Below are 72089 nucleotides of genomic sequence, written 5' to 3'. Positions count from 1 at the left end.
GGCAGAGTGAGTAGTAAAGACCACATATATGAAATGTGTGTGCCTAATTTTGAAATTTGGTTCCACTAGTAGTAGACTTGTAACTTGGAGAAGGAATTTATAATCTTTCAGGGCCTTTCTTCCCTTACCTATGAAAATAAGAGCAATTATAGTATCTACTCCATTAGGATACCAAGGAGTTAACCTTTTTTAGTGTGTATCTTGAATTTGTCACATGTCACTAAATAATCCCTTTGCATACAGTTATGTGTGCACCTGCTGTAGCCTCCCAGAATTTTATTTTTTTCTATAGCACTACTTATTTGGACACTTCTCACATTTTTCCTACTCGGTAGTTAGTCCTACGTCGATTGCATCTGTATTTTAACATATACAAACTTTCCTTCACATTTTCCCCCTAAAATATATACTGTGGCAATCCTTTAGATAATGATTACATGGTATTAGGTATTATGTTTTGTTGGGCATTATAAGACACTCCTTAGAATAGGTTACATGCAAATATCATGCCTTTTTATAGAAGGAACTTGAGCCTCCTTAGGTTTTTAGTACCAGGAAGATTTATACTGCTAAGAGTACAATATACATTAAAAAACTGGTGGGTACTGTAATTAACATCATTTTTGTAGATAAAGAATTATTCTCTTACACATATTGGGGAACAATGGTTTCATTAACACTGTTATGGGCCATATTATTAAAGCTATTTGTCCTTGTTGCCAAATCCATTTTCTCATCTTTAAGATGAGATAAATCCATCCCTCTAGGGGTTGTGACCAGAATTGAAAGATCTAAGTCAAGTCAATACTTGGCAAGGTCCATGGCTTGTAGGAGGTACTCAGCATCCATCAGCAATTTTCAGCAGTGGATATGATTGCAGTGGTCCACTAAGAGGACTACAGTGAATTCTCAAGTGTATGACTGTTGCTAATTTTATAATTGTTTCCTTCTCCCATTACACATGAAAATCATTATAAGTTAGAAAGGGCCACACTACTCTGCAGGTTATGAAATATGCATAAAAGAAGCCCTCTCCAGCACCGGCTCCCTCTGAAATGATGTATATGCCTTTTGTCATGCTGTGCCACAGATCCCCATGAACTCTCCTGCTACCTTGTGAAACATAGCATACACAGTAGGGCGGAATCATTAAAGTAACATTATCCAAATTCATACAGACACTCCCCATCAGGTGGTTCTCGTTTACTGGCACCCTATCTATTGCATCAACTTACTTGTCCTATCCTTATTGGAGAGTAACAAAAACTGTGACATTACCATAAAAGGGAGGCCTTTGTGCCAGACTCTATCCACAGATGGCAGTGTCTCTAGCCTCAATATATTTCTGTAAGACAGCAGAATGGTATAGTCCATTTTTAAAGAGAAAACACACCAGTGTGATCACAGATGCATATATATAAGTCTAATCATCCCATTTTGTTAGCATATAGTAAATATACAAAGGAATATGGTTACTTGTGGCATTGTCATGTGTAGACAGTGTACTTTGATCCATTTATTCCCCACAATCCCTTGTCTCTTTTCTCCTACAACTGTTCCCCCACACAATCCAGTATCCCCCTTCCTACTTCCATCACTTTTTTCTTTCTTCAAATCTAGATTCCATACATTAGAGAAAGCATGAGTTACTTGGTTGGTTTTAATTCTTTCTTCAACCATGATTGGAGATGTAGAATGAAGATAACAGCTGAATATGCTCTTCACACTTCAAATTCTCCAATATCTCCTCTTCAGCTCAATTGACCTTAAAATTTGACTAGTGAAGTCATGTACCTTGGAAGAAGAACCCACAACCACCACTTTACTAGACCAGCATAGTCTCTAACTGAATTCTTAATACTTGTCCTTATACCCACAGAGAAAAGTTGTTCTCAGCCCTAATTTTTCCTTAGAATTCCAAGGAAATTTCCTCTTTATGACAATGACCATTAAAAAAATCAAAACACAGAGATGTTTTGGTATACCAGTCCCAACTGATATATCCACAAGAAAGTTACATAGCTAAAGCTCAGGGATCTTTATGGAAGATGGAATGGACTGTAAGAGCCCGAACAGGGGATTTGTTGTGAGATTGTGTCTCCTAGGAATGTAGAGGCTACACCCATAAAGTCTCACCAACAAGACTTCCTACATGTTAGCTGAACAAGCGTAACAACAACAGACATGCTAATGTGGATGCTGAGGATAGTTCAGGAGGCTTCAACCCTGAACAAGTACATTCAACTAAGGAATAATGAAAGTGGGAAAAACAGTTTTCTATGGTGAAATGCACAACTAGTTATCTAATAGCAAATGGTCAACCCTGAAAATATGTGCATGTAAGTAACATCATACAAAGTAAGCAAGTTATATTTAGGAACACACAGAGAGACAGCGAGACACAAAAAGGTATAAAACAATGAATGGGGGGAAGGGCTATGAATTTGGAGGAAAATGGTGGGGTTTAGAGAGAGGAAAGGAATGGGGGATATTATGTTATTATAATATCAAGATTTTTTTTAATTAAGCTGCTGACACTTTCCATGGGCTCAGCCCCAGAATGACAAGAGTCTGTTTCTTAAGTTGCATTGTGAATAGAGGCTCATGGTATTCCATCTCTGGGATAAGCTCAGTCTAGGAGAGGCATCAAACAGAAGGAAACAATAAAAGGATGAGCCTGCCTGATTTTCAAAACCATAATCTTAACTCACTGTGGTGTACAAAAGTGTAAAGATCTGTAGTCTGTATTGTGTAAGTCAGCAATTTAAATAAAATCCGCAAGTCTTTCTTTTTCAAGAGAGAAAAGGATCTTGATTTTTTTCACATAAAAACTATTTTTTCTTTTCTTTTGTGCTAGTTTTATTAATAAATCCAAGCATCTTTCTTTACTCTCACATCTTCTCATTTAATTAGGTGAGAAGCAGGATGTGACATTTTACTGAATGTTGACTAACCTGGTATATTGTCTTAAACAAAATATTTTTTTCCAACTCATCTATGGCCTAGTTTAAAAATATAAACTTACTTTCCAGTGACATGTACACAGAAATGCCTAGGAGTCAGAGCACATGTCCTCTACCCAATAAAGGCCACTAAATGTTTGCACAAAAACAACAAAGGAAATGAAGGTGTCACCAACAAAAACTGAGAACTGGTAGAATGAACTTTGTGTTCAAGGAAACATTAATTTTGATTTTAGAGAAACTGAATTTGATAGATGTACATTCACACAACAAGGACATCTGTTCAACCATGTTCATAGCAGCATTATTTGTAATAGTCAGAACCTGGAAGCAGCCTAGACGCTCCTCAACTGAAGAATTGATGGAGAAAATGTGGTACATTTACACAATGGAGTACTTACTCGTCAGAAAAAAAAAAAAAGAAACAATGGAATTTTGAAATTCCCAGGAAAATGGATGGAACTAGAAGAAACCATCCTGAGTGAGGCAACCCAGTCACAAAACAACAAGCATGGTATGTACTCAATCATATATGGATTTTAGACATAGAGCAAAGAAGTAGCAGCCTACAATCCATGCCGCCAGAGAAGCTGTAAAACAAGGAGGACCCTAAGAGAGACATACATGGTCCCCTTGTATGGGGAAAGGGATATGAACTCCTAAGCTAATTGGGAATATGGGGGAGGGTAGAGGGAGTTAGAAGAAAGAGAAGGGGAGAAGAAGTGGGGAGAGGAAGACATGGGGGAGCAGGAAGATCTAGTCAGGGGAAGAATAGAGTAGAGCAAGAAAATAGATACCATCATAAAGGGAGCCATTATGGGTTTAAAGATAATTATGGCACTAGGGAAATGTCCAGAGATCTACACGGTTAACCTCAACTAAAAATCTAAGCAATAGTTGAGAGGCTACCTTAAATGCCCTTCTCTGATAATGAGACTGATGACAACGTTACATGACATCCTAGAGCCTTCATCCGGAAGCTGATGGAAACAGAAGCAGACACCCACAGATAAACACTGAGCTAAACTCTGGGATCCAGTTACAGAGAGGGAGGAGTGATGATCAAAGGGGTCAAGACCAGGCTGCAGAAACCCATAGAAGCAGCTGACCTGAACAAGGGGTTGATCCTGAACCCCTGAACCCTGATGGCTGGGAAACCAGCATAGGACTGTTCCAGATTCCCTGAACGAGGAGGCCAGTTTGGAGGGCTTGGCAATCTATGGGACCACTGGTAGTGGATCAGTATTTATTTACCCCCTAGTACACAAATGGACTTTGGGAATCCACTCCACATAAAGGGATACTCTCTCAGCCTAGACACATGAGGAGGGTCTAGGCCCTGCTCCAAATGATATGACAGACTTTGAAGATCCCCCTTGGAAAGTCTTACCCTCCCTGGGGAGCAGAAAGGGGTTGGCATAGGGGGTTGATGGGGGGGGCCAGGCGAAGGAGGGAGAGGGAAGTGGGATTGACGTGTAAAAGAAGCTTGTTTCTAATTTAAAGAAAAAAAGACCAATGTGAAATGGGTCCCCATAACAAATTATGTTAACTTTCTTTAATAAATGTTCCTAAGTTCAATGTCTCAAGTTATTTTTAGAAAAAAACATAGAATAGATAATAGATAATAAATGCAAGGGATGCTAGGTGAATATACTATGGGTTTCTATGTTCTATAACATATAATATTACTAAAAATAACCCTTATGAAATTTAATCTGTTTACTAGCTGCTGTTTGCTGTCTCAAATTTATAGTTTCTGAATTCTAATGCATCAGAAGAAAAAGACTTTCTTTGAGACCTTTAGATAATCCTCCACAGTGAATCGGGGCAAAAGAATAATAATTCCAAATTTTCCTAAATACACCAAGTGATTCTAAGATGTGAAGGTTTCAACCCTCCGTTTTAAGAAACTATTCGAGGGAACTCTGTAAAGATTTATAAAACATAATTAGTGTTCTAGAATTAAAGTATTTTTATAAATTTTATTTAAATTAGAAACATTCTTATTCTAAATATCAATCCCAGTTCTCTCTCATCCTCCCATCCTCCCCCCACTGAGTCCCCCATCCCATCCCCCATCCACTCCTCAGGGAGGATGAGGCCTTCCCTGAGGGATCATCAAAATCTGTCAAGTACTTCATTTGGGGCAGGGCCTAGTCTCTCCCCTGTGTATCATAGGCTAAGAGAGTATCCCTCCATGGGAAATGGGCTCCCAAAGTAAAATTAAAATAAATATTATGTTAAAGTGACTATGTTAGGCCATTTCTTTAAGATCCATGTACATCTTCTCAAATATAAATTTTAAGTAATATATATTGAATGATAGAAAGATATATAACACACTAAAAAGAACTGAAATTCAGGGATTCTTGTGTTCTGGTAAGTTTTGTGTCATCTGGGCATGGAGGTGAGCACCTTTAATCCCAGAACTCAGAAGACAGAGGCAGGGAGATCTATGAGTTCGAGGCTAGCTTGGTCTACAAAGAGAGACGAAGGACAGCCTGGGCTACATAGAGAAACTCTATCTCAAAAAAGAAGGTATCAATATGTTCATTAAGAAAATAATCTCTTTGGTGAAGTTCTTAACTCTACTAGGTGATATTGAGGTTTTTGGTGTATATTATCAATAAATATACTTTGTAAGCTCAAACAAAACCAAACATCTCCATGCAACCCATCTGAAACTGCTTTACATTACCTTAGAATAGAGACGTTGTTCAGAAATTGGTTCATGGATTGAGTGGAGAGTACAAAAGCAAGGAGTAAAGGTTCAAGGTCTCTTCTTTCCCCCATTTACCTTTGAACAATTCTCTCACTATAATGAATTCTGCCTTTGATTTTCTTGTCTTTTTGTTGTTTGTTTAATGCAAATTAACAGCAAAAGATAGCTTACAAATATGAGACAAAATGCCATGTCAACCCTTTTGGGGAAATATAGATATTTCCCCAAAATAATATATATAGAAATATAGAAATTGCAGTAATATAGCAGTAATATAGAAATTGTATATAGATTAGGGAGGTGTCCTGGGCCTGCCTCAGTATTGAAAACTTATCTACAAGGGATAAGCCATCATCACAGATGAATATTTAGAAGCCAAGTTTGTTGGGCACAGATTTTTTTTTTTTAATGTCAGGGTAGCTTTGTTTTGAAAAGCAATTGTTTGAGACAGTTTCTCTAAGCAAGCAGAACAAAAGTGTTAAAAGCGTATATGCAATTTCACTGTGAGAAAAATGAATCTTATAAAATCCTTATTGTTTCAATTAAATTTGAGAAAAATACCCCACGAAACTAAATTACCAAGAAAATCAATTACCAATAAACCGACATCATATTTGTATTATAGTATGGCCTTTAAATAATCAAATGTTCTTCCATAAGCTTTAGCTTATTTCCCCAAAAGGGTTGACATGGCATTTTGTCTCATATTTGTAAGCTATCTTTTGCTGTTAATTTGCATTAAACAAACAACAAAAAGACAAGAAAATCAAAGGCAGAACCTCTATATGGTCCTCCCACACATCTTCAGCTGTGTGAGCAAACAGTTAAAACATGCAAATCCAGTTTGGAGGAAATTCGACATCTCTATTATAGATGAAAGGTAAACAAAGCAGATGAAGGATTAGTGCAATTCCAAATTTAAGATATTGCTCTCAGTGACTTATAATAAAGTGGTGTTGCATACGGTGGCATGTTTTAGATGACATTTCAATTGTACGAGCAATTTGCATTCTATCTGACATTAAATAACGTTCTTGGTATTATGAATTCCAGCAGCATCCCCATCTCCACAGCATAAAGATATGAACTATGAGGCACATCTTAATGAAGGGAGTAAGTTTTCCTGTCAATCTGCAATGTGAGACAAGGCAGTACCTGGGCTAAAACGCCAGCAACATTATTGTGAGTTGCCCACTCCTGGCATAGTACAAATCTTCAGTTAAGGCATTCTTCTTATTAAATAAAGATCTATAACTGAACACATGTATCTGTAATATCACTACAATCCAAAGAAAATTAAAAGACAGATTATGTCCAGGATATTACATGCACCACCACAGAGCGCTGCTAGAATCTGGTATGCTCTTGTTGCTAAGATACCTGGCTAATGCCACGGAAACAAGCCCCTCTCACTAATCTAGTACAATCCATGCATGCTTCCACATATTTTGGCAGGAGAAAGTAGGAGTCCACTGACAATGGTTTGGGATATTACTAGCCAGTGTTCCTGAATTTATACATTTTTTATCTCTTTCTGGTAAGCTTCAGCAATCTTAGTGAAATAAGAAATGTAACACTCTGTTAATGGCATTTGGTTGCTTTCTGCCATTTAAAACAAGTAAGATTACCTTTTATCCTTCTGCATAGTCAATAAAAGTTGTTTAAAAAGGTAATTATTTAAGTGCTTTTGGTTGCAAAATTGTGGGGCTCCCCAAAATGATCCCCCTTAATCTTTGCGATTTCTATTGTTATGTGCACATAAATGACTAACTGCATTTTTCTCTCTTTATTGCTTTTCTCAAGGAGAGTGAGATATGCTGGTTTCCCTTGTACACACTGAATAAAAAATCAGGATACCAAAATGAGATACTTTGATCAGAAATTGCTTACAAATCTTGTATGCATAAAGCTGACTTGTAACAATGTATCCTAAGATTTTTATTTAATGATTTAAGAAAATACATACATATCTGAAAAAAGAAAATTAGCAATAACACACAAAATTCCAAAATGAAAAATGACTACTTTGAGGCTACCCTTTGTATAAATGCAAATGTGATTTCCACCTTCAGGAGTCTTTTTTGAGTTGATATATTTTAAAACAGTTTGCCTTTGCTAAAAACAAAATAAGCAATTTTTTCTGCTGCAAAACAATCAAGCAAATTTTATGTTTAATGTATCCCTTCTCTGCAGTGCAATATGAGCTGCGGACCATCGGTTCCATTGAGCTCAAGTTATGATAACAATAACTTTTGCAGATGTTCATGGCTGTCAAATATTATTCTCCAAAATGTCAGAGAATGTGATAAAAAGTAAACCAGAAAAAATTATTCTAAAGCAATTGGTTGAAGTCAAGAAGGTGAGGGAAGGTCACACATTAATCCTTACCCATAAACAGTGAATCAACTATAGAGAAATCATAGCGACATTGATTATTTTTAAGGAGGAAATAATTGTTCTACATAGGTGTACACAGAAGAATGTGTATGCTTATACATGTGCTGGTGACCAAATGCACAGTGTACATCTCAAAGATGCTCAAACAGAAAGCTTCTATTTGTTAGCAGTGACAACCTTTTTTGATAATAATAATAAACCTGTGTTATTGAAATTTGCATAATGTGCATACTCTTCTCTTTTCTGGCCCATGGGTCTCCAAGGTCATTCTGGGGGGTTATTTGACCACAAACTCTGGGGGCTTCCTGTGTTTAGAATTCCATTCTCAGTGTTATGACAATAGCTCATCATGAGATGCTTTTATTAGCACTAAAAATAAATAGCATAACTATCACTCTGTTCCAAGGAAAGCTTGCAGAGGTATACACTTGCTTACTATTTTATTCATATGCTTTCAATATTTGGATCCCCTTGGGACATTGTTGCAATGAAAATTATTTCTAAATGACTGCCTAGGAACAGTATACAAGGGTGACTGCGTTATAAACCAGGAGACTGTTGACGAGAAAGAAGAAATAGATCAATAACAGGTGTGAGTATCTCAGAAAATATTACTTCAACATAAATTGTCCCTGTAAGAAGGACAGAAAAATGTTTTTACAAACCTTTTACTTTTTTCAATTCTCACTGGAATCCCATGTCAGAAGAGAAAATGGCTGTTTGCTTAGAATAAAGTGTCTTAGCCACCTACGTGGGCCTGACAGTAATGGCAAAGCAAGGTGCCGATCAATACCCATCTTCTTCATTCCTGGAGTAATAACTTTCAATAGGAAAATCTATTTACTTTTACTTACCTTTATTTTATTTCATTTTGCTTTAAAGAAGTTCATTCCAGGGGGAGGGTTTACCTTGCAAACAACGGTTAACAAACTGATGATTTAACTGAGGGCTCCAGGCCAGTGAGCCTGTTACCGTTTGCTATACCTGTGTGGTAATGCTAAGAAACGTGTTTCTTAGGACTCGAAGTTTGTTGTTTTAACAACAGCCACTAAACTCCTTTCGAGGCTCACAGCTGCTTTGCATGGAAGGTACAGCAGTGAGGTCGGTCAGAAGCAAGGGCCAGCATTTGCATTCTTATATGAATTGTGTCTTCAGTCTTTTGCATGCTGCTTTCATGAGGCATACACGATACTATAAGACACAATAAGCAAAATACCATGGGATGGAGGTTTGAAAAGGAAATTGCAAACTCTTTCTCAGAAACATGTAGTTTCACAGATTGTATAAAAGACATAGCTGGGAAGGACTGTGTAGTCTCTGCCCAGGTATCAAAATCAAAATGAGTGTCCAATAAGAATTATTAGTGAATTATTATTATCTAGCTTTATTTTAAACTATGCTTCAAAATGAAGCATGCATGTGATGATAAACACTAACACCAAACCTTTTCCAGTTCCCAGAGGTTTTTCTATTTCCTTGCCTCTTCTAATCTCTCCACTACTTTCTGTCTTACAACTTCGAAGTTTGTTGTTTCTATTGATCTACACTTGATTTGAACCTGTGGTTTCTTGTTTCCTAAACATATTTGCTTGATATTTTTTCAGACTTTTTAAAATCTGTTTAACAGTTTTGTTTTCACAAACTCTCATTCCCCTCCCTCATAGGCCTATAATCTTTTTCCAAGGAGAATAAAATTGTAATTTAAAATATCTAATATTCAGTAACATTCTGTAACAATTCTTGTCAGTGAATATATTCAATGTTTTTTAGCTACATATTTATTTGGAGACTGTAATTAAGAGCTACTGAATTGTGATGTACATTAAATTATAATGGTCATAATTAATGTCATAAAACAGTTATCAAAATAACTTTTCAACTTTCTTACACCAAAAAGAAATAAATATTAGAGAATCATTTTATTCTAGAAAGATTGTTCAAAATTTTGGCATTAATATCACTAACTAAAAGTTTTAAAATAACAAGAAGAACTAAATAGCAATCTGAGATCACTAATTCTCACTGTGAATTTTTAAGTTAAGAATTGATAATTAATTTTAAATGAAAGGGAGTAATAAAACTCTATTTCTGAATTCTGGTTCATGCATAAATCTCAGAACACTCACTGTGTGTATTTGTTACTAAGAAAGGAGATCACTGGAATTAAACCCTGCTTAAATTAACTGCAAGATGGGAAATAAATTAGAAGCAGTGCTCTCCTTAGAATTTGTATGAAAACATATATTAATGTAGATGTAATATAGCAAGAGAATTAATTGCAAACAGAGTAAAATATACAGAGCGATGAGCCTATATTAGACTTCTGTCACTCGTATCCTCGACTCCGTTAATAAGATGATGTCAACAATGAAGACACACATGCTTTTCTTGTGTGGAGTCAGCCTCGGACATGGAGGACCACATTTTACAGGAAAGTGATCATCAGCTTCCCTTTGAGCAACTTTGCTGTGTATGCTTCTGTGTGTCTACACATGTTCCCAAAAGTAACACATGAGAATGCTGTGTGTATTGTGAAAATACAAAAGACAGATACTCTACATAGCACCCCCAAGAAATCCAAAGAAAGGCTATTGACAATTTTATAATAATAATAAAAAAATTTCCCTTGTTAAAAGGCACCAGGAGATTAGGGAAAACAGCCAGGGTCTTAAAGGTTTTAGAAACCTTCTGTTGTTGGTGTTGATCTCAGTGGCAATCATTGTTATTCATTGGCTTGTACCTGCAGCGTACTTTGTTGTAGAATTCCATCTACTCTTTCATGTTCGATAGATTGTGATTAAACTACGTATACTATCATCCTCAGAAACAATCATGCTGTTAGGAAAAACACAATAAATAATAAATATTTCCCTTTTTGGCATGCATTTTAAATAAACCACTGTATAGGACTGAACCTACTACAAGCAAGCATTGGTGCTATTTTAAAATGCAGAGATCTTACTTAAAATAGGGAAAATTCATTAAACATAAGACAAAATAGTTTAAATCGCAGATTTAGATTAGAGCAAGCAATGTTCCTTATCCCTTCTAGCTATGATCCTCTTAACATCCCAATTCAAAAACATGGTGTGCCATCAGTGTTCTCTGCATTTTCACTGAATAAGCCAAACAGAAACACACAGAGCCAACTACAATATTCTTTCATAGCAGTTGCAAGGCCTTAAAAATGCATTCCTCTTACTTTGCCTGATAAAATCACAATCGTTAAAATCTTGAATACTGTCATGACTAAGGAAAAGCAACTGTGTTCTACTGTGTCCCACAGACTGCACGTTGAGCTAATTGTAATTCCTTCCTGAAAAGAATACCAGATACACAGATAGGAGCAGTGCACTAGACTAGCACATGAAAGAAGAAAAAGACAAACAGGATAGAGCAGAGGCCACCAGGACTACGCATATTCACAATGTGCCCACCCAAAAAGTCTCATTTTTGTTTAGAAAAAATAACATTAAAATGTTCTTCGTAAGGGATTCTTCACAAACCTAAAGGTTGCCATATTTTTCTAAAGAATCCCAAGTAAAACTCCGTATTTAAAGATAGCCACTAGATGTAATGGTGATGGCTAGGAACGGTGGAGCGTGGGAGAAATGAAGCGAGAGATCTAGCAAAGGAAGTGTTAATATGTTTTTGTAAAAATATAGTCACTGGGAAAGAATATTTAAGAGCATCTAGCAAACTAAAATGATTACAAAGGCATGGGACTCTTAGAAGACATTTGGTCAATCATTTCCTGCATATTTATTTCTTGAATACATTCTATGTGCACTTGTGTGTATATGTCAAAACTGTACTGCTATCTAGAGAGATGGGTATAAATTACACACAAATAATAATACACTCACTCTACTGGACTACTATAGTAATTTCTCTACCAATTCTTTATTTCCTTAGGTTTTAAGTATTCAACAACAACAACAACAGCCATCTTCCAGGTCACAACAAAAGTCATGGTCATTGTTAGGTGTTCTGGGCCTTGATCTGAGGATGGAAATCGCAGACATTTGTGGTAATCAGAACACATGACAACCATCATGCAATTAGTTGTTTTTTGTTTTTGTATTTGTTTTTGTTTTTAACAAGCCAGATTTACCTTCTTTCTATTTTGAAGGCGTTCAGAACTTAGTCCCTTCAAACCTGGACCCAAATGAATGGAAGTGGTTTATGTGCACTCTCTGTGCTTGTACAAAGCTGATTACAGGTTTGGCACTGGGAAGTGAAAGGCTTCCAGCAATGGAGCTGCTAATCTTTGTAGAGTGGTTGTACACATGCCTTTTTTTTTTTTAAATCTCATGTGACTTAGTAGTAGAAAAGGCCTAAATATCATACACATTGATGTCTATCCAAATCACAAAATTCTGTCATTTGTGCTTAGGAGTGGTCTAGACATATTTATTAAAAGATTGTGTATGCATTTGTGTGTGTGAGAACACATGTGTATTCAAGTGCAGATTGAGTGTATGAATTTTAAAAAATTCATGTGTATCTGTGACTTAAACAAAACCGTGCAGCTCTAACTCATAGCGATAGAGATCATTTCAGACAAGTGAACAGCCAGCAAATGGTGGGGTGAACAGTACCAGACTGGCCACATTAGTCTTCCCACTCACATGCAGGAGCCTGGAAAAAAATGCTGGTGGACACAGGCCTTTCTTCCAAGAGGTTTCACACATGCATTTTTAATCAGGATTATATTTCACAGAGATCTGTCACCGCTCGCAAGTGCAGCCGGCCGTTCTTTCTTGAAATGTATCAGCTCTAGGCCTCAACCCTGAACTAGTTTTTCTTTGTACAAATCTGGACACAGGGAGCTGCTTTTCTTACCAGAAAAAAAAATAATCCCTTAGAATTTCACAGGACCCTCATGCCCACTGTTTTTCAAACATATGACCATTTTCATCTGGAACCTTCTTCTATGTCAGCTTGTCTATCTAGTAAACAATCTAGACATTTGGCTTTAATATATTTTGCTTATTCTAAATTTGATCATTTACATAAATTTTGGGTTGTGTTTAATCTTATACCTTTCTCCAATTCCTAATAAATTTTATTACTAATTTACTGTCCTACAGTAATTGATACTATATAATGAGCCAAATACAATGAAGAAATATTGTGTGGATTACTTTTACTAGTATACCACAAATATGGAGTATATAGTGTGATCATTTTGTAAAAATATGCTTTTACCTATACACATAGAACATGTACTATATAAATGTGTAAATGTGTTTGTATCTGTGTGTCTCCAATTAACCAAATGGATATAGGCTCTAAGAGAGAAGATTAAAGGTTATTGCCTCTGATGAAACTAATGTTTTCTTACAAAGTATATGTTTTTCATTGAATAATCTATTTTAGAATGACTGTATTTGAAACTTTTAGGCTATTTATAACAACAAAAATCCACTGTCAGGTGTGCAACTCAATTTAAAATCATTTTTTCAAGTTTGTTTGTGGCAGGTCTGATATATAATGACTGCCAAATCTTTATGAAAACAACCAAACATACATCACACATCTACTTATATCTAGCACTGGTTATAAAATATACTTCCAAAAGAGTGTTTGGGGAAAATGTTTCAATTATAAAAATTAAAATGAATTCTGAAATCTGTAAGAATGCAAGACAGTAAAGTCATTTCAGATCTGTAAGTGGGGACTACTGCATAACAACACATTCCACAAAAATGCCCCAACACCAATAGTAACAGGAACAATCTCTTGAAGTAACTATATCTATACGCTGTCAAGCAACTGGTCATAAAAGAACCGAATAAAGGGCCATTTGAAATCGGATAGTGCTGAAAATACCACAGCTGATTTTTTTTATATTGTCTGACAGTTTAGAACAAAGAATTTCAGACAGAGATTTTAGACACTCCTTGTGATATCTGACTTCCCAAAAGGTTATGCACAAGATTAGCAAAAGTGAAAAGCTTCAAAATAAAAGTGAATATATTAAGCCATATGATGCTTGACTCTCAGTTGCATTGTGTTCACATGATTACTTCATTTCTGTCTGTTGTCATCATGAACATTTCATTATAATATCTGCCAAATCATTTACAGAGTTGGAGCTCATATCTTGAAATCTGGTGTGGATGAAACAGCCTGGGCTATTATACAACCTCTTTTTCAAAAACATTACATTTTCATGTTCATATTTCCTTTCATTTATTTTACCACTGTGAGAAAGTTTGGAAAATAAACTTCCAAACTCTATTGCATCTAATTAGAGAACAACAACAAAAAAAGCAGTGACTTGAGTTTTTTAAGAGCTTACAAGATAAAATGACCTTGAAGATCCAGTATTGTCTAGTTTAAGTACAAGGTGGGAAAGGGTGTTAAATCATACTCTTTTCCCCAAGTGTTTTAGCATTTAGTTAACAAGGAATCCATGGCTTTAAGGTTGCTTAGCTCACAGCCTCAAACAGCACGTTTATATTCCTGAAATCATCTCATGTTTCCAAAGGAAAACTTTACAGAATATTAATTTAACATATTTTTCACGATTTAGGAAAATCTCTTTGTGTCATTTCTTTAAAAATCATTTTTCAAATTGCTTTCCTCCACCAAATACTAATGTTTAAGATAGATACAAAATACAGTGTGGCAATAGTGTAATGAAGTCCTTTGAAACTTGACATTAAAAACTAATTTCTCACATGGCAAGGTGCTGTCAGCAATGATGATCAATTACAGTTTTACATTCTCCTCCAATAGTTTACAGTGCTATGAGCTAATAATTCCTATATTTATATTTTAAAAGTACTAGTTTAATCTTCCTAGATCCTATAGATCTATGAGACATTTCTGTATATTCATTATCATTGCTTTGTTTCAAGTTATGAAGCAATTTTTGAAATAAATGCTAAGAATGGCCAATTTATCACATACATGTTTTCCTGGTGTAAAGAAAGCCATAAGCAAAATATATGAATAAATCTTTATTTGAATCTTGCTTTTACAATGTGGTGCACCAAATCTCAGATCCACGTTTCTCCAGCTTAGAAATGGGCCTCCCCTTATCTCCTCTGAAGGTGACATGGCTATGTCATAGTCTGTGTTTCTGGGGAACAGGCCCCATACCTAAAAAATTCTTACCTCAAAAGGATGGGCTCACAAATCTGTCAGAGATCCCTGTGTTTTCTTTCTTTTCATTATATGAAAAGAAAGATATATCCGACATCTTCTATTCATCTTTCTGTCCACTGTCTTCCTTTGCTAGAATTGTGATTCTTGAAGATGGCAAATTTTCATTATTATTTACACAACGATTCCATACCTGACAGCAAATTTGCATCAGTATTTGCTATTGGTTTAATTATACACATAAAGCTACGCTTTGAGGGGGCCGGGGAGATGCTTAGTTAGCAAAATGATTGTTGTGCAAGTCTAAGAACCAGAGCTCAGATCCTCAGCATCTGTGTAAGGAAATCAAGAGTGGTGGCATTTACCTGGAATTGTAGTATGTGTGACACAGATCGGATGATGGCGGGCATTCATTCACCAAGCAGCCTGGCCAAATCATTAAGGTTCATTAATATAAATAAATATAAACGACATGGAGAGTGACTTAGGAAGATGCCTAACATCCATCAAAAAATATGTGTTCAAATAAATACATGAGAATGGAGAGTTCTGCTGCCTCCCCTCAAAAATGTATGAGCTTCATATGCAATGCATCAGCTGCACATGGGTGACCTGACCGTTTCATTTAGTACAAATGGCTCCATCAAATGAGCTCAAGCTTCCATGCTTATAAGAACTTCCATTGACAAAGAGCTTTTGCATTGGTTTCGTGACCTTTTACCATCACCAGGTGTATAGGGTCATCATCGTTTCTATATATGCAAGACAAAAATGATGCTAGTGTGTATATCAAAGACCAAGTGATTCATTGCCTCGAAAGCCCTTTTCATCTGGTTTCCCCCCTTGTTTCTGCAACTGTCCCTCCTTCTGTCAGATCATGATTCCTTCCCTATTTTATTGGATCACTCCCACCAGCATTCAAACCTTCTGCACTATCGCTCAATTATAAACAAAGATTCTTTTGATCTTTCATGGAGACATGGCCAACACCTCTCTCTGCTGCTGCTCTACAGAAAACCTAATCTATGGGATGCTCAGTGTATACACTCCTTCCCATCCCTTTTAAACACATTGAGGTCCCCAAGCCAGCCACCATTACTGAATCTAACAGCATCCACATTTCAGACTAACTTTTGCCTTAGTGGAATTTAAACGCTATTCATATTCATCTTTTCTAAGCCATCTTCTTAGCCCTGAGTGGTGGTACACAACTGTAATCCTAGTCCTTGGGAGGAAACATCAAAGAATCACAAGATGGAGGCCAGCCTGAGCAACATAGCAAAGCCAAGACCATGGTAGGATGTAGTCGGATCTTATCTCTAAAGAAAGAAAAGAATAAGGAGATAGAAAGAGTAAAGGAAGAGCATTTTTCTCCGTAGTTGTCAAGGTATCACTAGAAATATTTTCTTAGCTCCCATTGACAAGAAAGTGATGTTACCACAGTCTTTCCATTCTCTGACTGCTGGAGCCAGGCTCAGTTCTTTCACTTCTTCCATCTCCATCTACGAAGTCTTAGCTTTTAATAGCAGCTATCCCATATTTACCTCTCTGACCCTGTATTTCCCTGAACTTTAGAATCACAGGTCTCAAGTTAAAATGTCTAATAAGCATGTCAAGTTTAAAGCCACAAAAGTTAAAATGATTCTGCCAGTTTTGCTCTCTTGTGCATCACTGTAAATGACACCAGATTTCTGCTAGTTATCCTGGAAAACAACAACAACAACAATAAAAATGCAGCCACCCAACCTGGGAAAAATCTTTGACTCCCTTACTTTCTGCATAGCTTGTGCCCAAGCCATGAGCTAATTCCCAGATTTGTCTTTACATTAAAAGCAGAATTTAGTCATGTCTAACATCACCTCTCAATATACTCACTCTTTCTTGCCAGGAGTACAGCTCTATGACCTGACTCCAGTCTCCAGGCTCGTTTCCCTGTGGTCTAATCTATATTCAAGGTTGAAGTAAAATTATCTGTCATATGGAGCCATTTGATAGTTTTCCATCACAGTTCAAATAAACCCTGAAAACCCAATGTCCTATGCAATCTGTCCCACAGCATTGGTCTCCTCATTTTGTCATCCATCCTTCTCACATCTCTCTTCTGGCCTCTGCTCATCTTCATGCTCTCTAATCACACTCCTACCTCAATGTTCATATTATTATTGCCTCTGTGTAGAACACTCTACAGATACTCTTTGTGTATACTCTTTCTATCCAGACAAATTCATCCCACAGTCATTGACTGCTTATTTTATGAGACAAGGATATAACCTCCATGCGAAAAATATGGTTTCTGCCTTTTACACTGGTATGTTCCCTGTCAGTGAACACCATATCCAACAGGCTGTGGTCTCTATAATGGTGGAAGGAAGGAAGAGAGAGAGGAAGGGAAGAAGGGAGAGAGAGAGCAAGGAAGGAACAGAGGGAGGGAGGATGAGGGAGACAGGGAAGAGACAGAGAGAGGAACAGAAAAAAGAGGGGAAAAGGAGAGAGAGGAAATAGAATAAGAATGTGAATGAGATAGAAGCTGTTCTTTCCCATCTATACAGGTCTACGTGTAATTCTCTAACACTCCAAGCATAAGTATCACTGCTAATAAGTTAGACGGCCTAAAGATGATTGGACTAGCTTGGATTAGCATATTTTTCTCCCACTCTGCATCAGTATTCTCTCTTGATGCCTCCACCTTGCCACAAATATATTTTCAGTGTGCATCAGTAGTTTTTCATGGACTTTTAAGCTATAAACAATATCAACTATGAAAATTGTGACTCACTTCATATTTGTCAGGTTTTAGGTGGACTTAATAGAATATTATCAGACCCAGTTCCCTTAACACACACACACACACACACACACACACACACACACACACACACACACACACACACACACACGCATGCATGCACAGCAGGCATGAGCAGGAGCCTACAGAAAAGAAACTGTGCCTTCTTGTGTCCTTGCCTTCTTGTCTTTTTATTTCTGGATACTCCAGGGACAGGCAAGGGAGAAAACTCATTTTCTCGTTGAAAAGGTTTCCCCTGCTGATTCCATCCAGCTCTCCCATCTAGTGCTGCCTGTTTCAAAAAGTCCCTTCTGCCAGTTTCTTTGGAAAAAGATCTTCAGACTTTCTTTTCAAGGACATTTGTGTTGAATTCTTATGGTCCAGAAGTGCCGAGAAATGATTGTCACATTAGAAACCTAAAGTCCAAGGTGACGGCTCACACCTGCTACTCTTGGAGAGAGATGATCAACTAAAGTAAAGAAACAACAGCACTCTGGATGGACTGACAGATGTGCCTACTATCAGGTCAAAGTACACAGTAGATGGTGAAGGGAAATGAGCTTAGGTTTTTAAGTGATGCCTGCATATCCTACCTTGGGTCACCTCCAGCCAGATTTAGTTCATAAAGGTTACTCTCCCCCTGTGAACAGATCATCCCAGATAACTGTGTTATTGTTCTTTTAAATACACTTGTTGTTTGTATCACTAATTTTTCTGAACATTCATTGGCCTATATTACAATCTTTTTCTGGACCTTCATTTCTAATTAAATGTATACACCAGAAATAAAATATCACTACACAATTCAATTTCCTACATTATCTCTAAAACCATAGATAGGTTTTATGCATGCAAATGCATGCAGAGGGGTGTGTGTGTTGCACGTGAGCCCACATGTGCATGCACTCACAAACGAGTGCGGGCGCATGTTCATTCATTTATACAACAAATGCAGATTATGTTCCTGCCTGATTCGTAGGCCGGTTACCATTATTATAGGCTACAAGGCTCTGAAAAGCAACCTTCAGAAACAACTGGCACACTCTTTAGCACTGTGAGATTGATACTATAGTGAGCAATTTAAACAAACAGCTAATTAAATCAGGTGAAAAGGTCTCAAGTAAGTAGTTCTGCAGTGGTGAGTGAGACCAAATAAGGGAAACAAGACGGAGGGAATAGGAGGGTTAGTGGATAAGCTACAGCCATCAAAGTGAAGAGAGACAAGAGTTCCAGGGAGAAGAAAGTGCATTCCAGAAGGCCTGGGTGAGAGAAGGAGTCACAGTCACACAAAGGACTGAAATGAATGCAGTGTGGGAAGGACAGGAGCAAAGTGACATATGGGAGGGGCCACAGTTGCCACTTTACCAAGAAAGAACATAGGAAGTGTCCCTGAGAAAGGATGGTGCTAAGATAGACAATTCATACTGGATTTAGCTCAAAAAGGTGGCTGGAGAAGCAGTTTTGATATTGTATCAGACTTGAAATTTGGGGAGACCATGTAACAATGAGGAAGTGAAGAAAAATAAAGATAATGTTTTAATTCTTGTACTCTTTAAGGAGAGGAGGTGTTGGGAACTGGATTCTAAAGAGGAGTGTGAGGCTTGGGCATGCCAGAAATCAGAGGGGGAAAAGCCAATAAGAGGAAAATTGACATTCTGGGACATAGAGATGATCAGCCAATAAAAATCACTTAGAGGGTGTGAACAACGAGATTGGAGAGCTGATGGGGCAAGGAGGGTGTTTAGCTAGGATCGCTTCTTCCAGATTAAGAGGAGACATCAAGGGAAGAGAGGCTTGAATGCACACAAATGTGTAGCTTGGCTAGTAGGAAGTTTTAAAAAATATTTACTACATAATCACCACTTTAATCTCTTCACTCTTACTCTTCAGGAGGGGGTTGTATTCTTTACCAAGACTGATCCTGGGTACCGCTGGAACATTCTATAAATCCCCCACTTAAACTATGAAGAACTAGCAGTACCCATGGCTCTAACAGGAGACCAAGGCAAAGTAAATAGAACCCAAAGACTTCTGCTCTAGTCCCAACTTCCCATCACCCAGAGAGGCTTCAAATGTCTTTCACTAAGAAGCATAACATGCTTAAGTCCCATCTAGGGTGATATTACCACTCAAATTTTCCTATATGGAAATTCACAAGAATTTAAGTGTCTGTGTTAAACATGCAGTTTGCCTCTGTGGTCAAGTGGAAGGTCATGAAAACAGTGCTGGGATATTTCCCTGGGTGCAGCCCAGTTTCTCAGTCCTTTACTTTCCAAAGCAAGAGGGTCAACTGGAGAACCCATTAACACAAATATTTGTGGGCCCCACTCCCAGAAGTCCTGATTGAAGCAGATCTGTGGAAGAGACCAGAAAATTTCCCTATCCCCCTCCATCTCAAGTTATTCAGCTGCAGATGGCTTGCTTTTGAACCATCTGGTAACAGAGAGTAGAAAAGGTGGGCAGAAGCCAGGCCACCTCATCCCATTGCTTGGCCTCATGTCTCAGGGCAGGCTCAGTTCTGATTCAAGAAAGAACTGGCAGAGAGAAGCAAAGTAGACCTAAGTGGTAGGCTCAGCATTTTAAGAAATAAATAGAAACTAGGACAGACTAGCTAGTTTTAGGGAGGTAAGTAAATGAATCCAGGCATGAGGTGAGTGCAAATCCTTAGCATTTGTGTAAAAAGCTGGGAACACCTTCCCTAACTGTTCTTGCAAAGGCCTGAGTTTTATAAGAAGCTACCTAACAGCATTCCGGGAGCTAACCACCTTTGTGACTTCACTTCTCATTTTCCCTGTGATCTAGCGTTTCCCAAATGTGATTTGCCTCATACTTATTCTGAGAGACTCATACATGATGGTGCCTATTCCTCATACCAGACCTACCAAATCAGAAGTTTTTGCTTTGGCAAGCTTCCCAGCTTGCTACAGAAGCTAAATCTAAGAATAGCTGTTCAGATCTATTATAGTCTAAAATGGTAAAGAAATCCCTCCTTTCAGGCACATTGATGACCCTTAAACAACCAAATCCCTTAACTACTTCTCCCTCCTAGTTTGCTCAGACAAATCTCTATTCGTTTGGCTTCCAACACATTTTTGTTTCTAAGTTTAGTGGGTTTTTTTCTCCTTAAACATTTGCCATTCTTTTTCATTTCCTTTCCTATGTATCTCTCCTGTCCTCCACTTTAAAATTCCTACCAACAGGCTACTCTCATAGACTGGACATAGTGGCTGATACCTTTAATCCAAACACTCACAACTCAGAGGCAGGTGAATCTCTATGAGTTCAATGATAAATTAGGCTAGATAGTGAGTTCTAGGCCATCTGGGTCCATGTAGAAAAAAATTCCAACTCAAAAGAAAAAGAAAAACTAACAAACTGCTCTTTTCTTCTAGCAAGAACTTATTTAAATGGAAGATTCTTGACTTGGGGAACACTACTAAGATCTTGCAAACCAACAATCTGCCCAGGCAGAATCAGAAATGAGAGCATTTGTTTAGTTGTTGTTTCTCTGCACTTAAAACAACTGGTATGATGGAAGTTAAATTCCCTATATCTTGTCTATGAGGAAGCAACAAAATATTTACATTATGGCTCACTGCAATAATTTATGCATATACACAAAGTTATCCAATATAGCAACAACAAAAGGACTGTGTTATAAACTTTTGAAGAAACACTTGGTCTCACTACATAGCTCTGGATGGCCTGGAACTCACAGGGATCTGCTTGCCTCTTCCTCTGCATCCTAGGTTCTGGGTACTTGGATTAAAGGTGTGCACCATGATGTCCATCCAGGACATTCTTTTACATTAAAAAATGTATTGTGAAATACTTTTTTACATTGAAATACCCAAATACTTATGATAAATCCTTTGGTGATACACCAGAATGATAAAACCCAGAATCTTGTTAGAATTCTTTCTATACTAAGATGGTGGGAATGTAACATCCATTCTAAATTACTAAGTCAAACTACACCCTCTCCTCTTTGGAATATGTGAGTCTGGCCCATCTAAAAACAGAGCTAGACAATCTAAAATGGCTCCTTGTGATCTACAAATTATAAGAAATCATTATCTCAAATTTAAACAGTCAATGGACACAGAACAATTCCTTTTCTCTCCTCTCATATAAGAACAAGTAGCTAGAAAATTAAACTTGGAGTCTAGTCACTTACTTTAAGTCAACAAGCAAGGAACAGGAGTATGTTCTTAACCAACAAAGCACAGGCCACCCATTCCTCTGTAGAAACATGAGACACCTTTCCCTGCAGAGAGGGAACATGCTTCTCTTCTACTCACAAACCACACAGTAATGATTTTATTTTCATATTCTCTTCATTGTTATCAATATCCAGCTCATCAACTCATCAAGAAAACACTATTAATACCTGAGCTGAGAGGTGAGCTGTGCAGCATACAGAGTGCCCCAAGCATCCAGATTGAACAAGTAATTATACAAATGCCCTTTAGTGTGCATTGGCCAGCATGAAATCTGCATGAGGGGAAAATAGCAGTAAGCCAAAGTTATACACTTCTAAACACAAATTCATCATCTGAGTTGAAAAGAAGAGGCTTAATAAAAATAAGCAGAGCTTTAAGTAAGAGATTTAAAGCCTTCATGTAGCTTAGGACAAGTTGGGACTTTTCTGTAGCACACAGACATTCCATCAAAAATGGCTGAACACTACCCAAAGGACAGGAAGATATCCCCATTGGCATGCATTGCAACAATGCTCTTTATGGACTGCACTTTAAGTTAAAAAAATATTTCTTCCCACATAAAATTCTAAGCACTCTCAATGTTATCTTCTCCTTATCAGGTATAATTTTACTTTTCTGAGGAAAGTCTAGGAAATAGTAGCTTAAAACAAGGAAAGTACAATACTCTAAAAGCTTAAAACATCAAACCTTCAGTTTTGAATACAAATAAACAACCAAGGGGCCTGCAGAGTTGACTCTGTTTTAAAGAGAACTGCTCTTCCAGTGGATCTTGGTACAGTTCTCAGGGCCCATATGACAACTCACAATCATCCATCTGTAACTCCAGTTCCAGGGACTCTAAAAGCATCTTGCCTCCATGGGTTTCTATTTGCACACGGTGCACCTTCATGTACATAAAAATAAACAACTTTTGGAATTAACAACCTAGGACTGTGGTGTAAATCAATAGTGGATCACTTTCATAGCATGTATCAGGCTCTGGGTTTGGCTTCCTGCACACAAGTGCCACGTGCTTGAGCGCGGGCACGCGCGCGCACACACACACACACACACACACACACACACACACACACACACACACACACCAGATAAGAACAACATTTAAAAAGGCTGGATGATGGTGGAGCATGCCTTTAATCCCAGCAAATGGGAGGCCGAGGCAAGCAGATCTCACTGAGTTTGAGGCCAGCCTGGTCTACAAAACGAGTTCCAGCAGTTCATCCATGGCTGTTATACAGAGAAACCCTATCTCAAGAAACCAAAAACAAAAAAGTCTGACAAAAAATTACCAGTCTGAAAAAGAAAATACCAACAGCCTCAGGAATTGATACTACAGGTCAGTGCATCTCATTTCCCACCTTGACAGGACAGGTCACTCTACAAGCAAATGAAAACTCATGGAAGAAAAATGGAGCAAACTTACGAAACAACTTCAGAATGTTTAGTTGAGGCAGAATTTGAACTGAACAACTAGCTTTATGTGACTGAAAACCTTTTTTACCTGGGATGTCACCACCAATCTGGTGGTGACAGATTATTAGATTGCTCTTTACAAACAGGTGTCTTATGAGGGAGATAGTGAAAGAGAGCATGGAAAGATGGTGTTATCCCAGCGTCTGAGTTAAAATTATACTTTAATTATCATGCATACTTAATGACTAATGTGTCAATTTCCAGACATATGAAATGCTGAGCACGCTCAGTGGAGTCACCTTGCTCCAGAGAAAACAGAAAGGATTCTCATCATCACTTTTCAGAAGCCTGAATTCTATCTGGAAATGCTAGTGTGATGGAGAGTGTAGGGGTGGGAGTTGGCGAAGGATCAAGATATGAACCATAATAACTTATGGTTGAACTATACTACATTATTCTTAGAAGACCCTTCCAAATACTGTATTGTTGATTTAATCATACTTTCTTAACTTATAAGCAATTTATCCATGAGTTCTCTTTACCTTTTCTCTCTAAGGACTTCCGGAAGTTTTTGAGGGAGCCAAAGAATTAGAAGAGAAAGCAAGGAGAAGACTCTTAAAGAAGATGGCAAAGTAGGGTGAGGAAGCAGAGGATGACTGGGAGTGGGTGGGTGGCGGGAGCGGTTTACTGATGCCTGACCCCTGCCTTGTCCTTAGCCCTTTGTCTTCATCCTCATAGGCACTAACAACTTTCATCTAGTCTTATGTCTCCCCAGTACAGTTTGTAGGATCTAGGATTAATATATGATAGAAAACACTGAGTCAATGGAGAAACCCACAGAAACAGCTGACCTGAATAAGGAGGAGCTCATGGCCCCCAGACTGATAGCTAGGAAACCAGCATAGGACTGTTCCAGACCCACTGAACGAGATGTCAGTTAAGAGTTCTGGGCAATCTATGGGGCCTCTGGTAGTGGATCAGTATTTACTCCTAGTGTACAAATGGGCTTTGGGTGCCCATTCCACGTAGAGGGATACTCTCTCAGACTAGACACAGGGAAGGGCCTAGGCCCTGCTCCAAATGATATGACAGACTCTGAAGATCCCCCATGGAGTGCCTCACTCTCCCTGGGGAGCACAAAGGGGATGGGATTGGTGGGGGGGGGTCAGTGGGGACCATGGGAGGAGGGGAGAGAGAGGGAACTGGGATTGACATGTAAAAGAATCTTGTTTCTAATTTAAATTTAAAATAAATACATTCACCAATAAAAAAGAAAGCACTGAGTCCAGCTTATTTTGCACATCAAAATCTCTAATTATACCCATTTTCCAAAATAATAGCATAATTTAATTTTTTAATGGTTAAACAAACTTTATTATACAATATAACACATTTTCTTCAACCATTAATCTAACAAACATCCAGGCTGGTTCTATGTCTTGACTGTTGTAAGTGGTGCTGCAACAATCATAGACTATCTGAAGATGGTGCTTCAACAAACAGAGATGTGAGGTTGGTACTACAATAACCATGTTAAAAATCTTCTGGAAATGTCCCTATTTTAGACAATATTTTTGATGCTTTTGAATTTGTAGTCCAATGCTTAAACATATAATGAACCCATCACACAAAAAAATTATTTGTTTTGAGTAAATTGTTGAAAGTGTTATGCTGCACAGTGGCACTTGACAAGTTTCCTCTGATTACAACTTACTTACGATCACTAAAATGTAGATTGGACTTTAATAGACTTGAGTAAGGCCTGGGACTAACAAACTTACAGGTGATATTATTTTTTAAAAACACGGTATGAGTATACTAATGAGTGTCATTTTGGGATGAATGCTCCAAAGAAGTCTTTGAAAAGTCTCAGTTCCAGGAAACCTTGCTCTTATTCCCAGTGAGTTGTTCATTTTGAACATTTGCATGTTGCAAATTTCATTTCCCTCTTCACCATAGCCACAAGGAGGCTAAAAAGTAAACTCCTTGTTTATCAGGGAAACAGTACAGGATTATATGCTATGCCCTATCCATTAACTGATCCATCCTAGTGTTAGTTTTCTTTCCTTATAATTCAATTCCTACATATTTCACTTAATTGTTATTTATCTTTTCATAAGCTACCTAACATTCTCTGTGATGAAGTTTGACTTATTCATACTAATTCCTGACAAGGGGACCATTGTGCTAAAGGAGTTTACATGCTGATATGAAAAAATAACGTGAAAATGTAAGAGCCAGACGTTGGGGGCCTTAAGTTGGATGTACCCAGCTTGCCCAGTTCATACCTGAGAAGGGGAGTGTGGATTGAGGAAATGGCAGATAAAGATACTAAGGAAAAGATAGAGACACAGAATAGAGTCAGGAGGACAATCCAGTGATTACTGAATCCCCAAGTTTATTCTTCAACATTCTCATATACCCAAACCAAAATCAGGGTAAAGGCAAGAGACTTCCTTACTATGGTACAAGGAATAAACAGACTTACTTCATTATTTCTCCAAACATTTAGTAACTAAGTCTCTTGTTATCTGACTTTGAGGGTTAAGAGTAACCACATCCTAGAACAAGTCTCTTGTTATTTAGGTAAGACATCTACACCTTAGACCAAACATCCTTCAGTAGGCACACCTTAGTCCTTTAGGTCTTATGACTTTAACCTTGGAAGAGTAAAGATAGTTTTGAATTCTCTGATCTTAAGTCAAGATGAAGTGAAGCCATTTTTACGGGCCCTGGCAATTCCTTCTTCTAAATTTAATTAATCAATATCTGTGCTTCTGTTATAAGACAGACAACTATGTCTTAGATTGTCTTCTTTTACCTTCCAACCTTACCTGTCATTGGAGCACACATTCTGTCATGTGTGACCTGTCTTAGGTTGCCTGGAGCAAAAGATCTTACCCATCTTTGACTACCAGTCTCTATATAGAAAAGGTGAGCGATAGTGCATAGCTTGATGCCATGTACCTCTGAGCCAATTTTTTATCGAGAGTAGTAACCTGTAGTAACCTGTCTTTGAGGGGCTTCAGTCAGATCCAGCTGACTTGCCCAGTTATTACCTGAGGGGGAGGGTGTGGATTGAGGAAAAAGCAGGTAAAGATACTAAGGAAAAGATAGAGACACAGTGTAGAGTAGGGAGGGCATTCCAGTGAATTCTGAACCCTCCAAGTTTATTTTTCATAGTCTTTATATACCCCAATCAAAAGTTGGGGAAGGCAAAGAGACTTCCTTGCCAAAATTAAAAATATAAGCAAGGGTGATTACCTTCTCAATACACAAAACATCAAGTAACCACACCTTAAACCAAGTATCCTGTTTTCAAGGCAAGATAGACAATAGCCGCACCTTATGCTAAATATCCTGTTGTTAAAGTAAGACATCCCTTAGTTACTTCTAATGCCAAATACTCTGTTGTCAACGTAAGACATCCATTAGTTATCCACACCTCAAGACAAATATTCTGTTGTTTAACCTTGAAAGAGCAATAGTGGGTTTGAGCTCTCTGACCTTAAGTCAAGATGAAGTGGAGCCATTTTTATGAATCTAAAATGAAAAGGCTAGAAAGAGTATGTAGAGCTCTGTAGAGCTGCAGAAGGAAGTATTAATTCTACATTTGAGTCATTGTTTCATTGCTGCCACTGGTGTTGCCTCTGAATATTGACTGTAACAATGATTAGGACTAGTGCTTCATGTCTAGCATTGGGCCAGCAATGGACAGGGAACATTATTTCACTTTCTTTTGTATCATAAGTCAGATATATTCCTACCTTACAACTCAGGGAAGTTATATTGTCATCAGATCATTTAAGATGCAACAGAATGATTTGCATAATCATCAGGGGGACAAAGTAGCTTTGCACCTGGTACACAAGTGATATCAAAGCCCATGGCTCATGGCTGAATATAAAGCCTCCTGCAGCCTCACAGGAGATAAAGTGCTTATTCTGAAGGATTTCCAGAGACTAATTAGGGAAAGGTGTTGGGAGTAAAGTAGGTCCTGAGCAAATGTGTATTGTTTGATATGAGCGTGACCCCAAAGCCTTGGAACTATCTACAAAGTTGTCCCCTGGTCTCTTGTGTCAGGATATTGTCAGTGTTCACAGAAAATGTTGACTTCAGCTTTCTCCTTGAGGAAAGAGTCTGATTTGAAGGGTTTAACAGAAGGTATATTGAGAGTTGGTATCATTTGGATATGCAGATTAAAGGAGCAGGAAAGCCTCTACCAACGCTAAATCTACTACCCATTGTCCTAGGTTAACAGACTGAATGAAACCCTGGGTGGGGAAGGTGAGGGTGGAGACAGAAGATGAGCTGCTGTATTTGGGGTGCTTTAAGGTGTTAGTAGAGAAAAGGGCAAGCAGAATTGGAGGCAGAAAATAAATGAGGTATCATTGTATGTCTGTGGTCATGGAAAATACACACATGCAGAACATTTCTTGGAGAAAAGCTCATTAAACAGGAAAGAGCCTTTGCAGCATCAATATTGAAAATGACCACTGAAATTTAAACTCTTAAACAGTGTATAAAATTGACTCCTCATGGGAGCCTTTACTCATGAGGCATGGACTGGGGTTGGACTAGGAGCATGAGGGTAGGTGGGTGCAGAGGAGAGCTGGGAGGCAGCACTGGGACTGGAATGTAAAATGAAATCAAAAAATTTAAAAAAAGTTAAAAAGAACAGTGTAAGAAGATCAGAAGGAGATAATCCCACCCAGGGGCTCCGAGTGTAGTCCAGTCAGTGGAGAGCTTGCCTACTGTGGGCAAAGTCCTGGCTTCAGCCTTCAGCACCTCAGAAACTTGGCAGGGTGGCACGTGTCTGAAATCCCAGAACTTGGGAAGTGGAGGTAGGAGGATCAAAAGTTCAAGGTCAACTTTAGCTACATAGAGACCCTGGGCTACATGAGACCCTGCCTCATAAATAATAATAAATAAGCTCACAGAAACCAGATGTTGGTAGAAGGAAAATGTGTTCAATATACTAAGACATAGTATAGTAATAAATAAAAAATGTGTCACTAATCTTAAATGCACAATGCCCTCTTTAATCTTCAATTTGATAAGATTTAACAAAGCAATAGAAAGATTGTATGGCAGAGAAGAAGATGTACAGAAAGCAAGGGCAGACTGAAATCTCGAATCTCAACTATAAACACAAGAATCTGGAATAGCCACAGCTACTTCTTGGTTCTTGTAATTCCTGTAGCATATTCTCTGTCCATAAGTGGTTTTTTTGTTTTGTTTTGTCTTTTGTTTTTATTTTTGTTTTCGAGACAGGGTTTCTCTGTGTAGCTTTGGAGCCTATCCTGGCACTCGCTCTGGAGACCAGGCTGGCCTCGAACTCACAGAGGTCTGCCTGCTTCTACCTCCCGAGTGCTGGGATTAAAGCCACCAATGCCCAGCTTCTGTCCGTAAGTGTTGACCACTTAAAAAGCTATGATGAGAGGGCAAGGCTAATGGGGTAGGAGAAAAAGCTAATTACATATATATTATTTTAAACACTATATAATTGTATACATTATATTAAATAAATATAGGTTATACATATATCACTTAAAAGATTGTTTGCAGCCCTAGGTCAAGTGAGGTTTCCAAAAAGCACTGATATTCATGAGAAACATGGTGAGTTGAAAAGAGTAACTATCCCACAAACCAGCAAACAAGCCAAAACGAAAGGAACATAAAGAAAATATAGACAGCTAAAGGAGGAAAGAAAAGGGGGGAGATGAAGATTTCATGATAAAAAGTTAGTAAGAGAATCACCAATCAAAGGCGAACCTTGGGCCTGGGTGGCTTTTGTGAAGTCGAGCTGGAGGAACTGAAGCATAGAGATGGATTTTTACCTCAATATGACAGTAAGAGGTGAGGTGTAGAGGCTTAGTCAGAAGTCTAAGTTTCTGCTGTGTTCACTAGAGACTGGAAGAAGGAGGAGGGAGGGGAGAAAAAAGTTGGCAAGATGTGCTTAGACTGAAGAAATTAATTCTACTGTGTAGCACCATAAAGTAGCTACAGGTTGCAACAACTTAATGTTTCAAAGGACCTAGAAAAGTCTGAAGGCTCACATATATACTCATGATAAGGAACTGAGAAGCTAGATAGTTTAATTGCCCTGATTGGTCAGTGTATTTTTTTACATTGTCTAAGCATCATATTATATCCTTTAGTATAAACAAATACTGCAACCATTTTTAAAAGTTAAAAAGTTTTAAAAGATGTCTGAGCATGTTGTTGCTCAAAAAGGGACTAAGGGTTGTTTGAACTGGCCTTGGGTCACCTTTCCCATCATCTCTCTCTTGACAATCATCTAATCCCACAACAGCAGCTGGCATATTTATTTCACACCATCTTTTACTGTATCATTTACATAGCAATAGGCAATGTCAGACTTTTTAGCTTTATGAAACATGCTTTTTTTTTCATTAGGTAAAACATAGTCTCACCGGTAACTAGTTGTTCCAGAGTTTTTCCTATTGCTGGGGACACCTCCAATTCATTCACATTAAGTAAGCCTTTTGAAGACTCTGCTTCATGACGCATGATCACCAATGGATACCAAAGATAATGTCAATTTTTTCCTGTTGTAACAGGTGCTGGAATAAGTGAGCATGTGATTGTTTTCTTTTATCTTCTAATCACATCTCTGTTTTCTAATCTTTCCTGCAATGGGTTTGAGGCTCTGTGCACTCTTCCGTTTGCTAGAATGCCAAGCAGTCTCTAAAGCCATTACACCAAATTCCATTCACACAACGAGCACACAGGAGCATTCAGTGCTGTGTTCACATCCATACTCAGTGTTTTCCAGTATGAATTTGTGCCACCTGGTGTGTGTGAAGTCATACCTTATTGTTGTTTATTCTGCATTTCACAACTGAGCACATTCTGTCTGGTTTTAGCCTTATCAGTTTGTCTGTTCTCTAAGGGGTGTGTGTGTGTGTGTGTGTGTGTGCCCTTTGCTTATCTTTAAATTTTATTTATGTGTGTGTTTAACTAGTTCATGTGTCCCATGTGTGTGCTGTAGCACAAATTCTAATTGCTCTTAATAATAAAACCCCAGAGTCAGATAGAGGGGTTAGCACTGAAAGATCAGAGAAGCAGAACAGCCAGCCACTGGTTCTAATGTCTACTGAATCCTGAAACCAAATGGGTGATCCTGTATCTAAGGAATCCTCAGACTGAATGTAATGAGCTCCTGTCTCCTCCTGCCTTATGTTTCTCTCTCCACCCAGCCATATCACTCCTGTTTCCACCTCCTGGGTGCTGATATTAAAGGTGTGTGACTCCCAAGTACTGGTATTAAAGGTATGAGCCACCACTGCCTGACTCTGTCTCTATCTTAGATTTGATCAATCTTATGTACCTCAGGGTGGCCTTGAACTTTCAGAGATCTGTCTGCTTCTGCCTTCCAAGTGTTGGGTTTAAAGGTGTATACCACTACTGCCTGGCTTCTGTGGCTAACTAGTGGCTTAGCTTTGAACGTTGATCTTCAGGCAAGCTTTATTTGACAGATCACAAACAAAATAGTACCATATGTTCAGGTGACTGCAAAGTCTAGAAGAGAGCAAGGGACTGACTTTACAAGTGGTTGTAAGCTACCTGATGAGGGTACTGGGGACTGAACCTAAGTCCTCTCCAAGAGCAGCCGTAAATACTCTAAACTGGTAAGCCATCTCGATAATCTCTTCTTTGCCCATTTTTATATTGGGTTGTATATGTTTTCCCCTTCAATCTTAGAAATTCTTTATATGCTAAATATCATTCATGCATCCCAAATATCTGGGAGAATTTTACTTTATGTTTTCCTGTTTCTTAAAGAATCTCTTGAGATATCAAAATTTCTATCATTTAAGTATAATCAAATACAATAACATCTTCTTGCATGCTATGTGATCTCTGGTAATAAGAAATGCCCTTCCTCCATACTTTTGCTTAAATAATTAAACTTATTTTTCACATTAAGATTATTAGTTCTAGAATGGTATGAGTGATTCTTCTATGTGCCTTAACTATTGTCCTGTTGTGACTTGGGGGTATTTTATCATTTCCCCAAGGCCCTGGATTGGGTCTTCATTGACTGAGAGGCCTCTATCTAGTCTGCCATGATGGGCTGCCTGCTTACAGATTTCAGTAGCGCTTCATCTTGATGAATAACGAGCAATGGTAGCCATGCTCCTCATCTTCTCCAGAACAATTTCAGGTTATTATCTGTCCTTTTGTCTCCTATATAAATTTCAGGAGTGGTTCCTAACACTCCACAAACCCTTACCAGAATTTTGAATGAAATTGAATCTGTAAAGTTCCTGAACAGACATTTTCTCATCTCATTTTCCCAACTAGCCACAGACAGTTATTATTCCAACTCAGACACAGAAATCTATATTAAGAAATATTCAGGAATTTGTTCCTAACCATTGGGAAGAGCTGAAATAAAAACTCAGATTTCTGAGTGGCGGTGACCTTTGTAGTTGTTGTCTCCATTGTTTCTTCCTCAGGTTGCAAGCATCCCTCTCCCATCCCCAGGACCACCCGGTCCCTTGTTAGTGATTCATACACGCACTTGCTCAGGTGGTTTTCACCACAGAGAAGATAAAAATGAGAAGTGCATGGAGAATGAAGGAAAGAGAAAAGACTTCAATATTTCCTTTACCTGAACTTACATAGCTGTTTTGTTTGTTTGATTTTTGCCAGTTCTGGTCTGTGTTCCCTTCAACTTGTTAGTCTTTTATTTATGTAAAATGGGGCTTCAAAGAAATAAATAAACAAACAAAATAAAATAAAAAAATGGGTCAGAGAAATGATAGGGCTGGCTTCTCTGTCTTTGCCATGAGTTTAGTTAATTTGTGTGGTGCTCTGTGCTAACAACATTCAATTCTTCACACTGACCTCTGCTACTGTTTTTTGGAAGCTAGGGTTAGCAATATTTGAAAATTTTCCATTAAAGAAACAGTTTCATAGAATAATTTAAAAATAAATGAATATTCAGTTGGGAGCAAAGGATAACCAAGAAAGGAGAAATTCCAAAGCAACAAGCTAGCTTTAGTATTCTACTTAAATGAAATATCTACTGGTTGTAATTTGATGTGTATTTCCCTGAGATGGCTTAAAAGCTATGTTCAAGCTTTGCTTTGCCTTATATTTAATATTTCTTCCTTTAGTAAAATATACCCCTTGACAGACAATATTTTATTTTAAACAAATGGAATATGAATAAATATAAAGTCTAATAGTAAAGTTACTAACAAAACTATGAAGGATATATGTAAAAGAAATTAAAATTCCATTGACTTTACCCACAGGAAAACTTTATAACTTTAATAATATATAATTATTATATATATAATAATATATCTTTATACTATTAAAAAGGTATTAATTTGATTTTCTAAAATTGTATGTTGCTGCTTTTTAAAATAATGCTATCTTTTCTTGAGAAAAAAATCCTGCAAATATATAATTGTTACTTCTGATAAATAAAATACTCTATAACTTGAAAGTAGGTAGGAATTATAATTGTGCAAACAAATGTCAATAGAAAAATCAAAGGACTCAGGTGTTGCCTGTTTTCCCACCTCTTCGACTAAACAGAACTGAAGGTTCAGTGTGTTGAAACATTTCCAAGAGGCAAACCAAACTTCATTCTCCTAAATGGCTCTTGTAGTCTGTAGCTATTGGTACCTCAGGACAGAATGAAGAAAGAGAAAGGGAAACAGGAAAGGGGGCAGACAGCTGGATTAGACTGAACCGTGTATATTAGTGATGGGCAGACTTCAAAGACTTAGAGGTTCATTTTGGACAGGTGCCCAGGGATTCACAGGCTTACCCAAAAACCTTCCATAACTTCTGATTTTAAAACTGAGCTGGAATTCTTTTTGAGAGCAGACTTTAGGTCTTCAGTCATATTCCATACTTATGGTCTGTAGAATAAATGTGGGCTAAGAAACTCTAAACTTTCTGATCTCTGTTAAATTAATTACTTATTTTAAACAGATACTAGATTTTTTTTAATAAGTATGCTTTTAAAAGTAAAACAATAAACAATATTTGTTTTTCTCTTTCTGGGAGAGATGTTTACCTGATATTTGAGTCCAATTTTAAATCATTTGTCAATCAAGATTTGAGGTTTATTGTAACTCAATACAATAAATAGGTAAAATCTTCATTCCATTCAACTCACTCAGGAGGATTGGCTATGTCAAGTCTTCATCATGTATGAAGCTTTATCCACTACTGTCTAGGAGTGACAGGTGCTCAGAGGGACTATTTTCTATGGTCTGGTATAGCATGAGAACTCCACCTGAAAATGTGAGAGGGGATGTGCCTATCACCCTGAAAATACAGGTGTTTTGAGCATGTCAGCATGAGACATTCAAAGAACATGAACATTCTTTGGTCTTAATTATGTGTCTGATTGAACGCTTCTCAAATATGTTTTGAAAGATGGATTATTAGCAACAAAGCCTGCTCTGAAAAAAACACATGAAAGTATAAAACAACTATTTTTGAAACAAAAAAGGTGATTTCTGATATCAGCTTTACACCAATAGTAAAGACAGTGCTAGTGTTTATTAGTGTGATTGCTAGTAAGACCCGGTTTCACTCTTTTCTAGAAAAAAATTAAGAAAGGAGGTATGGACTAAATAAGATTTAATGAAACATGCCACAAATCTGTCTCTGAATACAATAGGTGGTAGTCATGCAGACGGAATGCAAGAATTTATTCATAAGTACATAGAGATTCACAGTCTGCATCACACAATAGACAACCAGGTGTCCAAACTCTTATGGTACCACATGTAGATCCTGTATGCTCCTTCTAGGTAATAATAATGACTTCACCATAATTAAGTTCATTGGCAAAATGACCTACAGCTGGGTATAAACTTGACATTTATTATTACACAATTTTACTTACCAAAGTTTTTAATCACTGAGGGCAAGAGAACAGCTAACTGCATTGAGAGCCCAAAGTTTCTCAAGCTCTGAAAAGCTGTTGTCATAACGTCTTGTGTCAGTGCACATTGTACTTGCAAACATACCATTCTTTCCAAAATAGCGGTAGCTTGCTTGGATCTTTGTGCCCTGCTCTAATAAAAATGTAAAAATTAGGAACAGTTGTTCCATGTCAATCGCTCGCTGAAAGCAGATCCCCAGCAGATATGAAATAAGATTGTATCTCCCCATAGTTCTGTCCTAGGAATTTTTCTAAAGCAAACCTCATTTGATATTTCAAACCCTTTCTAAGACAGCACTTGTAACTTGAACTATTTTGTATCATTTTGCCCACGCTGTTATAAAGTTTCTCCAATTGTTCTTCTCTTTGTACTTAACTTGTTTTCAAACTTTTTAAGTAATACAATAAATATTATTAAATGAAGGCCAAAAACACTAGTATCTACTAATTGCACTCATTCGGTTGATACATGCCAAAAGAGAGAAATGAGTAGCAAGCAGATATTAACTTGTTAACACATACACACCTTTTTATTCCCACATTTTCCCAGTTTTATTCAGATGTAGTTAGAAAATGGACAAATAGTTTATTATTCCTCCTAACCTAGCTTTTAGGAATACAACTAAAAATTAGTGCTAAAAAGTAAAAACCCAAAAGAAAAGAAAAGCTATAAATTGTTCTCTTAATTATCAAGGGATTACTGTTATATATCTAAGACATTCATTTGTTGGCTAATCATTTATGGACTATCCACTATGTTTAGAGTTTACCTGAGAAGTCTGTCTCGTCAAAATGTAATTGAACTCTTTGTGAATATTAAAATAATAAAGATAAGCAAAGCATGATATCATTCATTTTGCATGAAATAAGTCATTCTGTTGGTGAGCCAGTGATGCTCTCAATTAAAAACAAACTGTCCTTATGTCATCCCATGTCTATCCAAATATACTGATAGTTCCTTACCCACTTACATAGTTGGCAAAAACTAGATTACATGTTTTCTCAAAAAAAAGGAGCATAAAAGAGTTCTCAAGACTTTGTTTGATAAGTTACAAAGAAGTAAACAATTTTAACCTCAGGTCTTTACTCCCAAATTCCTCAGTGAAGAAGTGCCAGAGTGCAGTAGTTTTTGTGACTTGCAAGAGACATCATGGGCCCTATCTGAAGGCATCTTTGAGACTTTTTTCCCTGAGACAGGCAACCATGGAGAAATAGCCAGTAGAGAGTATCCAAAGCTTGCATCAGTGTTAATTTATTGAACAACTTTTAAAATTCATATGCACTATGGACTTCCAAAAGCACATAGCATATAAACTGCTTTGGAAATTGTGTATTGACAAGTTCATAACTTCTTATCTCTATATATTTAAATTAAGACTTCAATAAATAAACCAGTAAATGCATTTATTATTAAAAAGAATTTTCTTTAAAAATTCAAATCTTAACTTATTAAAAAATATAATAAAAGACTTTTTGTACTTTAGTATGCAAGAATTAGATTGCTTGACCTCTGTTTTAATGACTTAATTAGCTGTACTAAAGCCCAGCTGGGCCTCTGCTGACAACATAGCTAGATATTTCAATCAAGCAGTGTTATGGAGAATAAGTAATAAATGCTACCTTGTCGCCATACAGTCCCAAACCATAGTGCTTGCTGGTAATGCTAAATTTGATCAGTATGCCTCATATTTCAATTAGTCGTGGTCTGAATCCTTAAAACTGTGTAATGTGTATGAATTCCTGATACCAGATACAGAGTCATAGGCTCCCACAGTTAGAGGCATTGAGTTTGCTTTTATTAGCGGCCAATTAATGGCAAAAATCTGCATTGCTTTTAAAATTTATAACCTCCCTTCCAGCTGCATCCACTGCTCTGCTTGACAGTATACAACCAGATCCGTCTCACTGTCGTGAGTCAAACAGCTGCAAACTGTACTCTGTCCACAGAAGGGAAAAATCCTTTCATACAGAAGCTTTTTCAACCTCTTAGAAGTTCTTTTCAAAGCTCAGCAGCACTAGGCACTTTGCGACAATGAGCGATTTAATACAGAGAGAAAGAAATCTACACCAAGGTAGCCTCTTGGGATGTGCTTGGTTTTCAAACGGAGTGAAACCCTACCATTCCCACACCACAGAAGGGCAAGCAAAGCCACTTCTCCTGACCAAGGCTAAGAAAATATAAACATATAAAACCTGACCCTCATGCAAAATTAACCCATTGAAGTCTATGTAGTCATTAAACAAAGTGGTATGACACGAGTTTAATAGGAGTAACTTACATAAAATTTTGGTATTCAAATTTGTGTGCTTAGACCTTAGGTGCTTGTCTAATAAAACATTTTCGGGAATCGCATTCCCATCAAGAAGCAGTTTATTGCATACCTCAAGATTTCTAGACACTATTTTTAGGAACCAGACTCTTCTGACATATGATCAGACAGGAGATTTCGGAGTGGTCAGATTTAGTAACAAAGCATTATTGCTTTGTATATTGTCAATTCTTGGCTTTCAAGACTATAAGGGGAACAGAGCAGCTTTATGGCATTATACAACATATGTGACCCTATACCTACTCTCCTTTGTGAAGTATGCAATATTTTACAATAGAAAATTCAAAATAATATTTTGGAAAAACAAGTTTCTTCATTTGGTTTTTCTAAAAATTGGCAAATTTTAAGATAAATATTTTTGTATTCTTCTATTTTACAACATAGGTACTAATGTAATTTCCCTGGGGAAAAAAATGTAAAAACCACTAACGCTAGTGCATGTATTCAGATAATACAAACTGCTGCCATGGTTGTTTAAAAACAATAAATTCATATTTTATAAATTTCAACTGCTAATAGCCAGCATTCTTTCTAACTGCTTAAATAGTGCAGTAAGACTTATAATGCCACTGTGAAATCATAAGCTAGGACTTCAAAGGCATTGTATCTGTTACAAATTTAATCTTCTCTGCTTTGTCACAACTGATTTCATCCCGGCAGCTAGGAGATGTGACATGACAACATTCTTGTTGTCCTCCACAACCTGAACCAAGCTGCTAAATACCTGCCTGGTGCCCAAGAATGAATACAATAATATTGCCTATGAAATCTCCAACAACTGCCCCAAAATGTGCAATTAGTCTGGTCCAGTTAATAGAAGGGGAGAAGCATGCTTTGCAATGTTCACAAATTGTAGGCATTTTAATGACAGGCAGAAATCTGTGCTTCATGTTATTCACCATACAGTGCCATGCTCATTGCCCTTAAACAGTATTATTCTTGCAATACTTTAAATGAATACATTTCACAATTATATGCTGCATGCTAATACAGATTTGCATCTCAAGTACATTTTTCCTACACGAGGAAATAATTCTCTCATTAAGTATTGCATTTCTTAGAAAACCAATCCTTACTGATTTTCATTTAAACACAGTGTTTTTGTCTTTGAAATAGCAATTTCAGATAGATGCAAGTGCCCACTGCTGCTTCTCGGCTACACACGACACACTGCAGGCAGGAGAAGTGCAGGCATTGAGATGAAGAGCTAAGCACATCTGTGTTCATGAAGCCGCTCCGCTAAGAAGCTAATGGAGCAAGGCACTGGAATCTCTCCACACACGGAGGCTTAATTACTAGCTATAAGGTTAACATCAAGTCAGTCATAATGAAAATAGTTAACTGTCAAGGACAATGCTATCACTATCCCTGATCACATGGACTTGGTAGTTAGATGCTATTTGTGGATGTGTGCATGTCTGCAAGGATCCATGTCCTGTAACAATACTGCATTGATAATGATGGACAAGACAACGCTTTGTATTCAAAACCTTCTATATCTGTAAATCCAATGCTCCTGGATCACTTTAACTGCATCATCTCTCTACATCCTTTAAATAATACTATAAAGCATTTTCTCCATGAATATTTAATTGCCCGGTTCCATGGTTTAAACCTGCCACCCAAGAAAAATAAATGCATAGAGAATTATGGCTATTATACTTCTATAGAAACTGCTGAGAATACTGGAGTTCCAGCCAGAGATCAGTGTTCTATGTGCAGTAAAGACCACTGCTAAAGTATAGGTGCTGAACACGAATCCTATGCTCGGTCTGACTCCAACAAATGTAACAGCCTAAACTGATGCCACAAGATAGCATCAAAAATTATGCCGTTTTGTTCATAGGAATTCTGTTCTTAAAAATAACAATCCAAAGATAAGAAAATACAGTTTTCTGGCAAATTTGAGAGAAAACAGAACATATGGGTTGTAAATATTCTATATTTTTAAAGAGATGACTTATTTCTATGGTACTTTTGGTTCCTTTAGTAGACAGTGACAAATGAATTGGCTAAAAATTACAAACGATGTTTAAGCACGTCCTTTAACCAGAATGGTGTGACACCATTGAAGGTATATTAACTTGTCCATATGCAGTCTACACTTGTGACTTTCCTCTGCCATTCATGAATTATGCAGTCATGCCTAACTCATGGAAATGAAAGTGCATTAACTGCCCACTGCCATGCATTGTCCCTTTCTATGTCCTTGTGCACACATTTCCACAGCCCATTATTCATTGAGGCATCTATGCAAGTGCAAATTCACACATACAATATGGAAAATAGTCACATATGAGCAAGTAGCAATGAGACTTTTATTTACAGATATATAGACTTCATTCCAAGTAATTAAAACTATCGAGGGGTACCTCTATTTCTTTTTATGAGTAACAGGTGGTAAACAAAACATACACAATAAACATAGCAATAGGGGAATTTCTTCACACGGGCTCTGAAACACAGAAAATGTGCCCTTCATTTTTGACAGGTTTTAGATTTTTTCACATTAAAAATATTACTGCTAGCATTTCTTAAAATCTTACTAAAACACTGTTTTATACTGCTGCAAATATGTTTCTAATTATTCCTTTTCTCTATGTACATTAAGATGTGATGCTAATTTATTCCTAGAAGAAACAATTATTTGAAACAAAACTTGGAGGATAAATGATCAATTCTTAGCCTTTGACTAAGAGCAGTTGTGGAAGAAACAAAGGTTTGATACTTTCTTCCTTAACTGCTGTACTCAGGTGACTCCTTGCAAACTCTGACAGGCTGGTTCTGAGAGTACACATTTGTTGGGAAGTTTTAGCCTCAAGTTTTAAGTTAGATAATACCAATGAGTACATCATTAACAAATATTTGTGAACCACCAAAAAATAAGACCTCCTTCTGATTAGCAGCATTTCTAGAATAAACAAAACTGGCCCCATTACAATAATTCTAATTGAATACAATGAATTTTATCAGGCATTCAGCTTTTTAATTTGTTTGTAATAAAGATTCCCTAAGATGTTGCTTCAGGCAATAAAAGCAGGATTTAATGACATGCAAAAGTAAAATACTTCCACAGCATTGATTCTAATTTGGTGGCAGAGCATCAAATGTCCATGTTTAGAATTTCCTATAAAAGTTAATACTGCAAGATAACACATTCAATGTATAATATATATACATATAATTTGAACATTTAATAGCAAAATTATTGTTGTGTAATCATCTATTCTCTGTTACATATAATTTAAAATTAAAACTGAAACAATGTGGTTCAGAAAGATTTTATTGGAGTAATACATTGAGGATAAAGTATGCAGCTAATGTCACAAATTACACAATATTTTTCAGAAAAGCACACTTTTTCTTCATGACTTTATGAGTTGTTTTTATTTTGTATTCTTTTTCAACTTTTTTAAATCAGCCACATTTTTTGCCTTCATATTTAAAAGAGTTTTACATAACTGTATGAAACATTATTAAATATTTTAAGTTGGTTTTGTTATATACTAAGTTCCTCTGTATTTCTCAATTTACAAGTAAATTTCATGATTCTCAAATTTTATAGAGATTAATAAAATGTGAACATTCCTCTCATCTTAATTAGACACCGTGACTGGAAAGCTAAAACACTGGCAGCCAGAACAAGATCAATTTCAAAATAAAAACAGTAAAAAATAAACAGGTGGAAATATTCTACATTTTAAGTTACATTGTGCAGAAAACACTTTGTCTCTCAGAGGAACTGTTCCAAAGATCCAGTTTCTGACAAAGTAAAACAGAAATAAAATGTGCTAATCCCCAGCATACCATAGTTTCATGCCTTGAAGTTTTGATTCAACGAAATACTTTTGCTGAGTCAATAGACATTGCCAACAACAGTTTAGGATAAATACATTTTCATTACTATACAATTTATTCCCATCATAAATAAGGTGTGACCAGTAGAAGGCACTGTTACAATAAATATATACACACAGCTGCTCATCTGCCAACTTGTTGAAAATTCTGATAAGAGTTTTGCAAACTATTCACGATACAAGTATGCTTTTCACGGAGACCTCAAATTACAAATTTGCCCTGTAAATGTGAAGAAAAGCTCATTCTATAAGTCCTTTTGTGTCATTTTTATTCGAGGTTCAGCCGTTTACAATTTTATGGTCCTCCTTTTTAACTTCCTTACTTTACTTCACAAAAGAATTATTATATGGTCACACTTACCGCCTTCAACACTGCATTTAAAGGACGTTGCTCTCTTGAGAAATGACTCCCGACTGTTGAGGAGTTAGAAATTCATACAGGCTGCTTCAAAACAAGCATCTAGTTTCAATCTGGTTAACCTTTCGAGGTTTGATCATAATTTGCTAGTGCATGCAGGATGCTCTTTTTAATGGAACTGCCTGGACAACCAAAAACACCTCTAATTAAATCTCTGTCGAACAGACAGCTAACGATGTTGTTTAGTGTTCGTATACAAAAATCTCTTGAATGCCTCTCCAAGTTTACAAAATCCATGTTAAAGGAGCCAGCACTGCAAAAAAAAAAAAAATGTTACGGCATATGTTTGGATTTTTGTATTTCAGAGTCCTGACTACTTTATCTGAATTAGATTTAGAGCTTTGTTATGTGTGATAGTTATGATAATATGATCACTGAAGGCATGGAGACAGGGAGATTCAAATCCCTGTGAAAATCCCTTTCTCTATTTCCTACAGCTGCTGCAGCACTTTAATATCTGATAGAATGATGAAAAAGAACAGGCCGAACTCCAGTTTTAATAAAAATTTTAACAGGTCTACATATAGTTATGAAAAATGTTATTTGCAATGCCAATTTTTAATAAAATTTTCTTAAACCAAAGAAAAAATCCCCAAGGGGAAGCTGATATGAATGTGTTTTTCATATGTACTGTTTAAGGATCTTTAAAGGTTAGGAAAGTGACTGATAAAGTAAGTTCTGGTCCACACAACACAAACCAGAATGTACTTGCACTTTCCCATTTTAATCAAATAAATAAGCAAAGCTTTCGTTTTGTATATTGGATCAGAAACAAACATTATCATATTGCATAATCAATTTTATTTTTAGCTCTAAAACCTCATATTGTTAAAGAAACATCAAAGCCCGGCTACTATACACCAAAGTGTTCTTCTTTGGAGTTTTTAACACCAAAGAAATAATATATTTTTTTCAAGAAATAGAAATTTGGATTCTGAAAGGGTTTTTGCACTTGAGAAGTCAAAGGAAATGGGGAACGTTTATTTTCACAAGGGAAAATAAATACAACAGGTATTTGTATGAAATGAAATTGAATTGCGTTTAAGAACCTTAGGACTTCAAAGATTCTGCATAAAGAAAACCATACCAAATAGTGAACTTTCCATACAGTGGCTCTTCAGGCTTCCCTGCTCTATAACTCTGGGTATGATGATAACACTAAGACATAAGCCCTGAACCCTAACGTGTCTCTCATTACAGAAAACCGATATGAGGTATGTACAGGAGACCAGAAACACACTTTAATTTACCAATCTAACTTGGACCAGATTGAAAAATAACAAAACTTCATAACTTCCAACATGCAAACACAAACAAGGGGTTGAGTTTTAATCCATGAATATTATTACTACCAATAAAGGCAGTGTGCTCAAGTCAAGCACTGATTGGCTAGCACCATCAGCATTGTCATTTCTGAAAGGAAGGCTTGTTAGTACAACTCACCATGTGAAACACATTAACATCTATTAAAAGAATTTGTCAGACTTTTAGAACTCATGCTAGCTTATTCTAAAATTAGAGTCAGAAGGTCATGCGAATTCTAATGCAAGGTCTTTATTTTGTCATAAATAAATATTCACTTTTGGAAACATTAAGTTTACTATGAACTGAAATGAAAACAGTAGAATATGCACAAGTCATTGCTCAGAACTGAGAGCAATGTAACCATCTGAGGTATGTAGCCATCTCATTAGCCTTCAGGTCCTCTTGATCCAGGCACAAGGACTTGACAGCTATTGGTTCACACTACAGTTTATACTCCTACTGCTAACAACCTTTACAACAACTTTGCAATTCTAGAAGTAAATCAAAACAACCCAACTTGTTTACTTGGGTTTCTCTGTATGTACAGTTAAAGGGCACTTTTTAATAATATAGAGGAGCCAATGGACTTATCAGAGGTTTGAAAACTATTGGTAGAATCATGGTAACAAGAATGAATAAAAGCCAGGCATTGGTGGCACACACCTTTAATCCCAGCACTCGGGAGGCATGCAGGCAGACCTCTGTTAGTTCGAAGCCATCCCGGTTTACAGAGGGAGTTCCAGGACAGGCTCCAAAGAAATACAGAGAAACCCTGTCTCGAAAAACCAGGAAAAAAAAAGAATGAATAAAAAAGCCATTTATGGCTGTGACCATTTTCACACTTCATTCTTATATTAGGACTATGGTGGATTATCTTCAAACAAATATTATTTATCAGGATGTTGTAGACACACTAGGTAAGTTATACAAATAAGAAAAATAATTTAAATAATTTCTGAAACATTATCAGAAGTTTAAGCATTTGTTAACAAGATGTGTAAATGTACAAAAAAAAAAAAAAGAAGGTGGGACCTTATTCTAAAATGATGTTTCAGCATTAAGAATATCTTAAACTTCTATCTTTGGGAATATTCATGTCATTCAGAGTTGGTCATTGGATTTGTAATTGGAGTATGACGTTGGTGCAAACATGGCTAGTGGAATCTTGTCATTTAAACTGCTGTAAGAATTTATAAACTGAACAAGGGTGTGCATCCCAGCAGCTTGGAGATGAGCCAACACAACATTCCAATTGTCCTGGACAGCCTGAACTAAGCCATTCAATACCTGTCTGATGCCCCAGAATGAACACAATAAGCTATACAATGTCCTTTAAAAGAGAAGAATTCTTAACCTTTAAAAAGGCACGCCCAAGCTTTTTGTGGGAGTCCTCACAGAGGAAACGTAACATTGGCCGTGGTGCCATATCAAAGAGCATATATTTCTACATAAAAATATGTAATTATTCTAAAATAAGAAAACCGACTTTTGTTCAAATCAAATGAAATACTGAGTTAAATCTTAGTAAACTAGACATAAAGCAAAAATCTGTATTCTACAAACAATCTTCCTCCATTTTCCCACCCCGAAATGCTATTCAAATACAGATAAACAAATTTAATTTTAATTGGACACAATATAGAAGTAATATGCTACTTTTATGACACACACAATTTAACATCTTAACAAAATTCTATGCTGTTTCTGCAAGTTTTACCCTTCAATGTTTCAATAGTTGTTTTGGGTTCAATTTCACATAACCCCTTAGATAAGATAATCTGTGTGTGAATACTTTTCATAAATATTATGCATGTTAATTTTCATTTATATTTTAGTTACATGTCTCAAAATATTTAAAGATGCACAATTTGATGAAAAAATCTAATTACATAAAAAGTTTAGATTGCTACTTTTATCAAGGAAGTAGATGAAATATTATCTAAAATTATCTCATCGCATAATCTTGTTGCCCCTTGGTATCTACACAAGCTTGTAGCATGACTGATGTTTTTCTCTTCTAAAAATGATGGTAAAATAAATTACACTAAATATGAGCATTTACAGTCCCTCCACACAGTATCTTTATAAATAAGCACATTTGCATAAATATGGAGATGTGGGGAAAAGGGAAGAAATAAATTCCTCAATTAAACCTTTGTTTTTTTGTTCACTCGGAAGTAAGAAGTATGACCCATTTGTCCTTGCCTCCATAACAAATTAGTATGAGGTAAGGAATTGCTATATACTATACATGTTAATCAGGACCTAGGATTTTTTTTCCTCATTGAACCTGATCTCTATGGTCCTACTTCTTTCTAATTTCATCATTAAGTAGGTATACTTTTACTTTTATAAAATACATTTTTTTTAAATCTTGTAGACTTTTCTTCAAAAATTTCAGAAGTCAAGAGTGGTTGAGAGGTGGAAATCCTTGGTGCCTATTCCAAATCCCAGTATGACCAAGCCTCAGAAAACCAGTTGACTTGTGATGATTCACAAATGGGGTCATGTACATAGGGGAGCTCTCTGATTAAGTGTTTACTTATAGGTCCCTAACCACAAGGTCAAGACAAAAAAGCTGTGGGAACAGAGGAAAGTTGAGCTTAAGAGCCAATTGGAGATCAATCAGAGCTAAAGAAAGCAAAGTAGGCACATAGCTAGCATGTAACTTCCAGAGAGACAGTCAGAGTCTATTTCCATGTGTGTATATCAGACATGCAGATACGTAACACATAAACACAAACATATACACTAAAAGGACATCTTTAACATAAAGTAAAATATTAAATAACCTAGCTAAATTCATAAAGTTTATTTTAGAGCTATAAAAAGATTCATGGATTTATTTAAATGTATGCTATTTTAAAATACATCCACTCATAGAACATACACAGTGTCTCTTTTAAAGTTGGATACTACAGTAAGAAGTTGCCCTAAACTTAATATGCTTGTACAAATTAAACATATTTTTAACACAACAAAGTTCCTGCATTCCTACTGTGTGTAAGGCTTTTGCTAATATGTAATTTTGCCAACTTTTAATATTTTTTTAGTTTGTCACTATGAGACAATATATATCTGCATGTTTTCCTCTATAATATGCTTAGAGATTTATGTTTGAAAATGTTAAATCACAATGAATAATTCATAAAATAACATATGTGTTTTGCAAGATAACACAATACAACAGATCTGAGCTCACACCTGTTGAAGATACAGTTAAGGTTGTAAATGTAAAAATATAAAGTCTCTAGATATTTTCTTACTTAGTAACTTTTGAAAGAAAATAAAATGCACATTGTATGAAGGACAAATTATTTAAAAAAAACATAAATTGACATTATTTTGAGACAGGGTCTTACATGTTCCAGTTTGTCCTGAAACTCATTATGTAGTGGTGAACAACCTTGAACTTCTGATCCCCTGCCTCCATTTCCCCAAGTGCTGCTATTACAGCCAGGAGCCATCATATCAAGTAGTATGCATTGCTAGAGATCAAACACAGTGATTTGTGCACACTGGGCAAGCACTCTACCAACTAAGCCATATCCTCAGCTACAAATTCACCTTAAATGTCCATTTGCTTTGTTCTCAAAATTATTACCCTTCCCATACTAATTTCCAAGGACTCTTTGTCTGTTGAACTGCTGAGTTTCAGTTTAAGGTTCTCTTTGAGTTCTTTATAATATAAGGAAGTTATCCTTACATTTGGATGATGGTTGCAGATCCATTCATATTGTTCAGCTCATAGTTAATGTACTCATAGTTAATGTTCTATCACCTGAAGAGCCAGCCTACCCAGTACTGGGAGAGGAAGTTGAGCAATAAAATCCTCCTATATTTTCACCTATACAATAATTATTCATTCTTTACATACTGCCCTATTAACAATTTTAGAAATGTTGTTCGATTTCTAAAATAGTTCCAAAACTTTTAGTGTTCTATATCTATAACAAACTTTGACCTTAACACCCACATTTTAAACAGGGCTCTAAAATCAATATGGGTCAACTAGAATAAAGGGATACATTAATCAACCATTTGATTTAAAATACTTAAATCAATTTTCCACCAACAATTTAGGCGTAAAGTTACATTATTGGTACAGTATTGCTTAAAAGGAAAAATCATTCAGTGTAGAAGAGAGTTGCCTCTTCTTTTAAATGAGAAGGCAGATATTTTATAAATGGCTCTAAAGTCAAAGTTTTTATATTTCATTTTGAGTCAGGAGGGAGGGTTAAAGAATAAAGCAAAATTGTTCAGAAAAGAGAAAAGGTAGAAAGGAAAGAAAAGCAAAACAAGCTTCTTATTACGCCTGAACTATTTCAGAAGGGGAATGGGAGGATTTAGCAGTAACCACTAAGTCAAAGGACACTGCAATGCAAGAAAAACCCAAGCAGCAAAGATGGTGCTCTCCAAAGCCGGAAACCAATGCCCAGCACGCCAGACTTTTCATCTCTCTTTGTGGCTAGTTCCCTGTATTTCAACACCATTCCAACTCAACATCCATCACAACAAGTGCCTTCCACACAAACAATATTGAGTGACACCAGCTTCACCGCAAGTATTATATACTTAACAGCCAACGGGCCACCACCTCTATACATCATGTACAGTAATAAAAATTTTGTAATATTGAGCATCATTTTATTTTGGCTTCTCAAGGATAAATCTACATTTTAGGTACAGGAGTTATATAGAATTGTTTATAGCATCTATGTTTGCATCTCATCCTCTTGCCTAAACACACTGGTAGTAGATTGATAGGTTTTGAATATTTGGGGCATGTTTAAATTGGGAAAATGTTTATAATTTTTAAAGATTTGATGGCCCTGGCCATCACATAAGATTTTTCTTTTAAGAGAGAGGTAACTAGTCTGATTATATTGCATGTGAGATGATAATAAGCAACTTATACGCTCATTTAAAAAGCCATACTGCAAATAAAAAACCATACTGCATGTATGTATAAAGAACACTTTAATTTTGTTTTGGTTTTTGTCTTATAGCTTTTCGTGACTGATTTTCACAACGTGGCATTGTAGAATGGCTGCAATTCCATGGCAGTCCTGTGATTCCCAAAAAAGATGCAACCAAGTGAAATATGGTGCTAGTTAGCTATGGAACATGCTACATTTTCAGTGACTTTTGGATACCTGCAGTTCTTTCATGAATGCTTCCTTCCATGTACTACAAACATTGGAGAATCTGATGCCCACTTATTCAAAATTACCCCAATCCAATTTTCCCTACTCATTTCTTTCCTCCAGATTGATTAGTTTGAGTATATAGGGTGTATTTCATAGCACTGACAATCAAGAAACTATAATTTTGCTGAATTAGGAGACTTTGTAACATGTAAAGCCCTATAGGGTTTACATATTTTTCTAGGTAGCACAGAAGGGCAATGCTCCTGGATGTCCTACTGTGAGAACTGTCTTTCAAGTCAGAGAGAATCTGAAGTGCCATGGTATGACCACACATTTCTTAAGGAGTTAATATAAAAGCATGGTATATGCTCTAATAATTCCAATATGGGGGCAGCACTTAACACATTTTCTTTCTCCGTATTTCTAAGAGGGCACCATGTATATGCTGTTGTGACTCTGAGGAATGTGCTGTGCTGACAAGTGTAATTAATGTAAATACAAATAATACATCTGTATTACATGTACACACACACACAAGCAGACCAGGGCCTCAGGCCTCAGACCACAGAAGTGGTGCTCTCAGGGTTCACTCGCAGGAGTCTAGATGCATTCTGCAGGTCCTGCAGCTTCTTGGCGGGCTTCCCCCACACCTTCCTCAAACCTCCTCTCCACCACTTGGAGGACAGTTTCATAAAGAAAGGATGCATTCTGTCTAATGAATGCCTTCTTCTCTAGGTCCTACTCATACCGCAGGCTGTAGTCCACATTCTGCGCAGCAACCGGCATGACTTCCACCAGACTCTCCAGGAGCGCCATGTGTAGCTTCAACACCTCCTCCAGGAAGCCCAGGGTCTGCTTGGTGAAAGCTACTACTGTGTAGCTCAAGTTCACCCAGCAGTAATCTCCCATGTACCGCTCAAAATTACTGACCCCACAACTTCTCATCTCCTCTTTGAGCTTTCCCAGGGCCTCGGGGGTCATCAGGTACATCCAAGGCCACCTCTCTCTGAGTTTCTGTGCTTGGTGGCTTCAATGATAATCTCCTTGTAACTGTGCAGTGTCCCCTGGATGTCCTTCACAAGCAGGGCATGGATGATGAAGGTGAGATCCATCCCAGTCTCTCCCAGCTGCTGGCAGTGCTCCTTGGCCACCTTCACACACTCAACTGCAGTGGACAGGCTCTCCTTGCTATCAAAAACCTGCTTGCTAAAAGCATCCACAAACATGCCCATTGCAGACCTTGCCCAGACCACAAATGCAGAGTAGCCGCCACTGTCTGTGCCTGCAAAGTCTCTCAAATTCCCTTGCGTTTTTTCAGGAGGCTGGTAAGGAAGACACAGCTTGTGAATGCAGAGCAGACTGCTGCCCTCGATTCAAAGCTGGTGGATGGCAGCGTGCACAGCTGCTGCCCTGTTCCCCAGAAACATCTCACAAGCCTTAGTGCACTGGCACAGTCAGATCAGCTGAGACACTGCCCTGCGAGGAGCCTTAGGGCCACCTCTCAGAAAATGATCCAGGGAGAGCTCAAACACCAGCAACTCAGTGAGCTGTGGCACTCCTTCATTCACTTTGGCCCTCAGTTTTTTTCACAGGAGGTGGGCTTGGATTATCTTCCAGGTAGTGATTCAATTTGACCCACACCAAGGAGCCTAGCAGTAGGCCAGTGACTCCACGCCCCTGCAGACACCACCAGCCTGGTTTAGGAATCACTGAGACTTAAGGCAAATGCAGAGCTCCTTATTTGAATATTTACTGGGAGTTCAGGGTCTCTATAGATTCGGAGTTAGAAAAAGAAGGCAAATCTTACTGCTCAAGATTGGATGCTTCGAGCAGAGCTTTGTTTCTATTCACTTGAGATAGGTTTCAGCCCAGGCTGGTGCCCTGACCTGGTTTTGTAGCCAAGGAAGACCTTGAATTTCTAACCCTCCAACTCCACTTCCCAAGGGCTGGGATTACAGGTGTGTACCACCATGCCCAATCTATGCTGTGTTGGGAAACAAAGCCAGGGCTTCGTGCATAGTAGTCAAGTACTCTATCCACTGAGCTATGTCCTCTGCCCTGATGGGTTTTTCATTTGTTTGTTAGTTTGTTTTTCTTTGGTAGTTTAGTGGATAGTGGAGAGAAGATGGATATGTGTCAAGCATAGGGAAGGTACCTTTGGTAACTCCTCAAATTCTGTGTTGTACTTTAATACACAAGATCCAGGAATACTGGTGTATGCTTTTGATCACTGCACTGGGAGCAAGAGGCAGGTCTATCCAAGGCCAGCCTGGTCAACAAGGTGAATTCCAGGACAACCAGGGCTCTGCAGAGAGGCCCTCCCTCAAAAACAACAAAAAACAACTTTTAAGAGAATTCTAGCTTATAATGCTTCTTTCAGATTGTTCAGTAAAGGAAAAGAGGGGTGGGTGGGAGCTGAGGTTCATGAAATGCTCTGCTCTATGCTGATTGTCTAATGTTCCTCTATTAGAAAGTGTTTTCAGAGACCCATTTTCCCTCTAGCTTCTAGCTGTGGTTTTTGTCAATGATGCCATATGTTTATACCATTGGTTCTAAGGGTTATTTCTTGTCTGAATAAAAAGAACATTAAAACATAAAATTATGTAAACTCTTACATGGTTTCTGCAGTGTTTTAGGGTTATAAAACCCTAAGCTTAGTTAACTCATTTCAGACCAACATTTTTTTTTCTTTCTTTATTTTTTTTAGAGCTGTACATACCTAGAAGTTTGGAAATCACCATTGCAGATTTTTATGGATTTTTTTTTTATGTTAGGATTTTTTGTATGTGTGTGACAGGGTTCCTCTGTGTAGCCCTGGCTATTTTGGACTCTCAATGAAGACCAGGCTGGCCTTGAACTCACCAGATATTTTCCTGCCTCTGCCTCCTAAGTGGCATAAAAGGCTTATGGCACTATGCTAGGCTATGTTAGAATTTTCTACATGACCAGCCAAACAAAAATATTAATTTGTCTTAATATCACTGGAAACTTGAATTTCATAGAATTGTGTGGTTGTGATGACTATTTGGTACCACTTGGAGTTTAATATGCAAAATTTTCTGTGTGAATACAGTACTGGGTTTGGGGGAATGGACAGCTCTCTTAGGACACAGAGCTGTAAGAATCCCAATATGTTTCCCCACATAATAATAAATAGCTGTAACTTTATTGAAAAAAAAACAATGTCCACAATTAACATTCAAAGTACTGGAGAAGGCTTTGTCTCCAGGAATGCTTTGCATTTCCTGAGATGGGATCCTGCAGGGGGAAATGCTGACCATGTCTGCTTGGGGCTGAACACAGGTAATGCTGACCACACCCAAGTGGGCGTGGTCAGAGTGACGTAGCAAGGGTTTAAATATCAGAGAGGCGCACATGTTGGCCTCTTTTTCTCTCTCCCGCCTGGACAAGCGGACAAGCAGGCATCTGTTGCTCGGTTGCCTCGTGCACGTGCGCTCAAAGATGAACTGTAGTCCGTGAGGCTAAGACTTCTTTATTCAGGTAAACACCAGTCCAAAAAGCAAGCAGAGCGAGCCCACAGGTAGCAAGCTAGCGAGGCCAGAGAGAAGGGGCTTTCCACGTGAGCCACTCCTTTTGAACCTCCTTCTATGTCATCTCAGACTTCCCCCTCACCCCGCCCTCATGGGCATAGCCCGGCACACCTGTCCCAGTTACCTGGCATGGGGCTAGGGTGTCTCACTACAGGCATCCAGTGTAAACCTAGTCACTGGCTCTGTAGCGCGAGTATTTTCTTAATAAACTGTCTGTTATCAATCTAGTTCTGACTCCACATTGCGTTTGGCATTAAGATCCTGTACCTGGGAATACTCCTATTACTTCAAAATTCCTATCAGAATTCTCCCATAACCACCAAGGTGTAGGATACCCAGCATCTGCTCAAAGCTAAAAAAAATTATCAGACTGTTCTTTGATATCACCAGCATAGAGATATTCAAATGAACAGCTCTGAACTCATAATGAAGTTACCTAATTCAATAATGTGGTTATTTTTAAAGACTAATATCAATGATAAATATTAACTGATCCCATTTAAAGAAATGATTTAAAACCAAATCTTTAAAATTGAGTACTCCCAAAACAAAGTAATTTCACATAGTTCCAATTATGCAATATGTACTTAAGTAATACTCATAAAAACTTAGAAAACAGCATATTTTCACATACATTTTTAAACCTCGCAATTTATAAATAGAGTATTTTCTGTAACATTCTTCCAAACACCCTTGTTTGCACTCTCTTCATTAAACTTCACTCTACAAAGTTGTTTGCATCATTCAGCATGTTCCTTCTACATGCCTGTAGCTATGACCAACATCAGCAAGAGAGACTACACCCTTTCTGACAGAGGACGCTAACTTGTATTTTGGTCTAATCTTGTGTGTCATCTCACAGCCATTGGATTTAGTCCTAAACTATGATGAACCATGCTACAGAGTACCGCCTCTCTCTGAATTGCTGACATAAGTAGGGGAAAACCAGATCATTGGTGATAACTAAGATCAGCAACTGTCAAGTTTTCTTATAATAATTTACTTTTGAATTCTGAAATATTTATGTATTTCAGAACAGGAAAGAGGGAAACACAGATTTTAACAATGGATTGAATTCCAAATGAATACTGTCACTGAAAAAAATAGGAGTAGATAGCTATTTCAGTTGACTTTTGATTGTTATGTCTTTTAAGAGGGTTATAATTTCTTATGTCAAGACAAAACTTCATCATGCCAAAATATTACCCTAAATTGTTCTAAGGTTTGGCTAATTAAATCACTTGTTTTTAACCCAGTCAGTAAAGCACATAAAAATGTGCTAAATGAATTTATATAATATCACAATTTAATTTTGCTAATTAATATTATCTTTTTCCAATACATAAATCATTTAATGGATCTATTTAATGGCTATCTAACTATGTAAACATCAGATACGTAATTAAAATAATTATTCAATATCTTAGAAAAGTGGCCTTAATGAACATTAAGGACACACTAATACTAACTGTTACAACACCTGAATAGATGACTGGAATAGAACATTCTGGATCATTTAAGTGTTGCAAAACTCTCTGTAATTTTGTGTATTTACTTACAAACTCTGATCTGGGGAACCACTCCAAAAAGTGAGGCAATTGCAGAGATGGCTGGTGAGTGAGCCAAGTCAGGACCAAATAGGAGAAACCACAGTATGCGGAGCCACTGAGTGGTTATGATAAATCATGTCTTTTTCTTTTCTGTGTACAAGGGTGTGGAAAGTGGTAACTACAACAAGCCCTGTAACACTATCTGTCAACAGGAGGTAGCATCATTCCAACTGAAACTGAGTTAAGTGACAATCATTTGAAATATGATTAACGGGTAGGTAGATGGATTAGATAACTCAATTTGATAGCCAGAAGGACTGATACAGAGATGGGTGAGTACATGGGAGGATGGGTGTATAGATTGATGGATTGAGAAAAGACAGATAGATAATAGGTATTAAAATTTCCCTAAAGCACTCGTCAATTACTTTTCTTTCTCATACTATAGAACCACACACCGCCCTTCATCACACTTTCATTCCAAGAGCTTATATGATAAAATGAAGAAACTAGGCAGAGAGAGATATCAAATTATGGAATAATATTGAAAACCAAAGAAAGGAGCATGTAGATTTTTATGAGATGTCTCACTGAGATCTCAGTTATGATTAAAGCTTCATTCACCTTGAGTTATTTGGCTCACAGAACCTCATTTGTCAACTAGATCTTAGAGGATTCTCCATATATGTGCCTTGTTTCTTTGCCTACTCAAAAGAATAATAATAGAATGATACTCAGGACAACAAACATAAAATATCAACAAATTCATTCCAAATTTCAAAACTAACCATTTTTAAAGTCCAGATCTAATTGATACCACCTCATACCTGTCAAAATGGCTAAAATCAAAAATACCAAGGACAACCTATGCTGGAGAGGATGTGCAGAAGAAGGAACACTCCTCCATTGCTGGTGGGAGTGTGAATTTGTAAGACCACTCTGGAAATCAGTATGGCGGTTGCTCAGAAAAATGGGAATCAATCTACCTCAAGATCCAGCCATTCCTCTCTTGGGTATATACCCAAATAGTGCATGTTCATACAACAAGGACATATGTTCAACCATGTTCATAGCAGCATTGTTTGTAATAGCCAGAACCTGGAAGCAACCTAGATGCCCCTCAACTGAAGAATGGATAGAGAAAATGTGGTACATTTATACAATGGAGTACTACTCAGCAGAAAAAAGCAATGGAATCTTGAAATTCATAGGCAAATGGATGGAACTAGAAGAAACCATCCTGAGTGAGGTAACCCAGTCACAAAAAGACAAACATGGTATGTACTCACTCATATATGAATTTTAGACATAGAGCAAAGGATTACCAGCCTATAATCCTCTTCACCAAAGAAGCTAGGAATCATGAAGGACTCTAAGGGATAAATAGACCCCAGGAATGGGAAGTGGCATGAACCCCTGAGCTAATTGGGAGCATGAGGGTAGGGGAGAGGGTGCTGCCACAATAAGAGCACAAGAAGAAGAGGAGAGGAGAGGAAATTGAGTAGGGGGAAGAATAAAGAAGAGAGAGCAGGATGAGAGATACCATATTAGAGGGGGCCACTATAGGTCCTAGAAGAGATCTGGAACTAGGGAGATCTCCAGAGACCTACAAGGATGACATGATCTGACAATCCAGGCAATGGAGGAGAGGATAACCTAAAAGCCCTTCCTCTAATATGAGATTGATGACTTCTCTTTATGCCATCCTAGAGTCCTCATCCAGTGGCTGATGGAAGCAGAGACAGACATCCATAGAAATACACTGAGCTGAAATCTGGAATTTAGTTGAAGACAGGGAGGAATGAAGATCGAAGGGGTCTGTACCAGGTTGGAGAAACCCACAGAAACAGTGGGCCTGAACAAGGGAGAGCACATCGACCCCAGATGCTGTCTGGGAGGCCAGTACAAGACTGATCCAGCCCCCTGAACATGGATGCCAATTAGGAGGCCTCTGCACTCCAGGGAGCCTCTGGAAGTGGATTAGCAATTTTCCCTGGTGTAAGAAGGGACTTTGAGAGCCCATCCTACGTAACGGGATACACTCTGGCCCTGGACACATGGGGAAGGGCCCAGGCGCAGCACAGGAAGATTTGGTGGACTTTGAAGAGCCGCTGTTGAGGGCCCTACACTGCCTGGGGAGTGGTGGGTGGATGGGGTAGGGGGTAGGTTGGGGGTGGAGGAGGAGGGATGGGGGTGAGGGAAGGGAGAGGGAGAAGGGACTTACATGTGAAACAAGCCTGTTCCCTAACTTGAATTAATAAAAAAAAGGATAAAATCTTGAAATACATAATATATTGATATGTACTTTGAGACCTATGGCATTGGTTTGACTGTCCCTGTATAAATCTACTTCCAATATCTGCTAAACAAATGGTGTCATTACGTATTCCATCAACTGGAGTGTAAGAATTCGCTTTATGGTGTTTAGTTTTTTCATCAAAATCATCAGTATGATTTTCAAACTGAACCTTGCCTTTGAGAGATATTTTCAAGGGCATGCTTACAACAAATACTTGTAAAAAGTCTCTCATTTTTAAGAGAGTACAATGATATGGAAGCGTGTTCGAACATTTTGCCTTTCTCGTATATAAAATATAAAGCAATTAGGACTAAAATCCAGCAAGCACATTCTGGTGCCAAGTGATTCTTCTAAGAAGTTTAGGGGACACAAAATCCTTTGGCTTTACTTTCTTAATAGGCAAACACTGAAATACTTTGGAGGAAAAAATATGCTGTGAAAAATGAATGTTAGTCATAGGAAATGATGAAATATATACACAAATCTTACCCTCAATTTCTTTGTGTTTTTATTGTAAAATGATCATTCTTTTGCCAATATTTTTCTAAACATTTAAGATTTAAAAACACTTGGATTGACTGAAAATTATTTTTCTGCATAGAAGCATAAAAAATGATTACAATGGTAGAAAATTGATATCAGAGAATACATAGCCCCTGTAATGTGACATTAAATACTTTTTCTGGCAGAGTGTGTGGTTCAGTGGTACATTGTTTGAATCACATGTTCCAGCTCTTGGGTTAAACCCCCAGCATAATAAAAGGCATGGTTAAACCCATGACATAAATCAAATATCTATTGATTTCAAGGTCAACAAGATTGTTCAGTGGTAGAGTGCTTGCCATGCCACCAAGATGACCTGAATTCAACCCCCAGGGTGCATATAAAAGTGAAAGGAAAGAACAGACTCCACTAAGTTGTATTCTGACTTCCACATTCCTACCAAGTGTCCTTTTACACCTATTATATGTATATACAGAAATAATTAGTAAAATTGTTTTAAAACTATTCATTTTGAAAGAATGAGTATATATTAATAGTATATGATTTAGATATATCTTTGAGTAGAACGTATTCTGAATAATATCTTTTCTACATATATTTAAGTCATGCTCAGTGAGTATCCAGTGTCCTTATTTGATCAGAAATCAATGAAGAAGATACAAGAATATTCACATTGTATATATTGGCTAACCTCTATATATGAAAATTTGAGGTATTTGGTAGGTGATAAGGGATGGAAGTACTTGCTCTTTCCTTTTGAGTCTCTCTCCTTCCAAGAAACAATCCATGATTTATAAATAGTAGACTTCATGGTTCAAGACAAATATTATACTAAAGTGTGGGTTAAATATGAAATGTACCCAAAGGCTCATACCCCTGAGTTTTCAGCTGGTTGTGCTGTTTGGGAAGGTTGTGAAAACTTTAGGCGGTGGAAAATGGATAAAGGAAAAGCAATGGTGTGCTCATAGAGCATTCTACTTGTCTCCGCATCCCTATCTTGCAGTTGTTTTCTGCCTTCAATGAGATATAGAAATTCTTCATTACTGAATGTTCCTGCCACATTGTGTTGCAGCCAAGCACATAGAGCCAAGAAACCAGGGACTGAACCTTCTGTAGCTATGAACTGCAATGCAATAGAGCCTTTCTCTTTTAAGTTGCTTTTCTAAAAGTAAGTGCTATGGTATTCAAAGTCCCACTCACACACAGTATATGCAAGAATAGGAGGAGGAAGAAGAAGAGGAAGAACGGGAAGACAGGAGGAAAAAATCCAAAAAACTATTGTGAGCACTAAACTGTGTTTGGGTTATTTTGAGCAGTAACCTATGCCACTAAAGTTCAAGCCCTGTCATTCAACTCTTAATAACAAAGCTGTTATGTTGTATATGATGCCACTTATATAACATTCTAGAAATGACCTTATGGAACCAGAAGACAGATTAATGGCTGCTAAGAATTAAAGGTGGGAGTGTGAAGAAAGAGCAAGCATAACAAGGAAGTCGTGGTTGTGAAAGGGTGCTTGCTGGGGTTGAAGGTGTCTTCACCTTTACTGAGGCACTGGGTATGTAAAAGCACACATGAATCAGAACTGCAGATGTCTGAATACACACAGCTGTGTACTGAAAGTGAGGTTTAAATGAGTCCACCAGACCCAAGATAAATGATAAATAGGGATTTATTAGGGAAGCACGTACACAAAGAATAGTAAATAACTACTGTGGCCTTTCTGCTCCAGAAGATTCACTCTCTGCCCTTCCAATACTCTAACTGCAACCCAAGATCCTGAGCCATCCTCTCTTCTTCCTTAAAAGGGGTCACATCTCACACCTGAAGCCATGCTCATAGGATGTGGCCACCACCACAAGTTCACTGGCAAAGCAAGATGCCATTACGGTGTAATATAAAAATGATAGTGTGGGTGGTGCACACCTTTAATCACAGAACTTGGGAGGCAGAGGCAGAGGCAGAGGCCAGCTTGGTCTACAGAGCAAGTGTCAGGATAGGCTCCAAAGCTACACAGTGAAACTCTGTCTCAAAAAAAAAAGATAGTGTGTGGTGGTGTGGCCACATGAATATAACATTATACTGTATGTTCTGAAGTGTTATCAATGAGGAAATAGGTACTATGGTGCTAATTCCAAGGAAATCTATAATTATTATGACAAAGAACAAAGTATTTTAACAATTCATTTCTAAAATGAAACAATACATGATAATTGAACAGTCAAGCAAAGTACCATCACTTTCTACATTTATAAAAAGACTTGTATGATCAGAATTAATATGCTTGAAATTATCACCCTTTGTGTGATATAGCATGATAGCACTGTGTGTGTGGTTCATTGTTCTATACATCTACAGACATTCATGGTGAATCAGCATCAATTTATTTCCCTGAAATGGAACTATTTAGAGGTCTCTTGATCCTTATTAGCCAAAAGTTCTTAGTCATGCCAAAGTTAGATTAAGCTGTCTACTTGCTCTAACTCAAGAGTAACTTGGGAAGAGAAAATCTCAACTGAGGAATCACTTCTATCACATTGGTCTATGGAGCATCTTCTGGATTAATATTGATGCAGGAGAGTCCAGCCCATGGTGGACAGTATCATTCCTAGATACGGATTCACAGACTGTCTAAGAAATGCAGCTGCAAAGTCAGAAAAGCAAGCCAGTAGGCAGCATTGCTATATGGTCCAGTTCCTGTTCTGGGTTGCTATGTTGACTTTCTTCTTTGGCTTCCCTCAATAATGGACTATAACCTATAATGTAAAATAAACACTTGTCTCCTCAAGTTGCTTTTTTAGTAGTGGTGTTTATCACAGCAACAGAGAGGAAGCTAGAGCCAGTCACAGTCACCAAAATGCACTTCCCTAAATTTCATTAACAATTACGCTTAGTCACTATTTTAGGACGCTTTAACTGACTATCAAAAACTGATGTTGCCATTGTAAAAGCATTTAATGAAATGTTTAAGCATCTGTTACATATGTATGCTTTACACAAGATTTTCTTTCAGGTGATGCTTGTGTCTTTGGCATTGTTAATTCCCTCATGCAAGATGGGAATTAGCATCCCAAGATCCTGAGGCATCCTCTCCTAGGGATGAGCCATCTCTCATCTTCAAAGCTGCAATTCCTTAATGGCAATCAGTAATAACGCTAGGAAATAAAATTATATACTTGAATAGCATGTTTATGAAGAAATGCCAGCATGAGTGCCTAACGTACCCTTCAATCCAAGCTTCCTGATCCCAGAAGTCCAATATCTTTGACACACTATAAAATAGCTTTACTTATTAATCATTTTTATATGAGGGATATATGTTCAACTGTATACATATATTTGAGCAGGTACACGTTCTCATGGGTACATGAAGGCCAGCAATCAACACTAGGTATTTTTCTCAATTGTTCTTCATATACATTTTGAGACAGGGTCTCTCACTGAATCCGGACTTCACTGATTTGGCCAGGATGGACGGCCAGTGAACTGCAAGGATTTTCTTGTCTCTACCTCCCTGTCTGGCTTTTTACATGGATGCTGAGGAGTCAAACTCAACTCAGGCCCACATTCCCACACAGCCAGCAACTTTTACTGTCTGAGCAGTTTACCTCACCCAATTATTACCTAATATAATCAAATTGTAAATTACTAAGTTATGAGGTTAAAAATATTATTATTAAAGAAGTTTTCTTCAACATAAAATTCTCTTGGTCAGAAACAACTAGTCTTTTTAAATGTAGGTATTTTATCTATGTCTTAAATAGTTATGGGACAAAATCTAGAATATTCAATTAAGCAAACAATATCCTAGATGAAAAAATTTTGTCAAATGACTATGAAAATAAAAATTTAAGTTTGAGTAACCTAATGTTAAGAGTAACTAATTTCCCATTTAATTGCAATGAACTATTATTAATAATCATAGCATGTAGAATAATGTCAAATCTCTCTTACAAACTTTAGTCTTTCAAGAAATGATGGGGCAGTGTGATGTTCGCTCATAGCTGTCAGCTTGACAGAATCTACAAAAATCTGAGAACCAAAATACTGGGCATGCCTGTGGAGGATTACCTCAGTTGCATTAACTGCTGTGAAAGACCTATCTTAATTGTTCAAGGATCATTTCCTAGGCAGAGGCTTCTGAACTGTGTAGGATGGAGAGAGTGAGCCAAGCACAAGCATGCATTTTTTGATATCTATTCACTGACAGGGGATGCAATGTGACCAACTACTTCAGATCTCTTGCCATAGTCTCTACCCATGATGGAGACTGTATCTTCAGCTGTGAGCCAGAACAAATCATTTCTCCATTAAGTTGCTTTTGTCAGAAAATCTTAGGATAGTAACAGAGGAAAAAAAAAAACTAAGACAGGGTATAATCAGCAAGTTGTTTTAAAACTTCCTCCAGGAGACTATTAATAAACAAATAGAGTATTTGCTTCCTACAGAAATTAACAATTGATATTGATAGCCATGTAATATTTGCATTGATGTGAACCTCACAATATTATAGAGCATGCAAAATAAAAACAAAAAAAAACAGCATAGGCACAGGAGATTTTAACTAACTTTTTTAGGATATGAAACTCAGCAGATAGTTTCTTAATTATCAATTTTAATTTCCCAATCACATGACCATTACACAAATGTCAGCTATACACTGAGAATTGTGTCTAGTCCTAGGGCTTTCTTTTAATATATTCCATTTATTTTATCTTGGTAACAAAAAAAGTATTCTTATTTTTAGGAGTTCAGTTCAGTGCTTAGCTGCGGGTGTCTGCTTCTGCTTCCAGCAGCTACTGGATGAAGGCTATAGGATGGCATATAAGAGAGTCATCAATATCATTATCGGGGAAGGGCATTTAAGATAGCCTCTCCACTATTGTTTAGATTGTTAGTTGGTGTCATCCTGGTAGATCTCTGGACATTTCCCTAGTGCCAGATTTCTCTTTAAACCTGTAATGGCTCCCTCTATTATGGTATCTCTTGTCCTGTTCTCTATTCTTCCCCCGACTCAACCTTCCTGCTCCCTCATGTCCTCCTCTCCCTTCCTCTTCTCCCCTTATCTTTTTTCTAGATCCCTCTCCCCCCCCATGGTCCCAATTTTCTCAGGAGATCTTGTCCCTTTACCCTTCTCCTGGGGACCATGTATGTCTCTCATAGGGCCCTCCTTGTTTCTTAGCTTCTCTGGAAGTGTGGATTGTAGGCTGGTAATCCTTTGCTCTATGTCCAAAATCCATATATGAGTGAGTATATACCATGTTTGTCTTTTGGTGACTGGGTTACCTCACTCAGGATGGTTTTTTCTAGCTCCATCCATTTGCCTGCGAATTTCAAGATTCCATTGTTTTTTTCCACTGAGTAGTACTCCACTGTGTAAATGTACCACATTTTCTCCATCCGTTCTTCAGTTGAGGGGCATCTAGGTTGCTTCCAGGTTCTGGTTATTACAAATAATTCTGCAGGAGTGATGAGCAAAGGATGAAGACCAGGCTGGAGAAGCCCACAGAAACAGCTGAACTGAACAAGGGGTTGCTCATGGACCCTAGACTAATAGCTAGGAAACCAGCATGGGACTGTTTCAGACCCCCTGAACAAGGAGGTCAGTTTGGAGGTCTGGGCAATCTATGGGGCCACTGGTAGTGGATCAATCAGTATTTATCCCTAGTACAAGAATGAACTTTGGGAGCTCTCTCCACATAGAGGGATACTCCCTCAGCCTAGATACAATAGGGAGGGTCTAGGACCTGCCCAAAAAGATATGACAGACTTTGAAGATCCCCCGTGGAAGGCCTCACCCTCCCTGGGGATCAGAAAGGGGTGGGATGAGGGGTGGAGGCAGGGAAAGAGGGGAGGGAGAGGGAACTGGGATTGACATGTAAAAGAAGCTTGTTTCTAATTTAAAATTGGTCTAATTACAATTATAAAAATAAAAATACATAAATAAATATGAAAGTAAAAACAAAAGTACTACTGTTTTCCTATGTCCCCCTTTGTATAGCTGTCTCACTAGTTTAACCTTTGACCTCTCTCTAGACAGTGAAGTTCACAAGCTATATTTTGTGGTTTGTTTTGAAATTTTGGAGGCCCTGTAATGTAGCTCATGTTTACTTTGAACTCCTGATCTCCCACCCTATTCTCTGCAGTAGGAGGAACAGAGCAGGGATCACTATGACCAGGTTGCTAAGCTAACTCACCATCTAAGTAGTCTGAAATTGTTACAAATCTTCCTTTTAATGCATGTGTAACAATGCAAATGATAAGTTAACATTCTCTAGAACAACAGGAAAGAATAACTATCAATGGTCTCTATTAAAGTAAGGACTTTCTCTCCGATCTTTAAGCTTTGCCTGAAGACAACAAAGGAAGAGGGAAAAGAAGCTAAAACTGTAGCTGTGAGCCATCACTTGGCTAACCTGTGCTATGTTTTTCATACCCAGTGCATCTTGGGGCAGATGAAAGTGCTGCTCCACCTCATAGCTCCTTTCTTTCCTATAAGAACTCTATGTGCCCCACAGACTATTGAAGGAATTGAGCTGCATGGAAGACATGGAAGCCTCCTCCCTGAGAACTAGCTATCATGGTATCCCAAGGTGCTATGCAAGCTACAAAGGGAAAAGAGCAATCAATAACCCTACCCAGCTGTATAACCTATACACCACAACAATAACCTGCCTGGAAAGATACTCCCAGTGGTATCTTGGGGATAACCAACAACCATTTAATCGGACTAAATGTCCACTCAATAGGAGGTAATTCATGCCTGGTACTGTTTACCTAGTGGGGTAGTTAGAATGAAAATGCCTTCCTTCTGCTTGTCTATTTGGATACTTGGACCCAGTTGGTAGGACTGTTTGGGAAGTATTAGGAGGTGTGACCTTGAAGGAGGAGGTGTGTCACTGGGTGCAGGCTTGTAGGTGTCAAAGGAGTCCCACCATTCCCAACATGTCTCCTACTTGAGAATCAAGACATGAGTTTTCAGATGCTCTTCCAGAAACCTATCACCATGCCTCCGTCCTACCATCATAGACTCTAGCCCTATGAAACTACTATTGAGCCTAAATTAAACACTTTCTTTTATGTCATCTTGGTCATGGTAGTTTTAAAATTTATAAACAAAACAAAAATCTCATCATGGAAGCTACAGTGTGGTATGTCACAAAGATTCACACAGCATATCCTTTAGTCTTTACATCTTTACTTGTGAATGTTCATCTTAATGACTAATTGGTGTGGTTCGAGGCCTCTGGCTTCTGCTATACTATCACTACTGGATCCTCACTGGGACTCCTCTTGGATATCCTGTTGTTACCCCTGTGTCATAGAGATCCTGCAGCTTTGGAATCTGCAGGATCGGCCCCTTCACAAGTTCCAGCAGATCACAGAGGGGTGGATTTAGGGTAGGCCAACTCATAGGCTTGGATCTGGACATGGGTTATAGCTGAGTTGGTCGGCCTGCCTCCTACATTCTTACAACTAGGGCTAGCTCTCCAACACTGCCTCAGCTAGCTCACCCAATGCAGCAAGGGGTAGGGCCAGTCCTCCAGCTCTCACACCCTCGGGGTGGCTCAGCCACACCCACATCACCAAGGCCAGCTCTACCTTGCTGCCTAGGGGAGGTGTAGGGCTGGCCTGCTCTCTTTAGAGCTACAGCCAGTGAGGGGCAGGTCCAACTCTCTGCAGCCCTTGGATATCAACATGATCCCAGGCATCAGTCCAGACCAGGGACATCACAGGGACTTTGGTAGCTGTCCATATGAGCCATGGACAGCTACATAGAGCCCTGCTGCTGCATGGCCACAGACCGACACATGGCCTGCTCTCAGTGGCAGCATGAGCTGGGACCGCCCCATGGCTTCGCAGGCTGCTCACACCAGGCTCTTCCTCTCCACCCTTGAGTCTCCCGATCTACCTCTCTTCATAGTGTTCAAGCTGTTGCACTTCTCTTTGTCTCCCATCTCTCCACCTCATACTTGCACATCACAGTGGCTCATGCTACAGGTGGACCACACGTGGGAGCTGGGGGGGGGGGGGCGGCAGGCTCTGGGTGTCTTCAAATGTTTGTCCAACCCAAAGCTTCCAAAGGAAATAAATCTCTGGCCAAAGTCAGACACAGCACAGTAAAACTGCAGTTCAACATAGAGTCATCCAGTCTCGGGTTGACCTGCCACCACAACCAACTAGATAGATGAGCAGACAGGCCAATGAGAAGTAAACACAACAGGATGTGTCCAGTGAATTATGAGTCTCCAGTCTGTAGGCGCTGCTCTTCTTCCTGGGATAGAATGCAGCTCTGGGAGTCACAGCAACTCATACAGCGGTCAGTTTCGCAAAGGAAGAAGGCAAAGGCCCACTAGCTCTTGGGTTTGATACTGCCAATTGATGGGCAGTGAAATTCATCTTTTCCCAAGGAGAAAGAACAGCAACCTCCTTTGTGTCTCCAGTTTCACCTCACTTCATAGTGCACAAACCACTTGTCTTCCATTTCTATACCTCCTATTTGCCTGGGTCTTTCTCTCCTATCACCCCATCTACTTACTCATTCCTCACTTTGCCCAGCCAGGTGGGAGGTTATAGTATTCTTTGTACTTCCCGGCATGACTGAGCCCAGGTAGGGCTGAGCCAGGCCAGGATGTCGTCTAGGTGCTTTCTGGAATTCCATGCCCTTTGTGAACAGCAATAGAAAAGCAACTAATTCACCTAGCCGACAACCTGTGGTTAGTGAGTTCATAGAACCTAATAGCTCCTACTGTAACTGCCACTTTCCTAAGCCATTATAATTTTATACACACACACACACACACACACACACGTGTACTCATCCTTACACCCACAGGTATGTCTCTCAACGTTCATCAATGAAGCTTCTTCACACAGTAAATGGAGGCTGCTACAGAGATCTACAAGTGGTCAAAATGCAAAGAATAAGTAACTACAGGGTGCCCTGTCCCAGTTGGTACTTCTACAGCATAACCATATACCTAAGGTTCAAGGAACAACCCAGAAGAGGGACAAAAAGATTGTAAGGGCCAAAGCCCTGAACACCTGCTGCTAGCTTGTATCTTCTATATATAATAGGGATGCTAAACCCATAAAAATTCAATAATACACTCTCTATGCAAGACCCTGTATAAAGATACCACCAGTCTACATGCCAACACAAACAAGGGAAATTATACAATGCCCCACCCCTAAATGAATCAGTAAACATATTAGCTAATGAAAACATATTGGATGTTTTGGGTATAATAAACAGTTATTAATCTATATTTAATATATACTTATTCTCAAAACTCTTCTTGTAGTTAAATAAGTGTCAACAAAACATGCTCGTTATTAGCCAAAGGAAGTCAGTTGAAGACTCGACTGCACTTGGCTCAGAGTGCCTAAGCAGGGCTTCTCATTCTTTATATATAGAAAGGCGAAAATGAGATGAGGTAATCCTCAATGGTTCCTTCCAGACCCAAAAATCACAATTCCAGAATTGTGATCTAGCTCATTCCTGTAATTTCAGGAGGCTGATGCAGGAGGATGGTAGGTTCAAGGCCAGCCTAGGCTAAATTGTGAGAATCCAACTCTTAAAACAAAAATAACAATAACAAAATTCCAGAACTATTAAGCAAAAAGATTTGGCCCAATAAAATCGTATCTGTCTTTATCATAAATAAAATTCCATTTCCAAATTCCTTTCTCTCTAGAGGAAGCATCCCTGCAGACTGACATCATAATTTTTAAATATCAATGAAGCAGAGAGAAAGCATGGAAAATTAAATGCAAACTTTATTATGTTACACAGACTGGAATCTGATTTCCACTTTGCTTCATTTGTATTTCAAGTGAAGTTTCACACATAAAGTATTAAATACCACTCAAAGAGACAAGTCAAATTACAACAGCCTCCTGCTCCCTTTCCCTACAATTTCTATAGCCTGGGGTGGGTAGAAAGAGGCTTCTTAACACTCGCAGGTGACAGGACAAATACCTTTCTTGGTGGTTCATCCCGGGAAGAGACTGACTCTCCATCTCTCAGCAGTCGTCAGTTGCCTGTAGTTCCTTGTCCAAGGGTGGGACCCAGTGAGGTTTTTCTCCCCTCCCCATATTACCATGTGTGTTGGTGTGTTACCATCGTTCTGCTCTTGTTTACAAAGCCATTTCTAAAGTAAACTTCCTTGTCCTCTGGCTCTTACAAATCTTCCCACCTCTCTTATGCCATGTTCCCTGAGCCATAGATGCAGGAGCTGTGATGTTGATGTATCTATCCACTATGACTGGATGCCCATGGTTTGTTGATTTGTGCCTTGTGTCCAGTTGTGGGTTTTTTTGGAATGGTCTCCATTTGCTGTAGAGGGAAACTTCTTTAATGGGGAGGGATACCCACACTTATCTGGGAATATCAGAAAACAATATACTTCTGACGCATTACTAGACCAGAAAAATTATTAACTGCATTCTAAATGTTGATAATGATTTAAAGTGTGGACACAGACATCATATTCTTTGTTACATATTCTTTGTTACATAAAAAGGTATTGTATTAATCTTAGTGCATGGATTTTATTATGACTAGTTTTAAATTCTAACTATAATAAAATAATGAAATACAATAGCACTCTATATAACTCATTTCTCATAGATATGTTTAGATGCTTAAGTCTTTAAAATCCTTTATAATTTGTTATTTAATCAAAATGCATTCTGTTTACATGACAGTTTTTCAGAAGCCTAAGCTATACTCATTTTAATGCCAACAAAAGAGGTCGGAGAAAAAAATTGTTAGCAGTTACCTAAATGTGAAATTGTTTTTCTTTTCTTTTTAGTTCTAATTTTTATTGTCAGTATCAAAACGAATATAGAATACACATAGCTATGCCTAGGCAAGTTTAGCCCAAGATGTTTTCAAAGTACTTGGATCCATATCACTTGGTCACCATAGATACTCTTCAAAACAGTCAAAAGAGCTACAGCACTCTTCATTCTATAGAGGCAAAACGGGAGCTAAAGAAAGTAACACCCACAGAATCACAGTGAGCCACTGTCAAAACAGGTGCCAAAACCTGTGGTTTCTGACATCTATGTCAGAGATCCTGTAGTTCATGCATCAGTCTATAAGTGCATGCTCTTTTCCTGGCATTGTTTTCCTTGATTTTTTCCTAATTCTGTCTTTTCAGGTTTCCCCATACATGCTCACAGATAATGTACAACCTTATACCTTTCTCATTGTTCCTGGGTAATGGACTTTAGCCATCTAAGTTTCTACATGCTTTTCTATGCTGATATAAACTTGGGCACCTGCATGCAAGTGCACAACCAAGCACATAAACATACTTGTGCACATGGGAGAGGGTTTGCCGTTGTTAGATTCCCAACTTGAAATCATACCATGACACCACAGTCTGTGGGTTACTAATGTCCATATTCATCAGTATTTTGATGATGATGATTAAAAATCCAAAAGTGTCTGGGAAAAAAGACTTCAGAGTTGTGTGGGAACTAAGAATTGTTACTATTTTCAAATGTAGCATTTACTATTTTTTATTAGTTTTTAGAATTTTCAAACCTTAGGACCCAAGGCAAATAATCACCTGGGACAAAGACATTTTGCCTAAAAGCCCTTGGCATTTGATTTCTGTGTCTCTCTTGTCACATGATATTGTCATAGTCTTTGACCAGTACCTTAACTTCACTTCAGATGGAGATTATAACAGTATTTTCCTCAGCAATTACAGGGAGGATTTTTAAAAACTGTAATTGGGGCTGGGTAGATAGCTCAGCAGTTAGAGGACTTGATATTCAGTTCCCAGCATCCATATGGCTCACAATTATTATAACTGCAGCGCCAGGGGAATCTAACCCCCTCTTCTGGCCTCCTTAGGCACTGTCCACATGCGGTGCACATACATACATACATACAGGCAGAACACCCACACATAAAATAATGTAAATACATAGAAAAATACCATAATCGTATAAAATGCATATGGCAGTACCCAGTGCCCAATGAGTACTCAGTGGGCGAATCACACTGTTAGCAAAGTTGTTGATATCATTTTAGACACACTGCAATAAACTGAATTTTTATATGCTCTTTTAGGCGATAAAATTGCTTAGAATGACTACTGATGTTTCTCTGACTCTTTGATTGTGTGTGCTAGAAGGAACTTTCAACATCCAAAAATGGCTTATAATTAGAAGTTTGTTAAATGGATTCCCTGACAGCATCGTGAATAAAACTGAAATTCCCAAATAGCTCCTATGTTTTCAGTACCCCCACTAGAAAAGAAATAGGTGCAGGTGCTTCCCTGACAGGTCACTGTAGCTGATAATGGCCAAAGGATTGGATGTTATTTTCACATCAGTTTCCATTCAGTGTGAAAAATTAGCTAGGAGTCTGTCTTTTTCTGCCTTTGGATTTTGCATGGCCAAGGCTAATTGTTATTTATGTGAAATGCAGGTACTAATCCAACATGCAGTATTTTAATAAAATAATTCCCACATTTGCATGGCAAATATACTAGAATATTCCAGGAAGAAAGGAAAACACCTGTTTTGATATTAACGGTCTACAATTCACCAACTTTCAAATAATGTGACAAACAAAAGGCATGAAATTTTTTAGCATTCATAATATAGAACTCATGTTCAATAACTAGGTTGTATGAGATCTTTTCATGTATAAAGTACAATGCCATCCAAGGTTCATTAATTATCTACCATTCCAAAAATACGTGGACCCCTCTGGAGCCCTAAGTATCTTTTCTATGTGTTTTTCTGCATGCTCAAGGAGTCACTCTGACTCAAGAATACATCTCCATAGTTAGGAGACTTCTACACATAGAAAGTGGCTGACACTGATCACCAATCAAGATGTTCATGTTCAAGCTCTCTGCCTTTCACTTAGCACTCTGTCGACCAACTGGAAAGTAATTTGTTTGAGCCACTAAGGCTTACAGTTATTTATTCTTTATCCTTGATTTTTCAGAGAGTGTCTCGCTGCAGCACCAGTGACCCTCACTGGAAGCAGACAACATCTGAGAGGGACAAAATTTTGATGCTGTGCTTACTTTGAGCAACTGTAGCAGAGCTTTTCCAGTGCCGCTCCTTGATCCCGAAGCTCATGTAGGCTCAACATTCAGCAGTGCACGGCAGCTTTAATCTAATTCTCACTTCATTTTTCCCCTGGCTTTATTCTTAGGGCAAATCTCAGGAAAGAAAAAGAAAAAGGAAAAGAAACCAAAAGAAAAGACCTGGCATTCCATAATTTTTAAATGTGCACAAATTTTCACAGATGTAATTACTGATCCCGACAAATACAAGTCTACAATGACTGTCCTTGGGGTGGTCTCTACTTAATCCTTCCTGTCTCCCCACCCCTACAGCAAGGCCTGATTTCTTCAACAGCAGCTACCTGTCTGTGGCAATCACTGACTCCAATCGAAGGAAAAGAATTCCTTAGGAGGCAACTGGATGAGAAACACCTATGCCCATGCTCCAAATGGGTGAGAGAAAGATCGTGACTTGTCAAGAACAAAAAGTAAGGAATCCATTCTGTGAAGAAGAAAAAGAAGAGGAGGAGAAGAAGGAAGAGGAGGAGGAGGAGGAAGAGAAGAAGAAGAAGAAGAAGAAGAAGAAGAAGAAGAAGAAGAAGAAGAAGAAGAAGAAGAAGAAGAAGAAGAAGAAGAAGAAGAGCTATTTATTAGTGTTTAAAATCACAACAGTGGTCATAATAAGATGATAGTAGCCATTCGGTATCTTTCTTGTGTGGTAATAAATGCTTCTCAAAAGGAGATGTTCTTTGGGTCTACTTTGTGATGAAGATAATTTTACTAATTGGACACATAACATTTGTTTCATGGGAGCTCTGCACTGTGCTTGAAGGCATTTGCACAGATGTGTTCAATCACTTTACATATTTTATATGAAATTACCATCCGTTAGAAAGAAATGCCACTACCAACCACAACAAAGCATAAAACCAATGGCTCTGCTACAGAAAGGGCCCCTACTAAGTGTATCTCCTAATGTGATTTAGCAGAGAAGTGTTTGGAGACACATCTTTATGCTTAAATTGGTTATGCCTGTTCTGTCCAATTTATTCTAAGCTTTGGAAACTCTTCTCTTTAAATTAAGAATTATCAGAATTGTTGAAAATGTAAAATGGAGCAGAAAGGAAAGGAAGAGTGTCTTACCAAATATTTCCAGAAATAGGACTATTCTCAGCAATTCCGCTGTTCAAGGTTGGACCAAGGCACCAGCATCTTGGACCTGACTAATATAGAAGCTTGATAGTGTTCTCCCAACTCATACCCTGGCCTCTCTGTCTAACTGCAACATAAATCAAGGGGTTTACATTGTAAGGTCCAGGAAAAATGAAAACATACACTACTTCTCAGCAAACAGGGAACATGCCAGTGTAGGTACCATGGGCTCTTTCTTTCTTGAAATGTTTTTTTTTTCAATCTGCCAGAGTGTTTTCACTGATTATTTGATATCATGCTTCTAATGGCACAAGGACACTTTTTAGATGAGTACAGCCCCTCACAGAAGTTGGAGATGGGCATCACCCCATACTTTAGGGAGCACTTCCAGGAAACCACTATAAACAAACTGCTGGTGAGAAAGCCCTATAACCTACCAATGGGAATAGGGACCCCAGGGATGCAAAGGAAGAAGAAGAAGCAGATATCCCTGTGTCCATGCAAAGGAGTGGAGGAAAGTCCAACAAAGTCAGTAGAAACTTGATTAAACTTGTATTTTACTCCTCAAAAGCAACATGCTATTTTCTATCTAGTATTTTTTACCATTTTCTATGTATCTTATTATTCAATCGTTACTAATTTTCAAAATTAAGAGATGTCAAATATTTTGAACCAAAAAGAAAATGGAAGAAAGTATAATATTGACAGCAAAATATAGGTATTTTAGAGAAACATTGTTTTGTGATTAATTTTACTGAAACTCTTTGAATGACCCTATAGCAATTCTAAATTCTTCTCAGAGTCTCCTCACTTTAAAAACAATTATCTCACCAGTCTCTGTTGTGTTTTTCTTAGGATGTTTGTTTGTTACAAACAGTTCAGAATTGCAAATTTACTATGCATCACAATATTTTGAGCCATAAACCACTTATCCTCCACACATTACATATACACAAAAATTAGAAAAAAAAGTAATAACCAGAGAAGTCATAGAATCTGCCACAGTACACATCTAGTAGCCAGAACAGTGAATAGGGACAAGACAACATTCCAAGTATGCCCTGTAAGTCTGCTTCTTTAGCTTACTATGGCTGACTGTGTGTGATTATCTGATGCAAAGAGAAGGCTGAAGCACCTTGCAGAAAACAAGTATGTGTAAGGAAAACAAACACTGTCCAAGTCATTGATAGTCACACCACCTGAGACAAAACTCCATAGCCACAACTTACCCTGTCCTTTTCTGTAAAATGCTAAATCTTGAAATCTAAAATAAGACCCATGATTTAAGAGGAACACTCCTCCATTGCTGGTGGGAGTGCAAACTTGTACAGTCACTTTGGAAATCAATATGGCAGGTTTCTCAGAAAAGTGGGAATTAATCTACCTCAAGACCTAGCTATACCACTCCTGGGCATAAAACCAAAGTATTCTCTGTCCTACCCAAGGATACTTGCTCAACTATGTTCATAGCAGTATTATTCATAATAGCCGGAAACTAGAAACAACTTAGATATCCCTCAACCAAAGAATAATTAAAGAAAATGTGGTACATTTACAAAATGGAGTATTACTCAGCTGTTAAAATCTAACATCATGAAATTTGCAAGCAAATGGATGGACCTGGAAAGAAATCACCCTGAGGTAGCCCAGATCCAGAACCAGAAAGGCAAACATAGTATGTACTCAATTATAAGCGGGCTCAAGGAGGGGGCCATGTGATTCTTCTTGGGAAAAGGAAATAGAATAGATTTTGAGGATGAACTGGGGGCTGGTGGGGATGGAAACAGGGTGGATTGTATGGGGGAAGAAGGGGCAGAAGGAGAGAGTACAGGGAAAGATAACCAGAATTGGGGGGCATCTCTAGGGTGAGGATGAAACATAATACAATGGAAACACCCATGAATCTATTAGGGTGATCTAATAGTAAGGGGGGATAGGGAGCTTGAACTGGCCATCTCCTGTAGCCAGGCAAGACTTTTAGTGGCGGGACTGGGATACCAGCACAGCCACAAAACCTTTGGCCTACAATTTGTCTTGCCAACAAGACATGCTGTGGTTAAAAAGTGGCACAGAAACTGTGGGAAGGGCCAACCAATGACTGGTTCAGCTTAAGACCCATATCAAGAGAGGGAGCCCACCCCTGACACTGCTGGAGGGCCAGAAGCGCTAGAATAGAACCAAACATGACCATCAAAAAAAAATGCTGCACCGAGAAACCCTGTCTCAAAACATAAAAATATAAAAATCAATAAAGTTATCCCTAATGCTATTCTACTATACTCTTATACTTGTAGACTGGAACCTAGCATAACCATAATCAGACATCATCAGAGAGGTTTTCTCCAGAAACTGATGGAAATAGTTGC

General features: G+C 37.9%; 1 pseudogene; it reads right to left on the bottom strand.

The window, feature by feature from the left end:
• Positions 1 to 48181: 48181 nt before the first annotated feature.
• LOC100763446 lies at positions 48182 to 68644 on the bottom strand (annotated as a pseudogene).
• Between the last annotated feature and the right edge of the window lie 3445 nt (positions 68645 to 72089).

The sequence above is a fragment of the Cricetulus griseus genome (genome assembly GCF_003668045.3).
Source record: "Cricetulus griseus strain 17A/GY chromosome 1 unlocalized genomic scaffold, alternate assembly CriGri-PICRH-1.0 chr1_0, whole genome shotgun sequence".
NCBI classification, from domain to species: domain Eukaryota; kingdom Metazoa; phylum Chordata; class Mammalia; order Rodentia; family Cricetidae; genus Cricetulus; species Cricetulus griseus.
This window is presented reverse-complemented; position numbering and strand designations above follow the sequence as displayed.